Source organism: Schistocerca piceifrons, chromosome 5, assembly GCF_021461385.2.
Source record: "Schistocerca piceifrons isolate TAMUIC-IGC-003096 chromosome 5, iqSchPice1.1, whole genome shotgun sequence".
Taxonomy (NCBI): Eukaryota; Metazoa; Arthropoda; class Insecta; order Orthoptera; family Acrididae; genus Schistocerca; species Schistocerca piceifrons.
Window position 1 is genome coordinate 193,418,337 of NC_060142.1, and position 72,089 is coordinate 193,490,425.

Below are 72,089 nucleotides of genomic sequence, written 5' to 3' on the forward strand. Positions count from 1 at the left end.
TGTATTGACTGCAGAAAACCTATGTTTGAGAAATCAGTTGTCAAAAATTTTCAAAACACAAACTTGTGTTATCTACACCGCGCAATTAAAGGACCACTCATTAAAAATCTTGTAATTGAGTCCCACTGCAACTTATAAGTTTAAGATTTGTCTTAAAGGTGCCAACATCCATTCTCTGTAATGAAATTACAGTGAAATCCAGACTATTAGCTACATACATGTGCTGATAAATATCAGCGGGGACAACTGAGAATCTGTGCCCCGATGGGGACTCGAACTCGGGATCTCCAGCTTACATGACAGACGTTCTCTCCCACTTTTTCTTTTTTTAACGTTTATTTAAGGTACAATATTACACATTCCAAATGCATACCATGTACATGTACTAACCATACACCAAAGTTATGCATGAAATGATTTAAACAAAAACAGTTTGATCATTGCAATTATGCTGATGTTAAAGAAATACAACAAAAGATTGTGTTATTGACTAAATTGCCAGAAAGAAAAGTTGTGTTAAAGACATTCAAACTTCTTCAAACATGAATAAATAAGAAATTGGACTTTGTATTGCACGTGCTCCATCTTTACAGAAGCATAAATAGCACTTTGTAAGGATATCAGCAAGTTCTTGGGATACTTCTTAATATGTACACAAGGAAATCGTCTCGGTGAGAGACAGGTTAAACTGATCGTTAACCTTTTCAGATCAGTGAAACTAGCTATGAGCATTTCACACAGTTGTATGGAAGTCACCAAAAACTTATACAGAACATGGAAGATTTTTGCCCATCGCACATAAAAACAATTTAATAATAATTTAATAATGAAATTAGACAATCATTTAACTACTTGTGAATGGCGGAAAAGAGATCTTAAAAAGTTGACTAGCCTTCCAACTACACTTTCTGGACATTCGTGGAATGTTAATTATCTGAAGTGATCAGACCTATATAGTAGATCTTTCATTGGAAAACTGACTTACACGTCACAGTGAAAAAATGAACAGGGCAATTTGCCAGTCATTGAATATTACATTATATCAGATAAAATCTTACGGTTTTAACCAATCGATAAGGACATTTCCATAAAAACTGTCTATTTCCAGATTCCCAATATAAACCAATAATGCAGCTTTAATGTTTTATGTTTTGATACTATTAGACACACAATATGACTGTCACATAAGCTCTGTAGATTAGCTTATAAAATTTCAAAAACTACTTTCTGAAGAAGAAAAAGCAGACACCAAAAATTTAGAGTAAAAATTTAAGTAATATCCTTAAGGTAATTACAGTACGTAACTGTCAACATGGTCCTCTTTCTTTTATATTAACCAATGCCCATTCTTTCAAATGTACTTTGTACCATGACGAACTTTTTCTTGTGATTCGAATACCTTTTAATTTTGTGCTATTCACACAGCATGAGTACCTTGAACTCTATGGTGCTGTCGGATCCTAGTTTATTAATGACGTAATTAACAAAGTTTCCCAGCAACCAGTACTCAGCAATAGTTTTGGCCTACGGGAAATAGCGTGCTTCGGGACTGTGTATCAATGACAGGGATATACTGTCAGGGGAGTCCTTGTAATCAGAGCTATTTAAGTGTACCTATGAATTACTGTGTCACCTAGATGGTATTGTTGAGATAAATTTGTTTCACAGAGACAGATTGCGTTCAGTCTTTCATTGGTGCTAGCTATGTTCTTAACTGTCTTGTACCATGACGTTTTTATATTAGACGTGAGCATATTAGGAGTAACGTTTTTCCTAATCTCACTCCAATCAAAGTTTGGGAACTTTCGTTCTATTTTGTTCCTTCCTTCGCGTTTCTTTCGTTCCCACATTATGGCTCTTGATGTTAAGTGTCGTGACTGATTTCGGCACTTACATAACTGAACTCAACATAGAAAACCCTCACACGCTGTAAACAATTGTTAATATTCTGCGCGTCAATCGGGGTAAGCAGGCTTCGAGGTTTAATGATCTCGTAAAGTTGGCTGGTTATGCATTCTCGCGAGTCTCTTATTAAATTAACTTGCATTTTGATAAAAGGTGCAGAGGCTTTATCTGTTATATCAGTCAATCTTAGTCCACTCTTTTTAGAATTTAAAGTGGCTACTTTAGCAGGTACTCTGAACACTTCACCTTTCCACAAAAAGTACGCGATCTTGATTATTATCCTCCTCGCTCTCATTCTCGGTGTTGGAAACAGCTGGGGAGTGTAATAAGCTTTAGCAAGGATGCAAGAGTTGATATACTTTGTTCTTTGAACTTGGTTCATTTATCGAGTTAAATGGCTCCTTGAACTTTATCTGCGGCAACTTTCCAATTTAAAGCCGTCATTTTCATTGGGCACGCTGTCAGGGTGATCCCAAGTGTTTTATGTTGTCGGAATAATTTTGTCCACTTGACGTCGATCTTATCAAAACCTCTGAGATTTAACATCTTACTTTTTTTCGTTTGCATTGGCTCCAGATGCTCTACAGTACGTATCTATCACTGTTGCCAGCGTGGTTACCTCTTCATTATTGCTTATAATGATCCCTGTATCGTCAGCATAGGCTCTTGTAAATGTTTTATTTACTGATAAAGTTAAGCCTTTTTTTCTAGCGTGGACATGTCGGAGGAAAGGTTCCAGTGAAATGGAGAAGAGCGACATGGACAGAGGACTTCCTTGAGGAACCCCTCGTTTTGTTTGTATTGGCCTGTATAGTTAACAATTCATCGCTATTTTTGCATTTATTCTAGTTCCTACGTTTTTTATCAAATGTATGACCCTATCGTTGAAACCTATTTTCTTCAATGTCTGTAATAGATATTCATGATTTACTACATCAAAGGCTTTATAAAAAGCTAAAAAACATAAAGCAGACATTGTGTTTGTTACAGAAGTTATTGCATTGATATCCTTGAATTCTGTTAGATTTTGGAAAATGGTTCTGCCTTGGGCGTAGTTCTGATGTTTACTAATAATTTTATCTGTAATGCATGAAATTCTCATGTTGACTATTCTAGCTATTAATTTATAATCATAATTCAGCAGTGAAGTTGAACAAAAATTATTTAAATCTTAATTTCCATTTTCTTGGCACAAGAACAATTTTACTCTCCGTAAACTCAGCCGGAGTCATTTTACCCTGAATAACCTCATTTACAATGTCCGAGATTTTCGCACCTACTGTTCGGCAGTACCAGATGAAAAACTCTGCTGGCAGACCATTCGGTACTGGGGAGTTTTTTGATGGAGAGGCGCACAGAATCTCATACACGTCCTCTTCACTGAGTACCTCGAGAAAATTTTCGTTTTCATCTTCTGTCAGCTGTGGGGCTAGGCTGTCAAGGAATTCTTTAAAGGATGCATCAGTACTTTGATTTACAGAATATAGCTCTCAATAATAGCGATAAATCTCGTCCATGATATCCTGCTGGGTTCTGAGAATCATGCCTTTTGAATTTCATCAATAAAAGTCCTTCTTCCGTTTTTCGTATGTTTCACGAAATGATCAAGGAAGTAGGTAGATTTTATTTTCAACCCTTCCATTTTATTTCTCTTGATATTAAGTAACATGACTTCGACTTTTTTAATGTCTGCTACCCGAAATCTGGAACCTGCTGAGACCTGATCATATAGGTCTCTCAAAACGGAATAGTAATATTCTATAGTGCATTTCATTTGTCTTGCGATCTGGACACTGTATTGATAAGAACCTTCCTCAGCTTTGGGTTCGCCATTATAACCCATTAGTTGATAGCAGTGGCATATCTACTACGGGCACGCAGGAATATTGCCCATGCTTCTTAAATCAGGTCTTCTAAATCATGATTTACTAACAAGGAAACGTTCAAATTCCACTGTTTCTGTAATCGGCAAACTGGCTGTCTTGTTAGATTCATGCAAGCTAAGACACTTGAATGGTCTTAAAAACACATAGGAATGTTTCTCCTTTTGTCACGGATGTTTCAAGATTTTTATAAATATATAATCTATCAATCCCGCTACGAGATGTTGCCGAGACGTAAGTGAACTCAACAATGGAGGGGTATTTGATTTCCCATATAGCCTCTAATTCTAAACCAGTAACTAGTTGTTTTAGTTCAGTTGAGAAATTAAAATTAGGTAACTACTCTTTTAGATTTAAAAAACAATTAAAATCACCTCCAACCAATAACTGTCTTGGATTTTTCCTTAACAAGTACATCAGTTGATCTTCGAAGAAACGTTACCTGTCAGCTAGGTGAGAACTTACGGAAGGGGCATAAAAGTTAATGATAGTGATATCATAGATATTTAGTTCTATTCCCCTTCCGGATTCCAGTCGATCCACCACACTTACTGAAATTCCTTCCCTCACCAAAACAGCTCTTCCAACGCTTGTTTCGTGAGACATATTTATATAAGTGGCATAACCGGATATTACTAAATGCGACATTAGAACTTCTTGCAACAGGCCAATGTCAGTCGCGGTTTCGTACAAAATTTCCTTATGTGCTGATAATTTCAAACCGGACGTAATTTTATTTATGTTTATAGTGGTGACAGAATAAGATTGCGTCATTTCATTGTCACTATGTAGTTGTTTGGGTGAACTAATTTAGTTTCCTGTGAGTCTGGGTTCAGTTAAACTATTAACAGTTTTCTCGGAAGGCGGAACATGGAATAACACTGCAATCAGTTGATTAGTTACTTTCCCAATTTTTTCTACTTCTGAGGTTTCCTCTTGTACCGCTAGCAGATTGATTTTCGGTAAACTTTAAGATTTTTCCTCCAGTGATTCGTGTAAGACCGTTTGGTACTGAACATTCTGTAGGCTTGGGTCGCCCTTTCCGGATTTTCCCTTCCCTTGGTTACGAGATACATTCACATTTGAGTGCGTGTTTATTTTACTTCGCGGCTCATCTGGAGCCGCAGCAGACGCTCTCACAATTTCTGTTGCTGGCGCCTGCCCTGCGGTATTGACCGTGAATTCAGTTTGGCCACCACTTCCTTGTCCTTTATTAATATCACTTACTTCCTGATCGAGGGAAACAAATGGAGACGGCAGTTTTGCAACCTCCGCCTGAGTTTGTTGACTAACAGATAGCTGCTGATCTTTGCAATCAGCTACTTCACCTGTTGTTTCTTCCAAATTAATGCTGACTACACCCCCTTCAGTTTCTGGTACCGTACGTTTATTATCTTTCTGATCATCAGTTTCCATTCATAGTCTGCCTTCCGGTTCCTCTGCCTCCGCATAGCACTGTTTTTGCTTGCGAACTGAGGGAGTTGTACAGCACAGATCGTTTCTGAGATACTACAATTTGTCCCCAGAGGTGGTTTTTCCGGTTGCATTTCAGTTTCACAAGTCGGAAACAGGGTTTCCCTTTGTTGTTAATGGGGAAAATTGATTGTTACTGTGAAGGGGGACATCAGCTCGGCACGCTGCGTTAATATCCTCAACCAGTTGATCCGAGCGATTCTATGGTAACAGATAATGTAAGATAAGGTTCTGACGCTGTAGCAAATTACTGTTAAGAACAGCAGTTCGCCGCGGACATTCCTGACTGAAGAGGCCTGTTTCTTACATATATTGCATGTAGCTTCCTTACCTGTATAAACAATTTGTGCCTTATACCCACAAACTGTTATGTGAGACGGAATACATTCAAACGTCCTCCTAAAAAATTAATGAATTACTGTGCTGATAACCCTCTTACATTATTTGATTTTCGAACAGCTGAGCAGAACTGAACGTACTCAGGCATTTCGCTCCTTATTTATTCTGATCAACACTAAACTGACACACAATATTTTTAGCGCAACGCAATCTGACTTTCAATAATCCCTACAAATGAATGGCCATGACTAACATTAACCTATACCTTTCAAAATCATTTACCTCACAAAAATCTTCGTTACTCGAACTACTGCAATACAGCGAACGCCACTACTGCCAGCTAAATTAAAGATTCAAACTACTGAAGGCACTAACTACTGACGGGCATAGTTAGCAAATCATGACATCCAGTATTACAAATTTACTCTCTCTGATGGACACACGTTCAGATCATCCGCTCTCAAAACTCCACCATCTCTTTCTCCCATCCACCACTGCTGGCAGCTCACCTCCAACTGCGCAATGTTACGCGCTGTTAACAGCCAACTGCCCAACACTACAATAGCAAATTCCAACAATGAAAACCGGCCACAAACTGCAGACAGCACAGTCGCTGATTTTCATATAGAGCGCTACATGGCGTTAACGACATAAAAACCTAAACGGCCTACTTACATAGCCTCCATGCTTCCCACAAAAAATCTTACAAATTGTTTTGGGCACTTTCCAATACATATTTGTTAAAATTGTTTCACAATTACAATAACAAAGAAATCAAATGCTCACACTTATTGATACAATGTTGGTCAAAAGCTAAAATTTTCTCACCGTCCATAAAGAGAGTTCTGATCGTTCATCACAGTAAAATTGCAGTGTTTTTCTCAAAGTCTGAGCAGTAAAAGAAAATACACACGGAAGTAGTAGATTACCATGCAGTCTTGAAGAAGTAGTGTTGTCCTTCCAACGGAAAAACAGTGCTGACTCTTGACATGCAGACAGGTAATGGGCCACAACAGAGCAAACCCACAGCAGAGTCAGTCGAAGTTTTGAAGAATATTGGTAAGTAGGCCATCACAGAGCAGACCCACTGTAGTCCTGGTAGAGATTATAGTATTGGTGGGCCACCAGAGGTGCAGAGCACTGCAGTCCTTGTAGAAATTATGGTATTGGTGGGCCATCAAAGGTGCAGACCCACTTCAGTCCTTGTAGACTGCCATGCCTGTAGCAGCCATCTGTTGCAACTGTGCAGGTGCACAATCACCATCGAAGAGTCTTGCGGAGAATATAGCAAGTCCATAAACCACCACTTATGCACTCAAAAAGTTTTTGGAATTATCCTTAGAACCTTAGAACCAGCAATGCTATTAACCAGTCCCTTGCTGAATAATCAACGCACGTGCAAACACTAACACTCCCAACTTCTCATCTATTGTGCATATACTATGACCAACAGAAACATGTCCAGTGAAATGAAACTTAATTTGAAGAACTGGTGTCTATACAATTATAAATTTACGACATGAGAATCCAATTACAAAGGTAAAAAATACATCATTAAAGAACATAAAAATCAGATAACATTTGTAGTATTACAGGCTTTATAAAAGAATAGAAATAAACATACACATCAGTGTTACGGGAATTATGACATAAGTAAATAAATAAAATAGTGAGAATAGTTTTCGAAACATTAATTTCACACACGAGCATTAAAACAAAACAGAATAAATAATGTTTAAACATCTTTAGAAAGTAAATAACATATTATAAATGCAAATTATATTTGAGGATAACAGTATTCCTCATCATAGTGAATGTAGCTGAGTATTAGAAAATTCTACAAGATAAGTCTTATCAGATAAACACATAAAGACAGGAAGAACACAAATACACAAGGTACACAGACACATAGTGGAATAACACAAAAGGACAGGACAGGGTTTGTTTTCAGTGTGACATTTGGCACTGCAGTCCAACCCAAAACTTCATTTCATTGATGTTTCCTCTTATTTCGCTTTTCTTTATACCTTGTCAATGCATTTCTTCCAGTCCATCACAACTCATTCTCTTATATAACCTACCCTTTCTTAATCTAACTTAAATCTACCGAGCTCAGATGCTTAACTAAGGGATGAGGCAATGCAGCAACACACAACAAATTAACACAAACAGCAATGACAAAAAAATGGAAATTGGCAAAGCCAGCAGCAGTATATCTAAATTAGCAAAGCAAATGCAACATTACAACTAATATGAGCCAATGTGCAGCAAACAAGAAAAATAAATCCGTAGTAAAACTGCCTCAACATAGTACTACAAAGTGAAATTCAGTAGCACAATCCCCAGCAAACAGCAGCAGCAAATGCAATAACTTATATCTAAACATGACAGAGCTCAAGCAGAAAAAATATTACAGTAAAAATGGCTGTGTTTAATACCTATGTCACTTCTTAACACTAGAGTGATGCATCACGATAACTTACTCTAGCAGACAAGTTACCAAATCGTAAAAAAATTATTTATGCAATTCCTGTGAAGGGAAATGTCTATTTGCGTTCCCTTTTTTTTATTTTAAGAAAGTAGATCATAAAATTATTGTTAAATGGATCTGTAGACAGAAAACATTTACATTAGTACATCTATTAAATTTTATATTAACTAATGCTGTAGTGCAGCTAGAAACTAGATATTAAACAACATAGGCAAATATGTACAAAGGAAGGCATGAAACATCATTCATATGGCATTTCATAAGGCAGTAAAAAAATCCCTCAACTAGAAAGACAGTAGTCATAATCAGGTGTATAGGCATAAAATATTTCTCGTCATTTCATTAGGCATTTCAGTAAATATCATAAATTAAGAGCTCCACAGTGTAATCATATGTTTTGAAGTTTGAGCGTGTCGTATTTGCGATGGTTTCTACAAAGAAATGTCAATAGCGAGGATAATGGCCTCTTTTTTTTCTCCACCTAATGGCTTTATTTTTTTAGGTGACTATCGCTCAGCTAGGCACCCACAACGCATTACATCAAGGTCACTTACCTTTCTTACCAAAATATTTACGACAGCAGTTTCCGCTGCAGTGATAGTCTCATGTAAAAATTTCACAGGTCGAGCATTTGCGTTACAAATGTGTAGAAACAAAATCCTGTAAATATGAGTCCAAAAAATTTTCGGTGGCATTGTGATACATTCACGCATGTACACACATTTCATAATTCTTAAAGTATGCTTCTTGGTTTCCAACATCCTTTTCCACAAATCAGAGTCCATGACCACTACTCATTATTCCTTACATTATTACACATATACATACTCGTCAACACTTCTTCAATGTTTCATCATAATAAGTATGTAGCATAATCAAATTCCTCATATAGCATCAGCTTATTGATCATAAACATACCTCAACAACATAATACACATCGTCGTCGTAATAATAACATCATAACACCTCAGTCAAATCTCAAAAACAACGTAGCTTTCTGCAATAATTTGAAAACCTAAAAAAAATTCTCTGCTCATTTCAATAGTGTCATCTACCTCAAACGTACTTTAAAATTCATGATCCCATACCAAATACGTCATTCAAAGCTCTCATAGTATCAGAATGGTTCTGAAAAAATATGAACAGTTCACAAAGTACAGACGAAATACAATTTCATAAGTATGAAGTTATCCAACTGTGTAATTGCGTAAACATGTGACACTGACATAGTAAAAAAATGTTTGTTTCTCTGTTAAATAATCAGACAGCTGTGTAATTCTGTGTTAGAGAAATATGGTACCGATGTGTAAAGTTGTATAAGCAAATACCACATTAGCTAGGGCTCCTTGTGCTTGCCAAACACATGGTACACAAAGTAGGCGTGTACCCCCTGAGGATTAATGTAATTATACCCTCAGGTGTTACAGATTACAGAAACGGAATGAAATGTATCACGGAAAACTTTCTTTGTAATTCAAAAATCTTTAAAAATAAATGTTTTAAGTACAAAATTAATCACTCAAATACGTGTACTGCCGCGCTAAATTGTGCGTCTTGTTGTAACATAATCTCTGTCATTACTTGAGGGTAAAAAATGTGCCAAGTGTCGTAATTATCGTCGTCCGTAAGCAAAGTTCTGTGGAAGGCAATGTACTTACCTCGTAATAAACTAAAGTGAAATGCTATGCGTATAGATATCTTAGTTATTATGCTCATTGCCGTGATGAAGTAAGTACTGTACTGTAACGTGTAGTGCTACGGGAAAGGCAATCTCATTGAAGCTATACCACAAAGTTACAACTAAAACATGTTTTCATTTCCAGAAGAGTTCATAAAACTGTGCACAGATAAAACAGATACACCGCAAAAGCAACAATGTAAATTGTGTCACACATTAGTAGCGTCGTGATATAATCGTGTACCTTTCAAATAAACTAACCCCTGTGTCATCTGGTATCTCTCAGAAAGTACTTTAAATCCAGAATGTATTTTCAAGTAAACCAAAATGTTGCATTAAAATCTCATTAGCAGTACCGGTATATGTTCTAAGTATGTGAGCCTTATAGTCGTTACGTAATCGTGCAACTAACAAGCAAGGATGTACACACACAATAACACTGTGTTGTCTGTTCACTATAACCATGAACTCTTAAATACTGTCTAAATATGTTCCATAGGTTCTAGACTGGATAGTTAACTTCAAAACATTGTTGCATGTTAACAGTTTCTCAGTGTGACAAATTGTATTAGGAGCATAAAGTGAAAAATTGTATGGCAAAGACAAAGTTAAAAAGCAGATTATCTTTCAATAAACGGTTTTACATGTGAAATGTGGTACAATTCTTTACTCTTACTAGTACGTAGAGTTTCAACTTCAAAGCAATTATCATGTTGTATACGTCGTAAGGAATGCTAAAATTTTTCTCAAGGTTAGCGTCTATGTTATTTTTCTCTGAGCCTTCGCACGTGGCTGCCTGCGATGCGAGTCATTGTCTGTCTCTTTGTTGGCGCGTGTCGTTATTGGTATTTGGAGATTTAACTTCTACAAATTCCCCTTGTCGAGAGGGCCCTGCCCTGTTTGAATCCCACCAGTTCTGATGAAATTCAGGTCTGTCGTTTTGTCAGTAGTTTACATAGTTTCTCTTTTGTCGGTCTTGTGGTGGAGAATTTCTACCGGAATCGTAATTGCACGGTGGAACGATACGTCTGACGTTTTTCTGTCTCCCTTGATAATAATTATTTGGGTTCCCATATTGTCTGTTTTCTGATTCTGTGATAGTCATTACCGTGTAGATGTGATCTTTCCCTGTAGTTATTACTACTCTGCCAACTGTAGTCATACGGGTGGTGTCTGTTTTAGTCACGATTTATGTTGTAAGAATAGCCTTGTCGTGTCCAGTTATCCAGTTATTATTTCTTTCATTGCGGAATTGTGACGGATGTGACCTGTAATTGTTGTGTTCCTGATTTCACGTCCCGCGATTGTCAGTGTCAATTTCCAATTATTGTAACAGTCCCTGAAAAGCTTCAATGTCGTCTTTGCAACGTCCTGCCAAAACAATATGTCGTAAATGTTCAGGCAATTTGCTTAAGCAAATGCAGATGAGTTCTGATGGGCTATATGGGTTTGACAGGTACAGATTCTTGTGCAACATGTCTTCAAAATATTTCACAAGACTGGAAAATTCAGATTGTTCGAAATGTTTCATCATTATGAGGCTATGTTTTACTCGGTCTTGTGTAGCTTGAGACCGATATGCTGAGAGGAAGGCATGATAAAATTCTCCTTCACTGTGACAATCGTGAATGACCGATCGCATTCTTAAAGCTGGTTCATTCTCTAAATAGCAACACATAAATTCTAAACTGTGCTCCAATGACCATTTGGGAGGAAAACAATGAGAGAATTGATGGAGCCATGCTTGTGGATGAATGTCGTTGCCAGCATTCTTAAATGTTTAGAATTTACGTGTAGTAATGAACAGCTTATAGTCAAAATCATCATGCGGCAAGTCGCATATCGGTCATTGTTACTTCGTTTCGGCGGTTCCATCTCAAAATTCGGTGTACCTCGCCAATTTCTTTCATATTTTCCGAAGTGCCCAGTGTTACTAATTTGTGGCTGTTCCTTACTTCTATGTCTCTCTTCCTGTAGTGGAGCGCAAGTGTCCTCTGAAATATGTAATTCTTGTATTACCTGTGTCAACTGATCTTGTACTTTCCAGATTTCTCTTTGGTGTTGCGTATTAATTTCATTCTGATTTTGTTTGAATTTCCTAATTTGTTCATACTCTTCTGTATCATTAAAGACTAACGGTCTTGTGTCATTCAGATTGTCATCTACCTTCGTACATAAATTATTTAACTGATCCGAAAGTTTGTTTACTTTCTCTGATAATGAACTAATTTCCTCCATGAGTCTTTCTGAACCAATTTTCAGAGTATCTACTGTGTCCCTTAAGTTTTCCTGAGTTTTTGCAAGTAGCGTAACCGAATCGGTAGATGCAACTGAGTCAATTTTAGCCCACAAGGTCTCGTGATTTTCAGGAACAATAGTTTGCAGTTCCTTTATGGCTGCTTCGTGGTTCTGTAATGCATTTTCATGCCGCGAAAAAATAAGTTGAAAATGCTCCCAAATTTGTGTTTTTACGTCATTACAGACTTTTTGACATTTCGATTCGATGTTATGTAATTCAGAAGTTAAATCTTCACGTGTTTGTTCAAGTGTGGTGTCTAACTTGTGAAGATTTTGTTCCATTTGTTGTATTAATTGTGATAACAATGCTCTGGTGTCTGAAACATGTTCCTCAGTGCTTTTCGGCAGTGAATTTGCACCGGCAACATTCACATTTTGACAAGCAGAAAATGTGTCTTGACTTAATTTGAGAAAACGGTGAGGACCCAAAACCTGAATCTACAGTATTTGCGAAATTGTGTCCTGTCATTTCGGAGGCGAGCTGTTGCCGACCGATCGATCGATAATGCTTCCCTGTTCACTAATTGTTACACTGTCTACACCATTATTTGCATCCCACTCCATTTCCCTATGCACAATTAGCAAATTACTATGAAACCTCATGGCAAATTAAAACTGTCTGCCCGACCGAGACTCGAACTCGGGACCTTTGCCTTTCACGGGCAAGTGCTGTACCATCTGAACTACCGAAGCACGACTCAGGCCCGGTCCTCACAGCTTTACTTCTGCCAGCTCGGTGGCGCTAACACACTGCTTTCGTCTTCATAGTCATTTCTCAGTTTACCTTGGAGCCTAGTATTACGTTTTTCACACGCCATTATAGACACAATATTCCATATGATAACACAGAAAAGCACAATTTGAAGAGCAAAATAAGAAAACTAATTAACTTAGCATTGAAAATAATATCTCGTTAATTGCAAGTGCAGCTGCGAAATACTTGGTGCAAATCTACATGCATGCCACATCTGTTTTACCGTACAATAATGAAAAACTACAACTACAAAGGAAATTGTCTCTATAATTACGCGCTAGCAATAAACAACAGCTACACCAATTACAGAAACGACAAGAAAAAATCAGAAGATTCCAGTGAGGTATCCTCGGCTAAGGGTCGACATATGGAACGTTACCTTAAAAAAATTTATGAATTACTGTGCTGATAAACCTCTTACATTATTTGATTTTCGAACAGCTGAGCAGAACTGAACGTACTCAGACATTTCGCTCTTTACTTATTCTGATCAACACTAAACTGACACACCATATTTTTAGCGCAACGCAATCTGACTTTCAATAATCCCTACAAATGAATGGCCATGACTAACATTAACCTATACCTTTCACAAATACCTCACCTCACAAAAATCTTCATTACTCGAACTACTGCAATACAGCGAGCGCCACTACTGCATGCTAAATAAAAGATTCAAACTACTGAAGGCACTAACTACTGATAGGCATAGTTAGCAAATGAAAGATTTTATTAGAGAACAAACAATGTATTTACCTTAATAGTGTTCAAAAGCCATAATACATACATATATATATATATATATATATATATATATATATATATATATATATATATATATATATATCCGTTCGTGATACCCAGTATTACAAATTTACTCTCTCTGATGGACACACGTCCAGATCATCCGCTCTCAAAACTCCGCCACATCTCCCCCCACATCCACCACTGCTGGCGGCTCACCTCCAACTGCGCAACGCTACGCGCTGTTAACAGCCAACTGCCCAACACTACAATAGCAAATTCCAACAATGAAAACCGGCCACAGACTGCGCACAGCACAGTCAGTGATTTTCATATAGAGCGCTACATGGCGTTAGCAACATAAAAACCTAAACAGCCTACTTACAACTTGTCTTAACGTCCATCTTTAGACAGCGGACCTAGTTGAAACATTGCAATTTAAAGAGAGGCGACCATCTTTCATTTGCAGTTGATTTAACGTCCCCGTAGTTGGAAAGAGCTTTCTTCATTTTATCGTTATCAATTTCAGTGGGAAGATTTAAGACACGAACGGTTTTGTAATCAATGTGAGCTTTATTGATGGAAATCTTACTTTTGTAACCAATTATATGCACAAAGTCTACTTCATAGCCCCACTTTTGTAATACTTTATCAACAGTCGCAGCACTGAATAACTTAACAAAAACCCAATATTTCTCCTGATCCAGTTGCCAGGTATGGAGGGTTTCAGAACTGAGGCCAACTACCTGTGTAATTCAGTCATGTATTTCCAGGGCTGAACAAGGCGGAATTCCTTGTCAAAATCAAATACCAAAGTATTCTTCCTGCGGTTTGTAGCCATGGTTAATCCAGCGACGAAATAAAAAAAGCGACGTATACACAGCAGTGCCGCGCAGCAGTGACTTATCTCTGGCACACTCCCAGTAAGACCCCACATTTCCATCTTACTGTCCACCTACTATGTTTGTAGTGCCTCTGCTCAACTATACTCATTACTCACGGCAGTCAATCTAACGATTCACGTAAGACTTAGAACAATGTGAGTGCATCCGCAATGAAGAAGATCATTGGCCGGTAAGCCTTTCTGTATGAAGATGGTGTCTGTTCTTTCAGACATGTCCGAAAGAACAAATACCATCTGCGTATAGAAATGGCTTGCTGGCCAATGATCTTCTTCAGTGATGATGCGCTCACATTGCTCAAACTCTTACGGGAATCGGTAGATTGACTGCCGCGAGTAATGAGTATAGTGGGCTGTGGCACAACAAAAGTAGCGTGCGGACAGTAAGTTGGAAATATGGGTCTCACGAGGCGTGTGGCAGAGATAAGTCACTGCAGTCGCACTATCGTTGGTGTCCTCGATGGCTCAGTCGGATAAACCATCTGCCATGTAAGCAGGAGATCCCGAGCTCGAGTCCCTGTCGGAGTACGCATTCTCAACTGTCCGCGTTGATATTTATCGACGCTTGTAAGCAGATAATGGTCTGGATTTACTTGTAATTTCATTTTTCGAAGGGCTTGACGAAGCTTAAAATAGCAAGGTGTCGAGACGTGCGAGAAAGGCCAGAGCTTAGAATTTATGTGCCGTGTGAGGTGGATTAATGTCAGCAATTTTCGCCACTGTTCTACCCAACGACACCGCGGACGTGTCACACGATGGAAAGGTCGTACCCCTATCACCCTCATTTCATCCCTTGTTTTCCATGAAGGTCAGAACGGCAACAGCCAGTGTTGTTATGGGTGCCCGAGGAAGAGGTTTCAGTCACACCACCGCTTAGGTTCGACACAAAGGTCCACAGGGTTGCCATAAATGGCGTCGATCAAACCAACCACTTCTTTGTGCATCGATTCAACACATTTCGCTATCGAAAGCGACAGTTCTCAGTGCGATGAGCAACAGGAAGACCCCCTAGACAATATTTGACGCTGCTGCCATCCCCAGACGTCTCAGCCCCTTTCTAAGGACGGGGTTGCGGTGCATCATCATTGAACGTGATCACACCCCTTTGGAGTGCAGTTTGCTCTCGTGTGCATGTTGAACCACTAGGGACCGTTCAAAACCATTCGACCAAACCTGAACGTGATCCAAAGCAGCAACGAATACTGTGCCCTTTTAGCCTTCGTGCTTCACGCCCTCCAGTGGCCTGATCACGGAGGGGTGCAAGATTGACACATGCATGAATACAGTAGCAAAGGATCTCTCTTAGACTCCTCCCCCCCTCCAGCCCCCACCAGTTCGACAAAGCCCCCGATGACACGCACACATATTTATTAAGGGTTTTGAAAATGTGCTTTTTCAGAGAAAACCTGTGAAGTAGGCATAGGCGCCTACAGGAAGGCAACTGGCATTGGAAGGATGTAGAGTACTTGTCTGCCTGCAAGCGCCTAGGGATACTTTAGCTAGTTAGCCCACCTTACATGAGCCGCGCTGCTGCTACGGTCGCAGGTTCGAATCCTGCCTCGGGCATGGATGTGTGTGATGTCCTTAGGTTAGTTAGGTTTAAGTAGTTCTAAGTTCTAGGGGACTGATGACCACAGCAGTTGAGTCCCATAGTGCTCAGAGCCATTTGAACCATTTGAACCACCTTACATGTCACATGGACTTCAGAGTTCTGGGTTGCTTCTCGCATGTGTCATACCTTGCTGTTTGAAGCGTCGGCAAACCGGAGGTTGACGTCGTAGGGCGCCACGCTTTTGCACCATTACAGATATGTTGTAGGCAACTTTAAACCAAATCTGAAACTTATACGACACAATGGGAGACAATTACGGAGTTTCGAAAAAGTTCTCCTTTAATTATGTTGCACTTTGTACTTAGAAGTTTAGATGACAGACTACTGCGTCTGTGGCTGAACAGAAACAGTCGAAACACAGGAGCAACAGAAATTCGTCCTGTGGAAGGTTTCCTTTATGAATGAGTCTGATTTATTTGTTATGCCTTCCACATAGAGAATATTATCAACATGAATAATTTTTATATTCTGTAACGCTTTGGAAGCTTCTGCTAGATGTCAGGATCAATTTGAACTCTATCTTAAACGATTCTAACGCTTTTTTGTTCTTCATTTTTTCGGGCAATGGATAGAGAGCTATTTTCTGTTGAGCTAGCATAATTCTCTGATATAAGACCTTAGTATGTACATTACCCGATCAAAAGTATCCAGACAGCTAGTAGTGGACGTCATTACGTGGTGGGTCCACTCTTCGCCACTACTATAGCTTGACTTCTGTTGGGGACACACTCGGTGAGGTGTCTGAATGTCTGTGTAGGAATCCGAAACCAGCGAAGTTAGTGATATTGGACGCTAAATATCCGAAACCAGAGAAGGTAGTGATATTGAACATTGGGGTCTGTAGCGAAGGCAATGTTCTAACTCATCACAGAGGCGTTCCATTGGTTTCAGATCGGGACTCTGGGCAGGCCAGACCTTTTCACAATAATTATTGTCCACAAAGCATTCACCTCGCGGATGCTGCCTTACGACAGGGTGCATTGTCATGCTGATGCTAACCATCATCGTCTCCAAACTGTTCCCCTACTGTACCCAGTACACAATAGTGTAATGTGTGTCAGCATCTTTCGGATTCTAGCATTTTTTATGGTGAATGGGGGCAGCACATGCTAACCCAAGAAACACTCCTTATCGTAACACAACCTTCATACTTCACTTTGGAACTTCTCGCGTCCGTCGGCCGTCGTAATTAAATAAATTATTATTGTTATTATTATTATTTGATTGTTGCCGACTTACGTGGTGGGCCTTGATAAAAATGATATTTCATTTAATTTTGACTTTACGGTTAAATGCTTTCCTGAAGTTCTCCTTTTTTAACAATATTAATCTCAAATTATTTGTTACGTTAATGAATGTTAGACTCGCTGAATCTTAAAACATGAGCATATAAGCTGAACAATGTAATGAATTTTTCATATTAATTTCCTCAGCTAGTCAATTCACTTTAAAGCAAAAGATCTTTAGTTATTAATTACAATTGCGGCCCACACACGCGCGAGAGTATTTTTTCTTACCTCCGTTAACCATTGTATTTTAGTCGGAGTCCTGGCTCTGGGTCTCGGCTATGGTACTGAAAATAAGAATCTTAAAGCTAAGTATTTTCTGCAACGTCGGGTGGCTGTGGAGAAAAATTAATATTATGTTAATAGCGGGCGAGTTTTCCGCTTCCGCTAATTTTTCATAAGTTAATATCGCCACGTAATGGCGTCATTGGCTGCATCGGCCGCTGCGATTGTTGAGCTGTAAATTATTTGAATGCAGGTTAATTCAAGGAAGGCGGACATGAAATCGGGATAACCTCTTACAAATTAAAAGTGCACAATAATATTCAATTAATATATTATATGCTTAACTCATACAAATATGCTTACATTTGCCAGCACTCGAAAGATGTCCGTCGATACACAATAAAGACAAGAGAAGAAGTGAAGACGACTAAAAAAATTAACAAAAGAGCGTATCTTGTCGTCTCTTTAGATCATTTTGTCATAAATTATTTCTTTGGAATCTAAACCTACACAGAGAAATTATTATTTTACGGCTACATGAAAAAAAATTATTATTCGGTTTATAAATGTCTCTTCTTTATAAATATTGTTTTTAAGTCTTTTCGTAATATGGCACTGGGGACGCTATATTGCCCCCCGAAATGTTTATGTCATAAAAAATGTTCGTGTTTTTTGACATAAATATTTCCTCTTTCATGTCCACAGTGTCCACACGCAGATATTTCTTTCACAGTCTGCATATGTCTCATCGTATATTTAAATCGTTAAATTACTGAGGTGCGTTGCACACAAAGTGTAATACAGATGAAGTTATCTACATAACAATATAATATACAATTGGTTACGTATACAGTCATGTACAAAAGGACATAGAATACAATTAGTTTCATTTTGGCTGCTTCTTTTTAGGTTTGCAACTTTTGCAGTGTTCAAAGGTATACAAGCACGAGTTAGTCCGGAATATTTGAAGTCCCAGGGGTGTCAACTGTTCGCTCCCCATTTGGCGCGGCCGTAGCGAAACCTGGGGAAAACCTCGGCGGAGCGACAAACCAACTGCTTGGGTCACTTTCACTTAAATGTTTCTGGGATGTCATTGGAGTACAGGATGTGCATACAATTCAAGTAATGTTTTGTTGCACTATGCAAAAAATGAGGTCATTATTACAATTGATTGTGGTGTCGTTGATGATCTACGCCGCGACGTTTAGCTCGCGACGGCGTCGGTTGGTGTGTTCGATGCTCGGCGTTCGCTGCGGCTGCGGAGAGGTCAACGCCCGCTCGACACCAGCGTATCTCTCGCCGTCGCGGAACGTCAGAATCAGCTGATCGGCTGCACGGTTGGCGATGCGCTTCTGTCTGGGCCGGGCGTGGCGGAGAGGGATGATATCCGCCTCCCGCGCTTGTTGGCAGGAGTCAGCTCTGCTACGCATCTCCGACGTAGTACATGAAACATACACACTAGCAACGTAATATTTGTTTCCCGCTGCAGATGGTTACGCTAGTGGGAAAGAAGCATTTATTAGTGCGGCAGTTGTTGTTAAGTTTTCGCCAGTTTCCGAGTGTCAAGGTAGCACTGTCTTGCAGAATACATGACATGGATCTTCTCCCGTGAATGAAGTTTTGTTGCGCCACTGTTTCCATTACATGTCAGTTTTTGTCTTGATACAATTATTTATGTTTTCGCCGCACTCGCAGGCACTGGTGAGTGTCTCAGTACGAGCTTAGCACAAACATTCGCCGTTTCTGCGGTCGCTGTTTTGCAACAGTCCACGCATCGCATTCCAATCTCGCATTATTGTGCTCACTGAAACTACAGTCTGTCCCAAAAATATTGACTGTGGGTTCACCTCACGTTAACAGTTCACATTTATAAGCAAATTCACAGTTTTTCGGGCGTAATATTGGCGTTTGGCGTCCTTACCGCTGTTGAACGTTCCATACTAGCACTTCACTGTCCGTATCACAGTTTCACCTTCACAGTTTTTCACACTACTTAAAGTAACTGTTTCGATTAGTTCACAAACACTAATGTATTTCATTCAGTCTGAACTGGATTTTGGCTCGTGGTGGATTTTACCAGTCTCTCGCACTAATTATCTCTTTTCATTTTCTACTTTGAGTCGTACTTGCCTTCAGATTTTTTGACTATACAACTGTATTTCCGTCTCATCCCATGTCATGTCTGCCCACTCATTGCGTACTTGCCCTCCAGAGCCAGGCTCGACTTTACAAACTTTGCCTCTCGCATTATCGTACACATTTTATAATCTAGGCCTAGCGTGCAAGTTCCTAGATTAGTGTTTGATTTGTGACTTTTGTTTACACGATAAATTCGTGTAAATCTCTGCCTTAGCAGATGGCAATATATTTTAACAGTGCTTAGCGGTAGTCGCGTTTACTGATTTGCTTTGTACCTTGTCCACAACACATGAGGTACCTTGGGTGATGTACACCCTGCACTCATGTTGTTTAGTAAATTATGATTGAGCATATTTCAAGATCGATATAGACATAAATACATGGAACAACATATACACTATAATATTGAATTTCATAAGTTGCGTTACTACTACAGTTCAAATATATCCATGAGACACTAATGAAAAATTCTTTCATCATTACATGCTGTTGAATTTTTTTAAAGCATTTTTCAACATGAAATTTGTAAAATATTCTTAAATCTACGTTCATTTTTTTTTTCAAAATGCAATTGTTTAAAAATACTGTTATTCCTTAACATCTACAAAATTGAATCACACTAATCTTGTGCGCCTCATTGTCTTTAAATATTACACTAAAATCTGAACATTTACACACAGAAAAAATACACTATAAACTTAACCTATTATTCACATATGTAAAAGTTACTCTACTGAGCGAACTTCTTTAAGTCTTTGTAAGTATTTTTCTTGTTTCTTTCATAATTGCCTCCTTCATTGACCACGGGATGGTGTAGTTTGTGTGACAGAAAGTATCGTGAGGTACCACTTCGATGTTATAGGTATAGCACCGGGTTTTTCCGAAAACACATTCTCATAATCTGTAAGTAGCTGAGTCAATTCGTTTTGTTGTGCTTCAGTCAAATGTTCTGACTCCCTAACTTTCATGGCTATCAGTTTCCTTTTTTCCTCTTTATCTTCAGTAATAAATTCTTTATAATATGCTTGTCTTGTACTTAAGTCAGAATATTAATTCATTACCTGTATTCCTTCGAATCTCGACTGAAAGTTCCGGCAATATTTACCGTGCACTTCCCGTGTCCTCAACAATGGCAAAATTACACGTCTATCCTCATTCATAAGGCTTACTTCCCCGCACAAGAGGTCGATTTTTGCGTCCCTCTGGCGTAAAAATTCTATCCCCAGGATGCAAGCAACACCTAATCCCTTAACTACTAGGAACGAGCTTTTCATTGCTTATCTCCTACCGTAAACTCGACTTGCACCTGGTGCTTTATGCTATGAGATTGTGCACCTATTCCACCTGTAACACGACAATTCTTCACTGGCAATACTGGTATTCTATTATTTTGACTCAAGTACGTAAAAATTTGCGCTCATGACATTGTTTGAGGCACCGGTATCGACTATTATGTGTATTGGTGCTCCATACATACCTGCTTGCAATATAGCCTGCACAACACTTTTGTCGGTTCGGTTACATTTCTGCGGTATGTCTACGAGTTCCTTTTCTATTTTTATTCCCTCATTGTATCTCAGCATACAAAGTTTATCGCTGTCATCCGTGAATGTGCCCTCACTACACCATCCTGCAGCCAACAACGGAGAGCGTATTGTGGCTGTCTTTAGTTTAACGGATGAGCATTAGTGGGTTGACAGTTGTCTGTCACTTCCACTAACCTCACATTGTGGTTCTGGTTGTTGTTGTTGCTACTGTTGGGTTGGCCGCCCTGCCTCCCCGATGGTGTATTTTGATATTGTGTATGGCTCTGGTTTTGCGGTGGTCGGTTGTAACTTCCTGACATGCTCTGTGATGGACCTGGGTTGGCGTTCCATTGTGGCGCTGTGTTTTGTTGCCACTGTGGTGTCGGTTCGTTACGACCACGCCACTGGTTTCGGTTATTCCGCCATTGCGGATTGCCGTTACCATTATATCCATTACTCATGGGTCCATCATGATGTCTCTTTCGATTTTGACGATTATAACCGTTGCCGTTATAACCATTGCCGCTGTTTGTGCCTCGATTCTGTTGCCGGTGCTCTTCCCTATTCCCGTTACCATTTGGTACTAAGTTACTACCGTTACTGTGGCTGCTATTGTAATCGGCTTTTTGTTGATTACAGCCTGCATCGTTCCACTTGTTTTCGGTTTTCATATCTTCGATCATAAGTCAACAGAATCCACTATTTCCATGAATTGTTCTATATCGTCTTCCGGCACATTGATGAAATATCTTTTAATTTCACTGGGCAACTTCATTTTTATTAATCTGATTACGTCACGATCGGACATTGGCTCATCTCAGTACCTGGTTTTGTTTATATACTTTTCGAAATATTTGCGTAACGTTCCCATCTTAGGATTGTACATTTCTGGACTGTACAACTCCTTTCGTAGTCTTTCTTGGACGCTATCGGACCAGAATTTTTGCAAGAAGGCACCTTCAAACTGTTGCATCGTTAGACTTTTTCGGACACGTCGGTGGCCCACAGTGCCGCGTCACCTTGAATAAAGGAGACCACGAACTGTATTCTTTGTCTTTCCGTCCATGTCCTGGGAAACACATTCCTGAAGCTCTTAATAAATACCACAGTGTGGACATTTCGATTTTCGCTATTGAAGGGTTGGAATGTCCTGTGTTTTATTACATTGTCCTCTTTTTTGCACATCTGATTGCTACATTCTGGGACATTCATTACTTCGTGATGTGCGCTGCACGGTATCGCATGTTGTTCGTGCTCACAATTCGCATTAGGTTGCGGTTGCGCACTCGCACCCTGCCTACTGTCAGCGTTATTATAGTAATCAGTACGCGGAGTCGGATTCATTATCTGTCCGCCACTGTTTACATTGCTTTCCAATGCAGACAGTCTCCGCGCGACCTCCTGTTGCCAATTTGGCAACTCCGCTGTCACACGGGATTTGATCTGTGTTAATTCGGCATGTAGTGCGGCAGCGCTAGCGTCAATATTTACTCTCGCGGCCGCAGTCGCTTGTTCTACAGCTGTTTTTACGTCGCTTTCAATCTTTGCAGATATCTCGCGATCCTTTACTTCTAGCCATTCATTGAATTCTTTGTCGACTTTTTGAGCTTGCATTTCCAAATATGTATCAATACTTTTCCGTGTATCTATCTCCACATTATCCACGCGGTTGGTTTAATTTTGGACATTGTCTTCAAGCCTAGCCTGCGATATCTGTAGTTTTTGCATCTCGCCGGCTAAGCTTTGCACAAGATCGGGTATTTCTTTGCACGCGTCCCGCATCTCGACAAGTTCGCTTTGTATACGGTCTAGTTTCGCTTCACTGCGCTGCTCTTGCTCACTGAGCTTTTGCGTAAATTCTTTCCCTTGGTCATGTAGCATTCGCGTTAATTTTTTCTCCTGCTCATGTAGCATCTAAGCCAGTTTTTTATCTCTCTCCCTATCTCTTTCTTCTAACCTGCGCGGAAATTCTGCAAATGGGTCTGCAATTGGTGAGCATACTGGTGTCCCGCTTAATCTAGCACTCGATTGGCCCCCCTGCCCAGGCAGTGGAGTTGTTACTCTATTCCCATTCTGCTGTGGAGCGTCATTCACCGTCCGCAGATCCTCGCCCCCCGCTCCGGAAATTATGTTACCGGAGGCGGTGGCTTGGGATTCGTTTACGTTTTGCAAATGATCCTCACTTTCCATAGTAACAGAATTTTGTTCTTCTGGTGCGGATGTTTTAGGTTGTCCTATCTTACCCATACTAAATTCACTTTAAACCACTGACAAATCTTTAACGCTGATACACACACGAATAATTATCCCCTCCAAAAATAAACACATAAATACACAAAACACCGAAGGTATCTCAAGTGCACATGGGTTCGATATTCCGCACAGAGCTACACAGGATGCATGCACAATATGCCTTACCTTTATTTTTCTTTGTCGTAATCCCTTTTCTTTTCTACACTTTTTCTTCTCCAGATCTCCTCAGGGTGTGGTTTTGTTGTTGTACATGTAAAGGAATTCATATAGGCATTAATATTTTGCAACAATTAGACACACACATAATTACATTCATTACAATAGAGTCAGATTTAGTAAATTTCGTATTTTCTTTGATCGGGCCCCAAAGTTGCGGCGACAATCTCGCGTTCGTCGGCCGTCGTAATTAAATAAATTATTATTGTTATTATTATTATTATTTGATTGTTGCCGACTTACGTGGTGGGCCTTAATAAAAATGATATTTCATTTAATTTTGACTTTACGGTTAAATGCTTTCCTGAAGTTCTCCTTTTTTAACAATATTAATCTCAAATTATTTGTTACGTTAATGAATGTTTGACTCGCTGAATCTTAAAACATGAGCATATAAGCTGAACAATGTAATGAATTTTTCATGTTAATTTCCTCGGCTAGTCAATTCACTTTAAAGCAAAAGATCTTTAGTTATTAATTACAATTGCGGCCCACACACGCGCGAGAGTATTTTTTCTTACCTCCGTTAACCATTGTATTTTAGTTGGAGTCCTTGCTCTGGGTCTCGGCTATGGTACTGAAAATAAGAATCTTAAAGCTAAATATTTTCTGCAACGTCGGGCGGCTGTGGAGAAAAATTAATATTATGTTAATAGCGGGCGAGTTTTCCGCTTCCGTTAATTTTTCATATCTACAGTTTATCCATATACTATTTACCAACGTGCAATTTTCTTTAAATAATGTTTCTGTTTCATCTGCTGTCAATGGGTCCATCTGCAGTAAGTTAGTTTCATTCTATCTTTTAATGACGAGACTATTATTTTTTGCATGTCTACCCCTACATTTCCAGCTACGCTCTGCAGACCACTGTGCCATGTGTGGCATAGGACGCACTGTCCTACCACTTATTAAGACTTCCTCTCGTTGCATTGGCGTGTGGGACGCGGGAAAAACTTCTCTGTGTGCACAGTAATTAGTCATCTCTTCTCCATCGCTAGAAGAGCGATAGGTCACGGGTTTGTTGCCAGGGCCGGTTTAAGGCCTAAGTGACACAAGCCGCCGCTTGCGATGCCGAGCTGCCAGAGGCGACCCAGATGTGCGACTTATGTACAGGGCGTACCACAGCACCATAGGCGGCCGCTTGTAGCGTGAGGTGTGCCTAAAAGCAATATTTGTATACAGCGAGTACCATAGTTATTAGCGAAACTTACACGGCTGAAAGTGTACAAGCTGTGTTTGGTGTGGGGGGAGGGGAGTGGGGGTGGGGGGAGGAAAAATAATCTCAAACCTGCCCTAGTTATAGTACACTCCTGAGTTATTTGTTTAAAGTTTGCCTTTGAGACTTCGTAACTACGCTTTCTGGGCATAGCTTGTAACGAGGCTTTCTCGGCCTAGTTTGTCTATACTCAAGCGTGTGTTAGTTCAAGTTCTTGAGCATAACCTCTGGCTCAAATAAACCTGTGCCAGTTGGTAGTCGCCTTCGTTGTGTATGTTCAGTATTCCCACGCATTAAAGCAGTGTCATAGGATGCGTCCCACTAGTGTTTTGTAAGCAATGTAGACTGTACGCTGAGAGAATTTCTATTGTACTCTACGAATGAACTGACGTCTGTCATCTGCTTTGCCTCCAGACGAGCCTTTGTGGCTATTGCATTTAATATCCCTGCAAATTTTACACCCATGTGTTTGCAGGAGATGACATTCCAGTTGTGAATCTTTGGTACTGACTCCAAACAATAGTGAATTACATCCATTTGAGAAGTACACAGATCTAAATTTTTGAAAACTTAGAGAAAATTGTCAAGTTTTGCACCACTTTGAAATATTATCAAGCTTTGACAATATTTGGGCACCTCTTTTCAGGCAGTACTTCATTATATATAACGGCATCATCTGCGAAAGATCTGAGGATTACTAATATTGCCTGACGGGCAAATATTCAAAAACAATATGAACAAAAAAGGTCCTAACACAATTTCGTGTTCGTAGCGATGTGCAGGCGGTGGGAGAAAAGATGGAAAGACGAAAGACAAAGCACATTACCACGCCCAATACAGTATAAAGAAACCGTTGACGTTCAAAACAGCTTCTACTTATCTCGGAATGGACAAAAACAAGTTTCGTATGGTTTCAAACGGAACCTTAATCAATGTTCCTACAGAACATGGAAATTTCAGTACATGGTGATAGAGGTGGACAGCAATCACGCGCTCTTCTGTCTAGAGTAGATGACAGCATTCAGATCTGGTGACTGTGTTGGAGGAAGTAGATGCGACAGTTCATCCTCGTGGTCACGAAATCAATCGTGAATGACTCACATTGCGGGAACAGAGTGCCTGTCCTCCCGGAATGCAGCATTAGCATTGGGAAACAAACATTCCATTACTCCACAGTCCAATTTTTCTGGCTTCGGCTGCATGTTTCCCTGTTACCAGTAAGGTATTTGCATCACTGATGAGTGGCTTTGGAACTCCTGCTCGCGCTACAATTCCCAGCTTACTGAGCTCCGTTTCCGATGTTTTGATGACGACCAGGATCACGAGTGGGACTTTCAGTTCTGCAATAACTTTTGCAGCTGCTGTTCTCTTATTTTTCTTCGCAATCCTCTTCAATAACCTTCTGTCAGGGTCACTCAACACACACTTTCGTCCACGTTGTGACTCGCTGGGTGGTGCTTTCCGTTTTCCATGTATGCGGTATATATCTTCGATATGGCGCCTCTTGAAACACCACATTCTTCGACTACTTTGGTCACGGAAGAACGCACCATACGAGCACCAAAAATTTGCTAGCCTTAGAATTCACTTAGCTCCAACATGATGCATTCACAACTACACAGAACACTGTTCTGACGACGACTGATACTTGAAACGTATTGAGGACATTGTGCATGTGCCATTCGTAGTGAGGTACAGTAGCACAACCTTTAGGCTTGGCAAGTATCTACGTTTATATTTAAGCATGCATTTCTCGAGGTTTTTCGGTATTTTTGTCCAACCCCTGTTCATCACTATGACATTGAAATGTGAGGACTGTTCTTATTGCCTGTCAGGTCGATAACATACAACATGAACAGCAAGGGTCCCCGCCCACTGCTCTGTTTATGGTTATGTACTACACACCGGGACTGCCATCCGCTATTTCCAGCCTGCCACTTCCGCACGTGTTTCCTGGCATTAGATGAACAGACAGCACGGCGCAGCGTCTGTAACATGTCCCGCGATACCGGCCCCGACGTCTGCGTCTGTGGCGCCAGCTAATGGGCCGGCAGGCCGCACCCTGCACTACACCTCCACAGCCTCCACTACATCCCAGTCGCCCTCACCAGCCATCTCTACGACTTGTAGACCGTCACTAGGAACAACACCTTCGATGTCACCGTCCCACTTACAGGACTGAAAGAAAATACACCCCATACATAATTAAAGCAAGGACAGCCAATGATCCCTTTAGTGCAGATGCACATGAAGCTCGAACTCTTACTGATATCTGCGAGATGCCACGAGTAATGAGATAACTGCAAGGGGCACTACATCAGTGGTGTGTGGATAAGTTGAGAATTTCGATCTGACGGAGGCGTGTTAGGGTAGTTCAAATAGTTTAAATGGCTCTATGCACTATGGGACTTAAGATCTGTCACCAGTCTCCTAGACTTAGAACTACTTAAACCTAACTAACCTAATGACATCACACACATCCATGCCCGAGGCAGAATTCGAACCTGCGACCGTAGCAGCAGCGCTTTTCCGGACTGAAGCGCCTCGAACCACTCGGCCATTGCGGCCGGCGTTAGGGTAGTCCGTGGAGTCGCAATGACCACTGTATCCGACAGTGTAGTGTCAGTGCATCTACCTAATAAGGAGGAGACTCAGATTCGAATCCTGGTGTGGCAGAAATTTTCAACTTTCCCAATTGATTTATATTGCCAGTGGCTTTGCTGGAGTGATAACACCGGTTCCCGTCAGATCACCAAAATTAAGCGCTGCCGGTCTGTGCTAGTACTCGAATGGGTGACCATCTGGTCTGCCGAGTGCTGTTGGCAAGCGAGGTGCACTCAGCCCTGTGAGGCAAACTGAGGAGCTACTTGGTTGAGATGTAGAAGCTTTGGACTCGTAAACTGACATACGGCCGGAAGAGTGGTGTGCTGACCACATGGCAATCCATATCCATATTCACATCCAGTGACGCCTGTATTCTGAGGATGACACAGCGGCCGGTAGGTAGCGATGGGCCCTCATGGCCTGTTCGGACAGAGTTTCTGATTTATATCACTGCCACAGCTAGCTAATTTTTTTGTATCTTGATTTTATTTATTTACTGCCTATTTTGCTTTAGTCTGCTATCTAGATACATGGACAGGCCAAATGTTTCACATAAATTGGTGTATATTAATATAATACATTATTGTAACATAACATCAAGTGTACAGTACAGCCAAGCGTTATGGTGTTTAAGGAGAAAGGTCTATACAAAACATCTACTTTTAAAAATAATATGAGTAATTTTAGAAATCCACAAACCACCATCTGTCCATCCAGTGTACAAATAAATATTTATTTGGAATTCAGACGGAACATGCTACTGGCCCGTTGTATTACGCTACATTGTTACATTGCAAATTTGTAATTTATGTTTCTAGACTACACTATGTTGTATAACTATACACTCATTACACTACACAGCTTACCCTGTACTTGGAATAAGAACAAACCTTGACCTCCCGCAGGGAGACAGGACTTGGCATGTGGGACAGCCGCCGGGATGAATGGCCCACCACCAGACGACTATAGCTGTCGAGACAGCGACGACCGTCTAAGGGCATTGACTTCCATCGGCTGTGGGACCGGCGCCGACTGCCTAGGTCCTGCAGAAGCTGGATGCTGCTGAGTCTAGGCAAGCATGCAATCTGAAAGCAGGATCATACAATTCACATTGGTGATTCTGGTGGCGTCTCAGCAATGCTCTTGGTTCCTAAATGAGAAACATAGAAGTTCGAATACGTCGCACAATGGTGCCTTGCTGCCAGTGCTTCCGTCCGCCATACAGTCTGTAAAAGACCGAACCGTTAGTCTGATACTTTGCCTGTCTGGATGGAGTGCGCGCCGCCCGCCGCAGTGGGTGCAGCAACTGAAGCAAGGTGTGGTGGCACCGTCCATGTAAGAACTCCACCAGCGTTGGCCTGTCGCATGGCTGGGAGCGGTAAGAAGACAAGAAGAGGAACAGAGCTTAACCCGTATGTGGGAGGCACGAAGTTTGTCCATCTGTTTCTACAATTTTTGTACAAAGCGTTCAGCTTCTCCGTTGGATCGCGGGTGGAATGGTGCACTCGTTAGGTGCTTGATACCAGAGGCGGTGCGATACTGTTCAAACTCGGCGGCAACAAACTGAGGTCTATTTTCAGTCACAGTAATATGAGGCAATCCCTCGAGGCACTCGATCGACGACAAGGCCTGGATTGCGTAAACAGCCGTAATAGAATACATAGGACCCACGAAAGGAAATGCGCTGAACGCTTCAACGATGATTACCCAACACTTACTCCAGTAAGGAGCTGTGAAATCCAAGTGCAACCGTGACCAATGTGTTTGAGGTTTGCACCATTCAAAGTATTTCTGAGGCAGGGCTGAGCGACTGTAAGGATTCATTCAACAATAACATTAGCCACTCACGTTATCGCCAACGTATCAGTGTATGGGTGCACATCAATTTACACGACTTTAAAACGATTTAAAGCCAGTTTAGAGCATAAAGTCACAGTAAAACACATCTCTGATACGCTTGTAATGAATATGCAATCGGTTACGTCGCGATAATGTCTACCCATGTCTCTCGTTAATATTCACTTTGCACTTTTTCACACGAATTTCGTGCTTGTACTCCACAATACAGTTTATTAACACTGTCCCTCTCGTCCGATACTACCAATTACTTTAAATTATGATGCGTTATTATGTTCTGTTATCCTGCAATTTTGCAATTACGTCATAATATACTGTCCAAAGTTTCTTACACAGATTTTCACAATGGAGACTATTGTAAAGTACTTTTTATCGAAGATTGTTTTTCACGCAGTTTTTCAGTTGTTCATGCATACGTAAACTAATGTGAAGTATTCGTTACTATTTGAACTTTTGCTTATTGTCTTACACTGTCAATGTTCTTAAGCCATAAGCACGATTAAACCATTTATTGTTACCCTCTTTCTCTTAACGTCTGTCAGAAATTTGCACAATGTCCTTTCAAGGAACACTACCCATTGAACCCACCGTTACTGACCAGTGGTTTATAGCCTAACGGTTTAAAATAGTTCGACCGTGTGCAACTGATAAAGACTGATCGGTTAATGTATGCACGGGAGTTGTTTCGTATCAAATACAACAAAGCTAATCAAGATGGCAGGAAGCAGTAATCGGTACATACCTTGCTGTTAATTTTCTATATGTTGTGTCTAAACGTCATGAATGAGGCAGTTACTCCCTTCGTCTGACAAAGTAATAACGGTTAACTCATCACAGGTCGCCTATAAATGTCTTCACACGCCAATATTTTTCATGTGCCACTTAATACACAATCCTCACTGCTGTCCAAATCATGGGTGTCCGGCGCGGTTGTCGCGTAATCACGGTTCATAAATGAACACTTAAAATCATCAAACAAATCACTCAGTTAACGCCATTTACGTATTTGATGGAGGTCAGACCCACGGCTTTGGGTCACACGCAGCCGTTAAACAAATGTAAACGCGGTTGGCCGTCCTGCCGAAATCCGCCCTGCTCGCTTATCTCAATAAGTAAGGGGCGGTTGACCCCTTGCATGATGTTCAGCACAGGCTTGGGACTGAGAAATCGACTGTTCATTTTGTGCATATAGAGTGTGCCAACCACCATCAAGTCGCGCCAGCTGTCTGATGCGAATGACGACCCTATGAACTCGGTACAGTAAACGAAGCACCTCAGACTAGAGAAGCTGTGAAACCATAACACGTGGCTTGTCATTAGAGAAGCAAAATAACACCTTTATGAATTTCAAAAGCGTGCAGACGAAAAAAAAGTCAGTGAACGACGTAGGTGCTAATCTGTTTGGCTGAACGCGAGCAGCCAGTGCAGATGTAATGTTACATAATGTGCAAATCAAGGTCTGCTGTTGTGGCCTGAGCAATTTTCCAGCGATTAAGCGTAAAGCTATGCAAAGCATCATTGTGTTTTGCATCAGGGTAATAATGAGAAGTAGTGGACTCGTCGAATAAGGAATCTGGGCCAACAGGGAGGCGACAAAGAACGCCTGCGTTGTCCAGAAGAAGAGCCCAACAGTTTCCACTCTGTGTAATTTGGGAGTGACTGGAAAATGTTAAACAATTATTGTACAGCTTTATGGTTAGTTACTGGCAAAAAGATACTGGAGAAACTTAGTGACAACATAGACATTGGCGAGAGCCTCCTTTTCGATTTACAAATAATTACAATAAGCTTTGTTCAACAACTTAAAAGCCGGTAATCGGCCTATCAACAACAGCCTATCAACAACACCAAATTTACGTGACAGAACTGCACCGACGCAACAAGAGGAAGCATCCACAGGCAAGACGAGAATTTTGGCGGATCAAAAATAAAAAAGGCCTCGATCTCTAGGCAAAGCATCTTTCAGCTTCTGGAAAGCTGACTGACACTCTTACTGCCAAAGAAAAGGTACACTCTTCCTGGCCAAGCGGCGTCAGGTAGCCGTGATTTGAGTGGTATTAGGAACAAACCGTATGTAAAACTTGAGATTCCATTACACATACTGCAATTCTCGCAGATTGTCTAAGGGAGGAGAGACACGGATGACAGGCAAATGTGATTGCAATGAGTGAACACCCTGGATATTAATGATACGACCTAAGTACTTACGTTCGGTCTGAAAAAAAACGGTTGTCTGTGTTACAGTTGAGACCAGCTGCAGACCACACTTGTAAATAATTCGAGAAAAAAGAAACTTTTGTAGTTTTTGGCTCCAGAAAACTTTGAAATAAGCCGGGTGTGGACGCACTGCCAAACGGAAATTTCAGAAATCTGACAGGACCCAGACGAGCATTAATGACAAAGACCTGTTGCGACTGCTCATCCAGAGGGATTTGCAACAGTCACACAAATCAGTTTTGGGAAAGCTATCAGCGGCACCAAATTCATCCATCAGTTCTTCCAGGTGCGGCAAGGAATAACTGTCAATGACTGTTTGAGGATTCACACGTCTTTTAAAATTGGCGCACAACCGTAGTCTGCTGGATGGCTTCTTTAGAATAATAAGATGGGACGCACACTGACTGTCAGTAATGGGTGCCATCAGCCCTCTGTTTTGCAAGGCAGTAAGTTCATGAGTCGCCCATTATCAGAGAGCATGAGAAACAGGATGAGCGCTTACAAAACGTGGCTCTGCGTTGTCCTTCATTGTGACAAGGACAAAAAAATTATTGGCCCGGCCTAAACCCCCGGAAACAAACCCTGAAATTCTGCACATAACAACACCGTCCCGATGATCAAAGGGAGAAAATGTGTGTGAATTTCTAAGGGACCAAACTGCTGAGGTCATCGGTCCCTTGACTTACTACTTAAACTAACTTATACTAAGAACAAGACACACACCCATGCCCGAGGGAGGACTCGAACCTCCGGCGGAAGGGGCTGCGCAGTCCGTGACATGGCGCCTCAAACCACGCTGCCATTCCAAGCGGCGAACAAAGGGAGAAACAGAAAGTACATTGTCCTGAATTATTAACCCAAAAAATAAAAATAGTCTGCATAAAAAATATTAGCACACTCTCACACAGTCTCTGGCAAATTTCGGGAAGTTGCTGGAAGGCCACAAGTGCCTAACACGGGAATGTCTTGCCCGTTATACCCCGTCAGCATATAGCACGATGTGCACAGCGTAGTTTTACCAAGCAACTCATAAATGCTACTCTTGAGCAAAGTTATCGTGTCGAGGATACGGACTGGTTGTCCAGCAATAGTCAGAGGTACAAAATCTGTGTTGTTCTCACGTGGCACTGCAGATGAGTTGGGAGGCTCCTGAACGGCTGTTACGATGTTGTTTTGCACTAACGATACTATTAGCTTCGAAAACACACTAAACACTGATTGTGACTTGTATTTGTGTGAAGGAGTAACGGAAGGGGTTCCCGACGGTTCTGTAAGTTCCCAGGCGGTACACGCCCCCATTGGTCGCAAAACAAGCAAGTCGGTTCACTCAACGGGCAAGATCGGCAATTTATGGCGTATTACAGCGATGGTATGACTTCACAACCTGTGCCAGACGCGCTGCGTGTCGCCGAGCACGCTGTGACTGTGGCCGGCCGGGGCGCTGTTCGCGAGCTGGCGGCTACGGAAAAAACAGGAGCTACCTCAAAACCATCTGCTGCACTTTCGCAGGGATTCTGATGGACTGATGTCTGCATAACTTGTTGCAAGATAGGGTCTGCGTATTTAAGAACCTGTTTCAGAATTCGAGAGGCAGCGACATTTTGCTTAATGGCATCACGGACCATGGTGTCACAGTAATATTTGACACAGTCACATTTGAATCTACACTGTCTAGTTAGGACATGCAGTTCATACACCTGCTGACAGTATGTCTGTCCATGTTGCTTACACGACCTAAAGAATTGATAACGGGCATCTGGAACTTGTTCCCTGTCCTCATAATACCTTGTCAATGCCTGTAATAAAGTCTAATAATGCACCAACTATGGGGTAAAAATGACAAAAGTTTTGAGCAAAGGAAATAAACAGTCATTCTCATCGTGGGCAAGGTGCACCTTAAACTGTGCAAGGTACTCTCCCTTCGCCTCGTGAAATCCAGGAAATGGCGACATATGCGCAGGCACTGTAGACAGTGGCGCTGCCATTGGGTCCGGCACATTGCGTGAAGGCATCTGCACCATCATGAAGTGATTCATCCATTCAAGCACTTGCGCCACTTGTCGACTGAGGAACCGAATAACCTGAGTTGGATCAACTGCAGGCGGCGAAGCAGGCGATTGTGGCTTGGCAGCCATAGTAACTAAGCAACGTGCTAGGGCAAACAGCAAGAAGTAAAAATAACACTGATAAAGCAAAAAGTCGTGCGAAAACAGCAAACACGCAACCTAGAGCACAAAGAGCACAAGAGAGGGAAACACTGGGTACCCACAAAAACAATGACAAACACCAAGAAGCAAGCAAAAATCAGACAGAACAGGAAGAAAGCAATAAGACGGCCGCCACTCTTAGGTACTACTGCTCGCTGCCAGATGCTGCGTACGTCTCATTATACAACGGTAAGGAGCCGTGGCTACAAAATAGTGCGGCAACTGTAGTCGTAAGAAACCTGAACAGGATCTGAAATAATGAGCGAACAAGTCTGCACAGAAAACAGCAGATTTACTTAATTTGTATTTTTCGATGCAGACGAAGACGTTTCAAGCAGTACAGCAAAAATTAGTGCCCAACTGATAATGCCCACAACGAAGAGGTTGCCTGCATTAGAGTACGAGCCTTGGTGTCGACTGGGCGGGCGTCTGACAAGTTAAACTCCCCTAAGCACCACCCTCAAATTTAGTAGCAAGACGGCAGAGTGGACAGCCCATCAAAAACTGAAAATGGGTCACGAACGAAATAGCAAGAAGGTGTACTGAAATCTGAAAAAGAAGCAAAATCAAATAGTGAACGGTACAAGCTCAAGGTGTGCAACATCGAGCGAAACTGAATAGTCACGGCGCCCTGCTTATGTGGTCATGGTGTCGTACTGAGAAGTGTGAGATCCGTACTGAAATCTCTGTTGCGGCCCGTAATATTTTTCCGTAAAATTATCAACTGTCCGACTGGTCATTGACGTGTCTTTTCGCTGTATTCAATTTTTTGTCTGTGTCGTGGTGTAACGCCCATTTGCAAAAGCGAGGTGTAAGGAAAGGACCTCCAGACGTACGTATATACTGTTTGTTCAACACAAGTACAACATGATATGACTCTTGCATTCCGGTTTGGAAGTTTCGATTCCTTAATTCTTTTGTTGTAACATAGTTCACATCCGTTTATTTGTTATTTCGATTTCTATGAGAGGTCTAAGCAGCATCTCGCCTGCTTTCACATTTACTTGCGACGGTAATGTATAATTACCACATGACTCATATTCTTTAAACATTATACTGTATGACGATTGCTAAGCTATAGAAGAAGAAAAGACACGTCAATGGGCGCACGGAACGTTCATAATCTTGTCAAAAAATTTGAACACAGATCCCCCACTTTTCAGTCCAACAACGGGACCACACAACCACGATGCTGTAGTTCTTACACATCTTGAGGTTGGACCATTTATTTTTTTCTATTTTACTTCATTTTTCACAGTTCAGTGCACCCTTTTCCTGTTTTCATGATTTTCTGTGTTCAGTTTTTGACGAACTATCCACTGCAACATTTTACCACGAAATCTCGGGGGGAGGGAGGGGGGGGGGAAGGAGGAGGGTGCGGCGGGGAGTTTTCTTGTGAGTAGCTTCCTGTAGCGATGTGGCTCCAAGTACGAGAGGGGAGAGCCGCTACCACCAGCCGTCCTATATTGAGGCAGCAGAGTGCGCTAGAGGTGCCTATACCCGGGCCGCTGAAACATTGCACTTAACGTTTGCGTATGTAGTTGGCAGCGTAACAGAGTAACAAGTGAAGAACGATAGGCGCTAGGCGTTCAGCGTGGGGCGCCAGCCACTAACAGCGCAGTGAGCACTGCTGTTACTCACGTGCTGCGACGTCAAAGTTCCCGCGTTGCCGGCTTTGTTTAGTGAATGTGTATACAACGTGAATTGTATGTTGTTTACCGTGTGGTTTCGTTGTACTGTGTGCTATATCGTTGTGACTTTTGTTACGTTGTGAGTTTACATACTTGGAAAATGCCACCGAAAAGACTTCGTTCACCTAGTGACAATCCTTTGCGTCGAAGGCACTGGAGTTACTACGCAGAACTCGTGAGTTTTACGAGCAGGAGAAAAACTACGTAAGCATTTATGGACAGCCATCAATTCCTGCCGACAAAGTGGTGGAACGTACGTCGAAAACTCTTGGTATTAGTGCAAGAACCGTAGTAAGTAAGGGAGTATTACTACAAAACTTGGAAGATACTGAAGTGAGCCGTAATGATTCCGAGCTGTCTGGATCAAATAATACATTTTTATCAACCCCGGGAAAGAAGAAAAAGCGGCCTAGTCCTATCACAGATTCAAATTCTTTCCAGACTGATACAATTCGTAGGCATGTTTATGCTTACTACAGCAGAAAAGAGTATCCGACTATAGCTAAGTTATTAATCTCTTTAAAAGAAAGACAACTCTTCAGGGGTGGTAAAACATTACTAAAAATTCTGCTAAAAATATGGGTTTCCGTTACAAAACGCTAGACGGACGCAAAGTACTGTTAGAGAGGGCACATATTGTTACCGCTCGTAGCATTTTCCTGCACAAAATTGTGGGCAGAGACATTCATTCCATAATTTGGCTAGACGAAACGTGGGTTAATGCTAGGGAAGCTGTCAGTAAATGTTGGACGGATAACACACCCAGCAGTAGCGGCCATCAGCCGACGGGAAGAGGACCTAGATTAATTGTGGTCCATGCAGGCTCCTCCAGTGGTTTTGTCCCTGACGCACTTTTAGTTTTTAGATCAAAAAAGACTGGTGATTACCATGAAGATATGGATCACACACGATTTGTTGAGTGGTTCAGGAACCTTTTAAACAATTTCCTGTCCCTACAACAATTGTAATGGACAATGCTCCATATCATTCGGTGATACACAACAAAGCCCCAACCACAAATGATCGGAAAGAAGTTATGGTGCAGTGGTTACAGGCTCGAAATATTGCAGCGGATATGAGTATGACAAAGGTTCTGTTATATTTTCTTGTCAAAGAAAATAAGCCTACGACAACTACATATGTAGTAGACGAAATTGCCAAGGAGCAGGGTCATACTGTAATAAGGCTGCCACCATATCACTGCCATTTCAACCCTATTGAGTTAATATGGAGTGATGTAAAAATGTATGTAAGGAACAACAACAAGTCTTTTACAATAACAGAGGTGGAAAAGCTGTTGCGTGAGGCTCTTGTGACTGTGGATGCAGCCTCATGGAGAAAAAAAGTAGAGCACGTCGAGAAGCTTATACGAGCAGCACAGACAATAGAAGGCATTATCAGTGGCCATGAACAGAACAATTAATGATTTGTCTTGCTGATGTCGACGATGGAGACAGTTTTGGCGATGAATCGGACAACAGTGACGATGGCGAGCTGGATGGAATTGCGCCATTATCGCTGTAAATTGGTGACTGAAAAATTACTAATATTGGTTATTTATTGCAATCTCGGCTATTATTTGTTTTGTAAACTACGTACATTATTGATTTTAAAGTACCAGTCGTCACATGCTTCTTTTTTGTATTTCTTTGCTCCGTTATCGAAAGGTTGCGCATTGTTATGCTTTTACATGCATTATTATACGGTTGTTTACTTCCTGTCATTGTAGTACAACTAAAAATGAGTTTTTATATACACTGTATTTGCTCAATCGCTTGCATTTACGAGACGGGACGGAAAACTATCGTCTGCTGTGTGTATAGAGGCTGCTGTTGCAACATCGCTATTACAGTATAGCCAACCTAACTAGACAAAAAGCGAACTGTCAAGTGCAATGTTTCGCCGGCGGGGTATAGCTGCTGGAGGTGTGGCATAGCGGATGCGCATGGTTGGGTCCACCGGGTTTCTTACTACCTCTGCCGATGTCAGACGGAAACTTGCAACTCCGTTGCTATGATGCCTGCGCGGTGGTATCGATACGCGATACCACAGTTAAAACTGTATGTTCTGTTGTGGTGCGTCTCGTTGTCATATCATCATATAGTGGATTCTTGGGTATCTCTTGGCCATGTAGGCTTGCAGTTCGTAAGCATATGATTTGGTTGTCAGCAGGTTCAGCTTATGCCACAGCTCCTCATTCCTTTTTACGTTGTACACTAATGTATTGCCAAAGACGTTCCTGTCCTGGTCCGTAACATCTTGTGTAACTGCAGATTCCCAGAAAATGTGATCCAGGGTGTCAATTTGTCTACACCGACAAGTTTCCGAGGTGTGTTGGAATATTTTCAGTAAGTAGCTGGGATATGGACGAAGTCCCGACAGGTAGTGTATAGCTCGAAACCTCCTGGCTGAATAAAACTATGTTTGGGAGTGGAACTCCTACCTGGTACGTTTGCCTTTTGCAGGCAAGTGCTCCATTGACTGAGTCTGCCAAGCACGACTCACGCCACGCCCTCACAGGCTAACTTTCGTCCTTACCTCATCTCCTACCTTACAAGCATCCACAAGTTCTCCTACATACCTTGCGTGATTAACCCTCTTGGAAGAGAGGATGTTGCGGAGACATAGCTAAGCCAGGATCCGGGGGGAGGGGGTTATTTTTAGGGCACTTAATCTGCCATTTCAACCAGCACACATTCCACTACTGAGTAAAAGTTCATTCTGGAAACAAACCCTTGGCTGTGGCTAAGCTGTGTCTCCACAGTATGCTTTCTTCCAGGAGGTCTAGCTCCGCAAGGTACGTAGGATAACTGGCGTGAAGTTATAAGGTAGTAGATGGCGTACTGGTGGAGTGAAGCTACGAGGATGGGTGCTTTGATGTCTCACTCGGTAGAGCACATGGCCACCGAAGGCAAGGACCCCAGGGTCGAGCCACAAGTTTGAAATCAGTGCTCACTTAGCTGCCGAGTAAAAATTAATTTTAGAGTTTGTAGGTCCCTTAGTCGGAAGCTAGTAGGAAATTATTGACCTTTCTTTTACATTAAGAAGGAACGGGTTGGTTCTCCTCTCCATTTTTGCCCTATATTCGATTTGTTGCCATTCTATATCAATGCCTGCTGCATTTGTTTCCTTTTCCGATGTCTCTCTTGTGCCCAGCAGCTTCTTGACCTTATCATATTCACGCTTTTTGAACCATTGCTATGCACCACTATTTCTTACGGCAGTGTCCTGTGGCAGTGAACTCATAGTCGGTTTCTGTTGGCATGGGTCTGTAGCAGTCTTCGTCTACCCGCGGCCTGTGGTTATCAGCGGTATTTTATAATAATATGCATCTAGTAACTACCAACTGAATCTAAAAATGTCAACTAATGTTACGAACTTCTGAAGTGTGTAGTTTTCATGATCAGTAACAAACAAAAATACTTACAGAGTCAGCAGTATTTCAAGATGTGCTTAATTTTGATTGACGTTAGTTCACTCGGTCATGAACCGAGTAAAGTTGGCCGCTTGCCTCAGCGTAGTGATATAAGTAACTCAGCTCCTGCGGGTTAGAGTCTGTGATAGACAGAATGTTTTGTTGTTTCTTTTCCAGTACTGCCAACTCTCGGACATGTGCGAACGTACCAAGCAGCTGCTATTACATAAATTTTAACGCGGAAATAACATCGATTAGTGAACGCGCATGTTTGAGCGATCGTCTTTAAAGGCAGTTCATGTTTGTAGCAACGAATGCGAAACTAAGGCTGTTGTAATAAATTGTAATTACTACAAGGAAAATGACGCTCAAAAGATTTAGTAAAGAGTTGTGATCTTGTGTTACACTGCATAGGGCATTTAGGTATAGTACAATTATTAATCGCTTAGTAGTCCGCTCACACAGACAGCACAGCAACAATCCGTCAGTCTCACAGCCTGGAGTCACTGACAGTGGCAGCGAATATGAAATGCAGAATAGTCAATACTTTATGTAGGTGTATGGTATTAGTAACAAGATCCGTCCGAATTGTAAAACGTTGCGGAAACACACTTGACCTCTTAACCACAGGTAATCATGATCTAATAGAGAGCGTCATGATGGATACAGGGATTAGAGGACACAAGGTCATTGTCGCGAGGCTCCAAACCATATCAACCAAAACCACTAAAAATAAACGCAAAATATATCTATTTAAAACAGCAGATAAAAATTCGCTTGATGCCTTCCTAAGAGAGAGTCTCCATTCCTTCCAAGCTAATTATGTAAGTGTAGACCAGATATGGCTCAAATTCAAAGATACAGTATCGACAGAAATAGATAGATTCATAAAGCATAAGTTAATAAGAGACGGGACTGATCATCCGTTGTACACAAAACACGTTAGAACACTGTTGCGGAAGCAACAGAAAAAGCATTCCAAATTCAGAAGAACGCAAAATCCCCAAGACTGGCTAAGTTTCACGGAAACTCGAAATTATCCGCGTACGTCAGATGCTTTTAATAGTTTCCACAATGAAACATTGTCTCAAAATATGGTTGGAAACCCCAAAGAGATTCTGGTCGTTTGTAAAGAACACCGGTGGCAAAAACAGTCAATACCGTCACTGCGCGACAGCGATGGAAATGTTACCGATGGTGGTCCCACTGAAGCGGAGTTACTAAGTACAGTTTCCTTCACGAAAGGAGATGAAGTAAATACTCCAGAATTAGAAACCAGAACAGCTGTTAGCATGAGTGACATAAAAGTAGATATCTTAGGTGTTGCGAAAGAACTCAAATCACTTAAGAAAGGCAAGTGTTCCATTCCAGACGGTATACCAATCACGTTCCTTTCAGAGTATCCAGACACAATAGCACCTTTCTTAGCAATCATATACAACCACTCAGTTGACGAAAGATCTGTTCCTAAAGACTGGAAAGTAGCACAGGTCACACCAATATTCAAGGAAGGAAGTTGGAGTAACCCATTGAATTATAGACCCATATGACTGACCTCAATATGCAGTAGGGTTTTGGAACTGTACTCGAACATTATGAATCACCTTAAAGAAAAAGACTTATTGATGCATAATCAACACGGATTCGGAAAATACCGCTCTTGTGCAACACAGCTAGCTCTTGATTCCCATGAAGTAATGAGTGTTGTCTACAAGGTATCTCGGATCCATTCCATATTCCTAGATTTCCAGAAGGCTTTTGATACCGTTCCTCACAAGCGACTATTAATCAAATTGCGTGCATATGAAGTATCGTCTCAGTTGTGTGACTGGATTCGTGATTTCCTCTCAGAGAGGTCACAGTTCGTAGTGACAGACGGCAAATCATCGAGTAGAACAGAAGTGATATCTGGCGTTCCTCAAGGTAGTGTCATAGGCCCTTTGCTGTTCCTGATTTATATAAATGATGTAGGTGATAATCTGAGCAGCCCCCTTAGATTTTTTGCAGATAATACTATAATTTACGGTGTAGTAAAATCATCAGACGATCAATTCCAATTACAAAATGATCTAGAGAGAATTTCTGTATGGTGCGAAAAGTGGCAGTTGGCACTAAACAAAAAAAGTAGGAGGTCATCCACATGGGTACTAAAAGAAATCCGACAAATTTTTGGGTATACGATAAATCGCATAATTCTAAGCACTGTCGATTCGACTAAATACCTAGGAATTACAATTACGAGCAACTTAAATTGGAAAGACCACATAGATAATATTGTGTGGAAGGCGAAACAAGGACTGCGCTTTGTTGGCAGAACACTTAGATGATGCGACAAACCCACTAAAGAGATAGCCTACATTACAATTGTCGGTCCTCTGCTGGAATATTGCTGCGCGGTGTGGGATCCTTACCAGGTGGGATTGACGGAGGACATCAAAAAAATGCAAAGAAGGGCAGCCCGTTTCGTGTTATCGCGCAATAATGGTGAGAGTGTCACTGATATCATACGCGAGTTGGAGTGTCAGTTAGTGAAACAAAGGTGGTTTTCTTTGCGGCGAGATCTATTTGCGAAATTTCCATTATCAAGTTTCTCTTCCGAAAGCGAAAATATTTTGTTGACACCCACCTACGTAGGGGAAATGATCATCATAATAAAGTAAGAGAAATCAGAGCTCGAACGGAAAGATATAGGTGTTCCATTTTCCCACGCACCATTCGAGAGTGGAATGGTTGAGAAGTAGTATGAAAATGGTTCGATGAACCGTCTGCCAGGCACTTAAGTGCGAATTGCAGAGTAACCATGTAGATGTAAATGTAGACATACGTGCCCCACGATGCCGGCCTACAGAGTCAGAACTGGCTCTTGAGGAAAAAATCCTTTGACAACCACTGTTCCTAACAGTATTACCTGTATATTCCTACCCTCGGCCAATCAACGGAGAACCTCTTCATTAGTTATCTTATCAGTCAATTTTCTACATACTTCTGTATCGTCACATCTCAAATGCTTTGATTCCCTTCTTTTTCGGGTTTCGAGCAGACCATGATTAATTTCTATGGAATAATGTGCTCTGAACTTCCTTTCTCAGTAATTTTTTCCTCGAACTGAAATGTATATATTATAATAATTGATTTGTTTGGCAGGGAATGGTATCTATGTCTCTGCTCCTCTGTTTCTTATGTCGTTTTTCCATTCTCCGTCACTAATGCCGATGACCTTGCTTTAGCCATCCTAAGCACAGATTTTGAATCAGTGTTCACACCCACGAATGCCTTAAACCACTTTCCAGTTATTACATCACACACCAACTGAAACCAAACCTCTCCAAGACACAAGTGTGTTTTTTTTCATCTGAGAAACAGGGAAACTAGTGGCAAATTAAAGATGGTATTATATAGGAGTGACACTTACTAGATCATTTACTTTCGAGATGCAATGCATGAGCTGCAAGTCAAAAGCTTCCACCAGGCACTATCTTCTGCGCATGAACTTCTGCAAAGGAACTTGCTATTCTGCGTCGGAGTATGCATATCCTGTTTCTTACAATTCAACAGATGCCAGACAAGTAGACACAGTTCTCAATAGTACCTGCAGAATCATAACAGGTTTCTTGAAATCCACTCCAGTCGAAAGGCTTTGGTAACTCGCAGGAATGGCCTCAACTCTTATTGGAAGAAATCGAGCAGTAAATGAGGAACGAAAGAAAGTGTAGCATGATAGGATCCATTGTATTGTTGTTGTGGACTTTAGTCCAGAGAGTGGCTTGATGCAGATCTCCATGCTATTCTATCCTGTGCAAGCTTATTCATCTCCCAGTACCTACTGCAACCTTCATCCTTCTGAATCTGTTTGGTGTATTCATCTCTTGGTCTCCCTCGACGATTATTACCCTCCACGCTGCCCACCAATACTAAGTTGTTGATCTCTTGATGCCTCAGAATATGCCCTACTAACCGATCCCTTTTTCTACTCAAGTTGTGCGACACATTCCTCTTCTCTCCAATTCTGTTTAATGCCTCCTCATTAGTTATGTGATCTACCCATCTAATCTTCAGCGTTCTTCTGTAGCACCACATTCTCTTCTTGCCTATTATATTTATCGTCCACGTTTCACTTCGATACATGGCTACACTCCATACAAATACTTTCAGAAAAGACTTCCTGACACTTAAATCTATACTCGAAGTCAACAAATGTCTCTTTTTTAGAAACGCTTTCCTTGCCGTTGCCAGTCTGTATTTAATATCCTCTCTACTTCGACCACCATCAGTTATTTTGCTCCCCAAAGAGCAAAACTCATTTACTACTTTAAGCGTCTCATTTCCTAATCTAATTCCCGCAGCATCGCCCGATTTAAATCGACTACATTCCATTATCCTCGTTTTACTTTTGTTGCTGTTCATCTTATATCCTGCTTTCAAAACACTGGCCATTCCGTTCAGCTGCTCTTCCACGTCGTTTGCTGTCTCTGACAGAATTACAATGTCATCGGCGAACCTCAAAGTTTTTATTTCTTCTCCATGGATTTTAATCCTACTCCGAATTTTTCTTTTGTTTTCTTTACTGCTTGCTCAATATACAGATTGAATAACATCGGGGAGAGGCAACAACCCTGTCACACTCCCTTCCCAACCACTGCTCCCCTTTCATGCCCCTCGCCTATTATAACTACCATCTGGTTTCTGTACAAAGTGTAAACAGCCTTTCGCTCTCTGTATTTTACCCCTGTCACCTTCAGAATTTGAAAGAGAGTATTCCAGTCAACATTGTCAAAAGATTTCTCTAAGTCTACAAATGCTAGAAACGCAGGTTTGCCTTTCCTTAATCTATTTTCTAAGATAAGTCGTAGGGTCGGTATTGCCCCATGTGTTCCAACATTTCTACGGAATCCAAACTGATCTTCCCCGAGGTCGGCTTCTACCAGTTTTTCCATTCGTTTGCAAAGAAATCGTGTTAGTATTTTACAGCCATGGCAATTTTTCACATCTGTCAACACCTGCTATCTTTGGGATTGGAATTATTTATTGTTCTTGAAGTGAGGGTATTTCGCCTGTCTCATACATCTTGATCACTAGATGGTAGAGATTTGTTAGGCCTGGCTCTCCCAAGGCTGTCAGTAGTTCCAATGGAATGTTGTCTCGCTGGCCGGTATGGACGTGCGGTTCAAGGCGCTTCAGTCTGGAACCGTGTGACCGCTACGGTCGCAGGATCAAATCCTGCCTCGGACATGGATGTGTGTGATGTCCTTAGGTAAGTTAGGTTTAAGTAGTTCTAAGTTCTAGGGGACTGGTGACCACAGAAGTTAAGTCCCATAGTGCTCGGAGCCATTTGAACCATTTTTGAATGTTGTCTACTCCCGGGGCCTTGTTTCGACTTAGGGCTTTCAGTGCTCTGTCAAACTCTTCACACAGTATCATATCTCCTATTTCATCTTCACCTACATTCTCTTCCATTTCTATAATATTGTCCTCAAGAACATCGCCCTTGTATAGACCTTCTATACATTGTGGTCCATTGATCGTGACCGGGCCAAATATCTCACGAAATAAGCGCCAAACGAAAAAACTACAAAGAACGAAAATTGTTTAGCTTGAAGGGGGAAACCAGATGGCGCAATGGTTCACCCGCTAGATGGCGCTTCCATAGGTCAAACGGATTTCAACTGCGTTTTTTTTAATAGCAACTCCGATTTTTTATTACATATTCGTGTAGTACGTAAAGAAATATGAATCTTTTAGTTGGACCATTTATTTCGCTTTATGATAGATGGAACTGAAATAGTCACAAACATATGACTTGTGGTGTCACCGCCAGACACCACACTTGCTAGGTGGTAGCCCCTAAATCGGCCGCGATCCGCTAGTATACGCCGGACCCGCGTGTCACCACTATCAGTGATTGCAGACCGAACGCCGCCACACGGCAGGTCTAGAGAGACGTCCTAGCACTCGCCCCAGTTGTACAGCCGACTTTGCTAGCGATGGTTCACTGACAAATTGCGCTCTCATTTGCCGAGACGATAGTTAGCATAGCCTTCAGCTACGTCATTTGCTACGACCTAGCAAGGCGCCATTATCATTTGCTATTTATCTTGTGATGCATCTACCGTCAGACCGATGTTCACCAATTGTGGATTAAAGTTAAGTTTTCCAGCACCTACGTACGTTATTGGCTATATTAATTACCTTGTCCAGTTCCAGACCTCACGCCAGTCTGCGTGAGCTTAAACGCGTGCCTTTCGGCTACCCGTCACAGTGGATTGGCTGTCTTGCCAGTCCACAACATGACTCACAATTTTAGACGAACAGTTGGTAACAGGTAGGTTTTTAAATTAAAATACAGAACGCAGGTACGTTTGAACATTTTATTTCGGTTTTCCAATGTGATAGATGTACCTTCGTGAACTTATCATTTTTGAGAACGCATGCTGTTACAGCGTGATTACCTGTAAATACCACATTAATGCAATAAATGCTCAAAATAAAGTCCGTCAACCTCACAGCATTTGGCAATACGTGTAACGACATTCCACTCAACAGCGAGTAGTTCGCCTTCCGTAATGTTCGCACATGCATCGACAATGCACTGGCGCATGTTGTCAGGCGTTGTCGCTGGATCACGAAAGCAAATATCCTTGACCTTTCCCCATAGAAAGAAATCCGGGGGCGTCAGATACCGGTGAACGTGCGGGCCATGGTATGGTGCTTCGACGACCAATCCACCTGTCATGAAATATGCTATTCAATACCGCTTCAACCACACGCGAGCTATGTGCCGGACATCCATCATGTTGGAAGTGCACCGCCACTCGGTCAGGCAGGAAATCAGCATACATTGCACCATTTAGACTGCCATCGATAAAACGGGGGCCATTTATCCTTCCTCCCATAATGCCGCACCATACATTAACCCGCCAAGGTCGCTGATGCTCCACTTGTCGCACCCATCGTGGATTTTCCGTTGCCCAATAGTGCATATTATGCCGGTTTACGTTACCGCTGTTGGTGAATGACGCTTCGTCGCTAAATAGAAAGCGTGCAAAAAATCTGTGATCTTCCCGTAATTTCTCTTGTGCCCAGTGGCAGACCTCTACACGACGTTCAAAGCCGTCGCCATGCAATTCGTGGTGCATAGAAATATGGTACGGGTGCAGTCGATGTTGATGTAGCATTCTCAACACGGACGTTTTTGAGATTCCCGATTCTCGCGCAGTTTGTCTGCTACTGATGTGCGGATTAGCCGCGACAGCAGCTAAAACACCTACTTGGGCATCATGATTTGTTGTTGCAGGTCGTGGTTGACGTTTCACATGAGGCTGAACACTTCCTGTTTCCTTAAATTACGTAACTAACCGGCGAATGGTCCAGACACTTGGATGATGTTGTCCAGGATACCGAGCAGCATACATAACACACGCCCGTTGGGCATTTTCATCACAATAGCCATACATCAACACGATATCGGCCTTTTACGCAATTGGTAAACGGGTAACACGGGTAATGTATCACGAAGCAAATACCGTCCGCACTGGCGGAATGTTACGTGATACCACGTACTTATACGTTTGTGACTATTACAGCGCCATCTAGCACCAAGCGAAATAAGTGGTCCAACTAAAACATTCATATTTCCTTACGTACTAGACGAATAAGTAATAAAAATTGGGGGTTCATATTTAAAACAACGCAGTTGATATCCGTTTGACCTATGGCAGCGCCATCTAGCGGGCCAACCATTGCGCCATCTGGTTTCCCCCTTCAAACTAGACGAGTTTCGTTCTGTTGTAATGGACCACCCTGTATACTCCTTCCACCTTTCTGCTTTCCCTTCTTTGCTTAGAACTGGGATTCCATCTGAGATCTTGATGTTCATACAGGTGGTTCTCTTTCTCCAAAGGTCTCTTCAATTTCCCTGTAGGCAGTATCTATGTCACCACTAGTGATATGCGCCTCTACATCCTTACATTTGTCCTCTAGCTATCCCTGCTTAGCCATTTTTCACTTCCTGTCTATCTCATTTTTGAGACGTTTGTATTCCTTTTTGCCTACTTCAGTTACTGCATTTTTATATTTTCTCCTTTCATCAATTAAATTCAATGTCTCTGTTATCCAAGGTTTTCTATGAGGCCTCGTCTTTTTACCTACTTGATCCTCTGCTACCTTCACAATTTCATCTCTCAAAGCTACCCATACTTCTTGTATTGTATTTCTTTCCTCCATTCTTGTCAATCGTTTCCTAATGCTTTCTCTAAAAGTCTCTACAATATCTGGTTCTTTCAGTTTATACAGGTCCCATTTCCTCAAATTCCCACCTTTTAGGACTTCCTTCAGTTTTAATCTATAGTTCATAACCAAAAGATTGTGGTCAGAGTCCACATCTGCCCCTGGAAATGTCTTACAATATAAAACCTGGTTCCTGAATCTCTGTCTTACCATTATAATATCTATCTGAGACCTTCCAGTATCTCCAGCCTTCTTCCATGTATACAACCTTCTTTTATGATTCTTGAACGAAGTGTTAGCTATGATTAAGGTATGCTCTGTGCAAAATTCTACCAGGCGGCTTCCTATTTCATTCCTTACTCCCATTCCATATTCGCCTACTACGTTTCCTTCTCTTCCTTTTCCTATTATCGAACTCCAGTCACCCATGACTATTGAATTTTCGTCTCCCTTCACTATCTGAATAATTTCTTTTATCTCATCATTTTTTTTTTGGTCATCAGTCTACTGACTGGTTTGATGCGGCCCGCCACGAATTCCTTTCCTGTGCTAACCTCTTCATCTCAAAGTAGGACTTGCAACCTACGTCCTCAATTATTTGCTTGACGTATTCCAATCTCTGTCTTCCTCTACAGCTTTTGCCCTCTACAGCTCCCTCTAGTACCATGGAAGTCATTCCCTCATGTCTTAGCAGATGTCCTATCATCCTGTCCCTTCTCCTTATCAGTGTTATCCACATATTCCTTTCCTCTCCGATTCTGCGTAGAACCTCCTCATTCCTTACCTTATCAGTCCACCTAATTTTCAACATTCGTCTATAGCACCACATCTCAAATGCTTCGATTCTCTTCTGTTCCGGTTTTCCCACAGTCCATGTTTCACTACCATACAATGCTGTACTCCTGACGTACATCCTCAGAAATTTCTTCCTCAAATTAAGGCCGGCATTTGATATTAGTAGACTTCTCTTGGCCAGAAATGCCTTTTTTGCCATAGCGAGTCTGCTTTTGATGTCCTCCTTGCTCCGTCCGTCATTGGTTATTTTACTGCCTAGGTAGCAGAATTCCTGAACTTCATTGACTTCGTGACCATCAATCCTGATGTTAAGTTTCTCGCTGTTCTCATTTCTACTACTTCTCATTACCTTCGTCTTTCTCCGATTTACTCTCAAACCATACTGTGTGCTCATACATTTCATTAATCTCTTCGTCATCTGCGGAGTTAGTTGCCATATAAACTTGTATTATTGTGGTAGCCATGGCCTTCATATCTATTTTGGCCACAATAATGCGTTCACTATGCTATTTGTAGTAGCTTAGCAGCACTCCTATTTTTTAATTCATCATTAAAACCACCCCTGCATTACCCGTATTTGATTTTGTACTTATAGCCCTGTATTCACCTGACCGCAATTCTTGTTCCTGCTGCCACCAAACTTCACTAATTCCCACTATATCTAACTTTAACCTATCTATTTCCCTTTTTAAATTTTCTAACCTACCTGCCCAATTAAGGGACCTAACATTCCACGCTCCGATCCGTAGAACACCAGTTTTCTTTCTCCTGATAACTGTGTACTCCTGAGTGGTCCCCGACCGGAAATCCGAATGGGGGAGGACGACTGTTCAATCCCGTCTCCGGCCATCCTGATTTAGGTTTTCCGTGATTTCCCTAAATCGCTTCAGGCAAATGCCGGGATGGTTCCTTTGAAAGGGCACGGCCGATTTCCTTCCCCATCCTTCCCTCACCCGAGCTTGCGCTCCGTCTCTAATGACCTCGTTGTCGACCGGACGTTAAACACTAATCGCCACCTCCCCTCCGAATGGGGAACTATTTTACTCCGGAATATTGTACCCAAGAGCACGCCATCATCATTTACATACAGTAAAACTGCATGCCCTCGTGAAAAATTACGGTTGTAGCTTCCCCTTGCTTTCAGCCATTCGCGGTACCAGCACAGCAAGGCCGTTTTGGTTAGTGTTACTAGGCCAGATCAGTCAATCACCAGACTGTTGCCCCTGCATCTACTGAAAAGGCTGCTGCCCCTGTTCAGGAACCACACGTTTGCCTGGCCTCTCAACAGATACCCCTCCGTTGTGGTTGCACCTACGGTACGGCTATCTGTATCACTAAGGCACGCAAGCCTTCCCACCATCGGCAAGGTCCATGATTCATGGGGGAGGGCATCCTCTATGCGAACAAGAATAGAACCCGCACAGCTGAAAAACCTAGGTTCAAACTAAAACCTGCGTTCCCCTGCCTGGAAAAGAGTTTATTAAACTCAACCTCCTTATTGTGATGAGGAATGGACGACTTAGAAGTGTCTAGAAAGACTGAGATGTGGAGTGGACAGATCAAAGGTTAATTTGGCAACTTGTGGCTACACTGATCCAGACGATATTCGATGCCACGATGGGGAAGACCAACTGTTCATCATATGCTCCGATGCCCACTATGTCTAGCATCCTAAAAGAAGATAAACTTAATTAAGAAACAGAAAGGCACTGGAAGTGACCAGGGTTCCGGGCAAAAGTTATATACACATAACTGTGTGTATGAATATTTCTGATACGAGAAACTATAATCGTCAGTTACGTGTTGCTCTGGTTCAAAGGTACCAGAATTGACCCCCATCGTCTACTTCGTGTCCCCAATTTTGATATTGGGTTTCTCGAACATGCCGGCCGCTGGTGGCCGAGCGCTTCTAGGCGCTTCAGTCTGGAACCGCGCGACTGCTACCGTCGCAGGTTCGAATCCTGCCTCGGGCATGGATGTGTGTGATGTCCTTAGGTTAGTTAGGTTTAAGAAGTTCTAAGTTCTAGGGGGCTGATGACGTGAGATGTTAAGTCCCATAGTGCTCAGAGCCATTTGAACCATTTTTTTTCTCGAACATTTCTGCTGCTCATCATTACTTTCGTATCTCTTTGGTTTACTCTCAGCCCATACTCTGCGCTCATTACATCATTCCATTCAAACGGTCTTGTAATTCTTCCTCACTGAGAAATTTCATCAAGGAATATTATCGTTTATATCTCTCAACGTTGAATTTTAATTATACTCCTCAAACTTCCTTTTCTTTCTAACATTACATCATCACTTTACAGGATGAATGACGCCTTACCCCTTTTAAACCTAAGGACGCTTTTCTTCAGTTTTTATTCTTCACCCATGATTCTTGTATACGTAGTGTATTAGTCGTCTATCCGCAGAGATTATGATAATTTTCGTGGGAATTTCAAAAATGTTTCGCCAATTCACGTTGTCGAATGCTCTTCTGGGTCGACAAATCGTATCAAGGTATCTTCAGTTGCCTTATTTCTTGCTTCCACTGTCAAGCACGTCGTAACTGTCCCTTCGGTACCACCACCTTTCTTCACACTCATATCATCATCGTGTAACAGAAATTCAATTTTCTTTCAAATTTTTAAAATCTATTTTTTATTCTTTTAAGTTATGGGTTTTCGGATGTGCCCATACAGCCATCTCGATAGTGCAGTGTCAGTTTTGACGATATGAACCTATGGACAACACAACAGCCAGTCCCCGAGCAGAGAAAATCTCCAACCCATGTGGTAATCGAAAACGGGCCCCTTCGCTTGGTTATCCGACGCACTGACTGCACAGCTGCAACTTCTTTCAATGATTTTAAGAATTGGGGAGGGATGTTATCTGACCTTTCTGACTCGATATTACGCAAACTTTCCAAAGCTATCTAAAACTCCTGGACGAATATTGTATTCTCTATGACTTCCAATTCGAAGTCCTTCTTTTCTTGTATAATAAACCCTTTGTGTAGGGGTAGCGTCTTTGACTGTCTGGGTTCCAGAATCGATAAAGCGACTGCTTATATTTTGAATAAAAACCATTAGCAACTGTGGCCGAAGAATTCCAATATAATGAGTCACCCTCCTTCTACCAACTTCTTCAAAAAGGGCGAATGGGCGGAGAGTCGTTGGGAGTAGCTTCTTGTCCTTAGGAGGGGAAACAGCCCGTCAAACTTACGATCTCTCCATTGGCAAATGGATTATTGCTTAGTCCCCATATAGGATCCCTGAGAAGGGACTGAATAACCATAAAACGGATAACGCTATCAAGTCGGACTGTGGAATGTCCGAGGTATGAGCGTAATAGAGTAATTAGAAAACCTGAAAATGGAAATTCGAAGGCTCTCTCCTCATACAGTATGTCAGTGAAATGAAATGCAAGGAAGATAGGGTAACACAAAAAACAAATAAATAAACATAAAAACAGAAAATTTAAAATAAAAAAATTCATCGCACTGTGGAGTAATTATGAGAATGGGACGATAATCGGTGGATGTGATGTTCATGTACAGACAAACAAATGATTACAGTTTTAGAAGAAACGGATTATTTACTCAAGAGCAATAGCTCCACAAATTGAGCAAGTCAGTAACGCATTGATTCACCTCTGACCCTAATGCAAGCGGTTGGTTATTCGGTGTGGCATTGATCGATAGTTATTGATATGGTCCTGAGGGATAACATGCCAAATTCTGTCCAATTGGCACGTTAGATCGTCAAAGTCCGGAGAAGGTCTAAACGCCCTGACCATAATGCTCCAAACGTTCTCCGTCCTGGAGAGATATGGCGATCTTGCTGGCCAAATTAATGTTTGACAAGCACGAAGACAAGCAATAGAAACTCTCGTCCTGTACGGATTAGATTTACCTTGCTGAAATGTAAGCCCAGGTATGTTTCCCACGAAGGGTATCGAAGCGAGCCATAGAAGATAGTCGACGTACCGCTGTGCTATATGGGTGCCGCCGATGGCAACCAAAGGGGTCCTGCTATGAAAATAATTGGCAGCCCTAACCATCTCTCCAGGAGGCCGTCTGCTTGGCGGGAGCCAGACAGATTGGTATCCCACAATCATCTATGGCGCTTGCAGACATGTCTTCGGACTGAAATCTCATTGACTGGAGTAGAATTGTCTTAGGTGATAGATCCTTCCTCGAAAAGAGTCCCGATGACCAATTGGGTACCAAAATTGCTGTTTTCCGCGGTACGGCCCTACAACCAGGGCTTAGGGCCTGGTTGCCGTCCGCTATGCCCTTACAGCGCAACACTACTTTGACGATATTCTACGCCCCGCGTTGCTGTCCTTCATGGCAGCCATCTGGGTTTACATTTTAGCAAGGTAATGCCCGCCCGTACACGATGAGAGTTACACTGATTTTGAAATACTATGGATCGGGCACTCGAATCATCTCGGGATTTTGACGTTCTAATGCTCCAACTGGACAAAATTTTGCACGATATCATTTAGGAGGACGTTAAATAACTCTGTCGATCAATGCCACGCCGAGTAATTGCTTGCATAGCAGCCAGAGCTGTACCAGATTTGTGAAGCTCCTTACCTTGAATAAATAGTCCAGTTATTATGAAATTGTAATTATTTGTTAGTCTGTACATATATATCAAATCCAGCGATTTCCTTCCCATTCGGAGAATTTCTTCGTGGTACACCGGTTTTTTGTATTTGAGTGTATTAACAACAGCAGAAATTAAGAATCGTCCTGAACAGGAAGGAAAAACACTGAGTATCTGTAAACAATACAGCGATAGGATTATTCTCGTCAGTATCGAAAGCAAATCAACAGCAATGTTCAGATATACAAGCCTACGTCACAAGCAATTGCAGAATAGGTAAATAAAGACTATGCTGATACTGAGTTCGTACAAGGAGACAAAACTCTAATAACCATGGCGGACTGAAACACAGTATTAGGGGGAAGAAATACGAGACAACCACTGGAGAATATAGAATATAGTGGGAATGAGAGAGGAATGAGACTAATTGAGTTTTAAATAAATTTTGGCTAGTAACAGCGAAAAGACAGATCATAAACGAGAAGCAGAGGAGATACGAATGAAACCCGCCTGGAGACAGGGAAAGATTCAAGCTGTATAACATCACGAAGAGAGGTTGAGATTCTGAAATGAGATAGTGCAATTAAGGCATTACCACTAGAAGATATAGGTTCCGATCACAATTTACACTCCTGGAAATGGAAAAAAGAACACATTGACACCGGTGTGTCAGACCCTCCATACTTGCTCCGGACACTGCGAGAGGGCTGTACAAGCAATGATCACACGCACGGCACAGCGGACACACCAGGAACCGCGGTGTTGGCCGTCGAATGGCGCTAGCTGCGCAGCATTTGTGCACCGCCGCTGTCAGTATCAGCCAGTTTGCCGTGGCATACGGAGCTCCATCGCAGTCTTTAACACTGCTAGCATGCCGCGACAGCGTGGACGTGAACCGTATGTGCAGTTGACGGACTTTGAGAGAGGGCGTATAGTGGGCATGCGGGAGGCCGGGTGGACGTACCGCCGAATTGCTCAACACGTGGGGCGTGAAGTCTCCACAGTACATCGATGTTGTCGCCAGTGGTCGGCGGAAGGTGCACGTGCCCGTCGACCTGGGACCGGACCGCAGCGACGCACGGATGCACGCCAAGACCGTAGGATCCTACGCAGTGCCGTAGGAGACCGCACCGCCACTTCCCAGCAAATTAGGGACACTGTTGCTCCTGGGGTATCGGCGAGGACCATTCGCAACCGTCTCCATGAAGCTGGGCTACGGTCCCGCACACCGTTAGGCCGTCTTCCGCTCACGCCCCAACATCGTGCAGCCCGCCTCCAGTGGTGTCGCGACAGGCGTGAATGGAGGGACGAATGGAGACGTGTCGTCTTCAGCGATGAGAGTCGCTTCTGCCTTGGTGCCAATGATGGTCGTATGCGTGTTTGGCGCCGTGCAGGTGAGCGCCACAATCAGGACTGCATACGACCGAGGCACACAGGGCCAACACCCGGCATCATGGTGTGGGGAGCGATCTCCTACACTCGCCGTACACCACTGGTGATCGTCGAGGGGACACTGAATAGTGCACGGTACATCCAAACCGTCATCGAACCCATCGTTCTACCATTCCTAGACCGGCAAGGGAACTTGCTGTTCCAACAGGACAATGCACGTCCGCATGTATCCCGTGCCACCCACCGTGCTCTAGAAGGTGTAAGTCAACTACCCTGGCCAGCAAGATCTCCGGATCCGTCCCCCATTGAGCATGTTTGGGACTGGATGAAGCGTCGTCTCACGCGGTCTGCACGTCCAGCACGAACGCTGGTCCAACTGAGGCGCCAGGTGGAAATGGCATGGCAAGCCGTTCCACAGGATTACATCCAGCATCTCTACGATCGTCCCCATGGGAGAATAGCAGCCTGCATTGCTGCGAAAGGTGGATATACACTGTACTAGTGCCGACATTGTGCATGCTCTGTTGCCTGTGTCTATGTGCCTGTGGTTCTGTCAGTGTGATCATGTGATGTATCTGACCCCAGGAATGTGTCAATAAAGTTTCCCCTTCCTGGGACAATGAATTCACGGTGTTCTTATTTCAATTTCCAGGAGTGTAGTAACGATACGGGGTACGAGAATCGCACAGAACAACCAGTTTGGAAAGAGGTGAAATACTGATGTTCTGAAGAATGATGCTCTGTATTTGAAGTGCTCCGACGCTGCAAGTACTGCAATAATGAAAACCAAAGTACACATTTCCAGTTAAATGGACATTTCTGTAAAGGACAGTCACGAAGATTGGACAGACAGATGTAGATACGAGTAAGGTAACTGAGAAGAAACCTTGGGACAGAGAAGAAAACTGTTGATTGATGAAGGTGAGAAGTAGAAAATTTCTCAGGAAAAAACAGGAATATTTCACTATTAACAGTGAACTAAATAGGAAATGAAGTGAAGGTAAAGTGGAAAGGCTGCTGAGTAAGCGTGAGGAAATCGGAGAGGGGCGTGGCCGTGCGGTGCTAAGCGCTTCAGTTTGGAATCGCGTGACCGCTGCGGTCGCAGGTTCGAATCCTGCCTCGGGCATGGATGTGTGTGATGTACTTAGGTTAGTTAGGTTTAAGTTGTTCTAAGTTCTAGGGGACTGATGACCACAGATAGTGCTCAGAGCCATTTGAACCATTTTGAAGTGAAAAGAGATCTACTGATATGAGAAGTCTCATTAATTTGAGGAAGAAATTTATGAGAATCCTTTTTAAGCCAGTGTAGTATGGAAGAGAGTCGTGAAATGTGGGAATGCCGGAAAGAGGAGAGAATCTAATCGCTGGAGAATGTCGTTGAAGGATGTTTTGTAAATCAGGTATTAGAAGTGAGGAAATTTTCTTCAGATTCGGTGAGTAAAGAAACATATGGAGAATACTGTCAGGAAGAAGGTGCAGGAGGTCAACGGCAGTAGAGAGAACTGTAGTGGTCAAAACCTGTAGTGGAAGACAGAGATTAGAATGTATTCAACAAATAAGTGGAGCCAGAAGACTGATGATTCCCGCCCCCCTCCCCTTTCGCCCCCTCTAACTTCCCCACCACACCAAGAAGTGTGACATCAGCAAATACACAAGTAAACCAACTTTTTCATTATGCATCACTTCAAAGTAATGAAGCTGATGAAAACACGAGTATAATCATGCATAGACACAATTGCTGTAGTATAGTACAGAAGGTAACAGAAAAAATACGCAATAAGACGGCAAACAGAAATGGCACTTTTACAAACAGTAATATTTACCTTATGCTTTCTTGGACACCACAAACCGTGAACATAATTCCTAATAGATCGCAACGAGTGGCACTGAATGCTCTGCAAAGTGCTCTCATGCTTGTCACAAGGCTGATAAGCAGTTGGTTGGTTGGTTGGTTTGGGGGATTAAAGGGACCAGACTGCCATGGTCATCGGTCCCAGATAAGCAGTTAAGGTGACAGAGAATTCTATTCCTCCACTAGCGAGTGTGACAACCGCTAAACAGACGTTGCTGCACATGGACGTGCTACACTACGTCACCCTCCGCACTCTACACGTACTCAATGGAATTTAAGTTGGGGGGATGGGCAGGTCTGTCAGTTCACCCGATATCTTACTATTATAAGAGCTCTTCCACCTGTGCTGTTCGGTGCTGCCGCTCATTGTCATCCATAGAAATGAAGTCAGATACGAAAGCCGTCCTGGGTGGATTATGTGTTCCCACCTGTCCCGTACAGAGTACGTCCAGTATTGCCGAAATTGCTCATTTTGGTGGTCCATGTGTTACGGTGTGGGGAGGTACAATGTTGCATGGGTGTACTGACCTCCAAATCTTTGAACACGGTACACTCCTCGGTCAACGTTATTGTGACGCTGTACTCCTTCCTCGTGTGCGTGTTTTCATTTTTACAGACGCCCGACCGCATCGAAATGCACAAGCAGAGAACATCTTGGAACGAGAGGATATTCGGCGAATGGACTGGGGTGCACGTTTCCCCCGCTTCAATCCCATCGAGCAGGTGTGACATGGTTTGTTGATGGGACGCACGACAGCACTTCCGCATGCAGCGCTGTTGGGGGAATGGAACGCCCTGCAGCAGCAACTCCTTACCAAGCTTGTGGCCAGCATGGGAGCACGATGCAGAGCATGCAGTTTGTCCGGATTGGTCATGCACGGTATGAAAAACATATGCCACCGTTTGTAATGACCAGGAGAACATCACGAATCGTGGCAACTTCAGTGTAACTATAGGCTTTGAATAAAAATGTCGTTTCAGTTCGTGTCAATGGGTATTTATTTCATTTATCTTCTGCACTATACTGTAGCAGTCATTTTTATTTATGGTCCAAGTTCATCGAGCTATGTGACACTCCATGCAAAAGCTACAAGGTGTACAACTTCGGTTCCGCCGTTTGCCGATAGGTGGCGACAACCGTAAGTAGCGGTCGAAAGAAACAGATCGCAGACGTCAAGCAGTTAGCTTGGAACTCGGTCAACATAACCCCATTCAAACATTAGTAGATTTGTGTCTGCATCATAAAGTTGTTCTTGATTGAAAATGTCAGATTACGAGCCTAATTCTCGTCTTTGCGGGAGGGGTTACTCTTTCTTTCAGTATGAAGAAAACTGCGGCTGAGTCTCATCGAATGCTCTCAATTACTTATGGTAAGGGCGCTATTAGCGAAAGCACGAGTCGTGAGTGGTTTCAACACTTCAAGAACGGTGATTTTAATGTCGTAGACAGGCATAATGGTGGAAGAGAGAATGTTTTCGAAGATGCAGATTTGGAGACATTGCTGACTGAAGACTCGAGCCAAACTCAGGAAGAACTGGCACGATTAGTGGGAGTGACACGGCAAGCCATTTGAAAACGTCTCAAGGCTACGGGCATGATTCAGAAAGAAGTAACTTGGGTCCCATGTGAGCTGAAACCAAGAGACGTTGAACGGCGTTTGTGAACAGTCGCTTCAGAGGCTAAAACGGAAGGGATATCTGCATCGCATTGTGACCGGGGATGAAAAATGGGTTCTTCACGATAACCCTAAACGCAAAAAGTCATGGGTATATCCCGGCCATGTTTCCACGTCGACGGCCAAACCGAATATTCACGGCTCCAAGATCATGCTCTGCATCTGGTGTGAAAACTAAGTGAAACAATCACGGGTGCTCTTTATCTAAACCAATTAATGCGACTGAGCAGAACATTAATAGACAAACGGTAGCAATACAGCGAGAGGCATGATAAAGTGATTTTGCAGCACGACAACGCTCGACCCCGAGTTGCAAAAGACGTCAAAACGTACTTAGGAACGTTAAAATGGGAAGTCCTACCCCATTCGGCGTATTCTCCAGACATTGGTTCCTCTGACTATCACCTGTTTAGATCAATGGCGCATGGCCTGTCTGACCAACACTTCCGATCTCATAAAGAAGTCACAAACTGTATCGATTCGTAGATTGCTTCTAAAGACGAACAATTTTTTCGATGCGGGATTCGTACGCTGCCCGAAATATGAGAGAACGTAGTGGCCAGCGATGGAAAATACTTTGAATGACACATGTGCACTCATTTCGTTTCATTAAAGCCTCAGATATTGGCAGAGTACAAGAAGATGCTTCCCACCACCTCCTTAACCGATATTGGCTTCTGAGGAACACAAGGTCACTTGGCCATTTCTATCTATGTTGTTGTTGTTGAGGTCTTCAGTCCTGAGACTGGTTTGATGCAGCTCTCCACACTACTCTATCCTGTGTAAGCTTCTTCATCTCCCAGTAACTACTGCAACCTACATCCTTCTGAATCTGCTTAGAGTATTCATCTCTTAGTCTCCCTCTATGATTTTTACCCTCCACGCTGCCATCCAATACTAAATTGGTGATCTCTTGATGCCTCAGAACATGTCCTACCAACCGATCCCTTCTTCTAGTCAAGTTGTGCCACAAATTTCTATTCTCCCCAATCCTATTCAATACCTCTTCATTAGTTATGTGATCTACCCATCTAATTTTCAGCATTCTTCTGTAGCACCACATTTCAAAAGCTTCTATTCTCTTCTTGTACAAACTATTTATCGTCCATGTTTCACTTCCATACATGGCTACACTCCATACAAATACTTTCAGAAACGACTTCCTGACACTTAAATCTATACTCGATGTTAACAAATTTATCTTCCTCAGAAACGCTTTCCTTGCCATTGCCAGTCTACGATTTATATCCTCTCTACTTCGACCGTCATCAGTTATTTTGCTCCCCAAATAGCAAAACTCCTTTACTACGTTAAGTGTCTCATTTCCTAATCTAATTCCCTCAGCATCACCCGACTTATGTCGACTACATTCCATTATCCTCATTTTGCTTTTGTTGATGTTCATCTTATATCCTCCTTTCAAGACACTATCCATTCTGTTCAACTGCTCTTCCAAGTCCTTTGCTGTCTCTGACAGAATTACAATGTCATCGGCGAATCTCAATGTTTTTATTTCTTCTCCATGGATTTTAATACCTACTCAAATTTATCTTTTGTTTCCTTCACTGCTTGCTCAATATGCAGATTGAATAACATTGGGGAGAGGCTACAACCTTATCTCACTCCCTTCCCAACCACTGCTTCCCCTTCGTGTCCCTCGACTCTTATAACTGCCATTTGGTTTCTGTACAAATTGTAAATAGCCTTTCGCTCCCTGTATTTTACCCCTGGTACCTTCAGAATTTGAAAGAGAGTATTCGAGTCAACATTGTCAAAAGCTTTCTCTAAGTCTACAAATGCTAGAAACGTAGGTTTGCCTTTCCTTAATCTATTTTCTAAGATAAGTCGTAGGGTCAGTATTGCCTCACGTGTTCCAATATTTCTACGGAATCCAAACTGATCTTCCCTAGGTCGGCTTCTACTAGTTTTTCCTTTCGTGTGTAAAGAATTCGCGTTAGTATTTTGCAGCTGTGACTTATTAAACTGATAGTTCGGTAATTTTCACATCTGTCAACACCTGCTTTCTTTGGGATTGGAATTACTATATTCTTCTTGAAGTCTGAGGGTATTTCGCCTGTCTCATTTATCTTGCTCACGAGATGGTAGAGTTTACTCAGGACTGGCTCTCCCAAGGCTGTCAGTAGTTCTAATGAAATGTTGTCTACTCCCGGGGCCTTGTTTCGACTCAGGGCTTTCAGTGCTCTGTCAAACTCTTCACGCAGTATCATATCTCCCATTTCATCTTCATCTACATCCTCTTCCACTTTCATAATATTGTCCTCAAGTACATCGCCCTTGTATAGACCCTCTATATACTCCTTCCACCTTTCTGCTTTCCCTTCTGTGCCTAGAATTGGGTTTCCATCTGAGCTCTTAATATTCGCACAAGTGGTTCTCTTTTCTCCAAAGGTCTCTTTAATTTTCCTGTAGGCAGTATCTATCTTACCCCTGGTGAGACAAGCCTCTACATCCTTACATTTCTCCTCTAGCCATCCCTGCTTAGCCATTTTGCACCTCCTGTCGATCTCATTTTTGAGACGTTTGTATTCATTTTTGCCTGCTTCATTTACTGCATTTTTTATATTTTCTCCTTTCATCAATTAAATTCAATATTTCTTCTGTTACCCAAGGATTTCTAGCAGCCCTCGTCTTTTTACCTTCTTTATCCTCTGCTGCCTTCACTACTTCATCCCTCAAAGCTACCCATTCTTCTTCTACTGTATTTCTTTCCCCCATTCCTGTCAATTGTTCCCTTATGCTCTCCTTGAAACTCTGTACAACCTCTGGTTTAGTCAGTTTATCCAGGTCCCATCTCCTTAAATTCTCACCTTTTTGCCATTTCTTCAGTTTTAATCTACAGTTCATAACCAATAGATTGTGGTCAGAGTCCACATCTGCCCCTGGAAATGTCTTACAATTTAAAACCTGGTTCCTAAATCTCTGTCTTACCATTATATAATCTATCTGAAACCTTCGAGTATCTCCAGGCTTCTTTCATGTGTACAACCTTCTTTTATGATTCTTGAACGAAGTGTTAGCTATGATTGTGCTCTGTGCAAAATTCTACCAGGCGGCTTCCTCTTTCATTTCTTCCCCCCAATCTATATTCACCTATGACTATTAAATTTTCGTCTCCCTTCACTATCTGAATAATTTCTTTTATTTCATCATACATTTCTTCAATTTCTTCGTCATCTGCAGAGCTAGTTGGCATATAAACTTGTACTACTGTGGTAGGCGTGGGCGTCGTGTCTATCTTGGCCACAATAATGCGTTCACTATGCTGTAGGTAGTAGCTTACCCGCACTCCTATTTTTTTTATTCATTATTAAAGATACTCCTGCATTACCCCTATTTGATTATGTATTTATAGCCCTGTATTCGCCTGACCAAAAGTCTTGTTCCTCCTGCCACCGAACTTCACTAATTCCCAATATATCTAACTTTAACCTATGCATTTCCCTTTTTAAATTTTCTAACCTACCTGCCCGATTCAGGGATCTGACATTCCACGCTCCGATCTGGTTTATATCTCTTTCGTGGAGAATCAAAACTTGTGCTCACATCTGGAGGTTCTACCGATATTTCAGAACTACTCATAAAGCATGCAGTCGATTCCGAATAATGAAACACCCCTGATTAATTTACGGTAATGTTAGCCATTGAATAACGTAGAATATTAATCTTTTATATTAATGACTGTGAGCTAATAGGTAAGCACTAATGGGTTTTGACTGCTATGTCAGTTGTTACAATCGGATATTGGTTGTATTCAAATAATGCAGGTTTTGCACTAATCTAGATCGCAAAAAGTTGGCAATGAATAAAGTTATAGATCCTTCATAAACACAACTGGAGACAGTCATTACCATTGTGTGCATTTCTCTTTATGTTGAATCTCAGTAAAGGTCTGATTCATTGAAATATCGTCACATACTGTTAATAATCTGCACACATTATCCTCAATGTAACCCACTGACAACGCAATTGAGGGCTCGGAGCACTATGGGACTTAACTTCTAGGGTCATCAGTCCCCTAGAACTTAGAACTACTTAAACCTAACTAACCTAAGGACACCACACACATCCATGCCCGAGGCAGGATTCGAACCTGCGACCGTAGCGCCTAGAACCGCTCGGCCACCCCGGCTGGCACAACGCAATAGACATGAGTGCATAATATGACCACATCCCCTTTATAATTAATTTTCGATTACTTTGTCACCATTTGATATATTTCTTACGTTTTCTGGGGGTCAGTCCACGGCGAATAGAGACACATGATCAGCCGGTACCGTATTAGAACCACGAGCTACAGCTGAAGTGTATCTGACAACATTACTATTCACTGAGCATTCTCGACATTTTACCTATCCTGTACCTGTGCGAATAAATCACGCTTCGCGTCTTTCAATATAGAATAGTGGAGGCCTTACATCCCTCCCCCCTTTCCCAAAATAACGCTCTTGTATTCACAGGCTGAAAAAGCTATTAAAGATTACAAAAAAGAGTATGCATTGATGAGCTAAACATTACGACCACCTGCTTAATAGCTTATTTGTCCGTCTTTAGAAAGAAATACCTCACTGATTCTGCGTTACAGGGATCCGACAGTTTATTGGTAGGTCTATAGAGATATGTGGCGTTGCACCTGTATATGCACGGGTCATGCAATTCGCGTAAATTGCAGGCCACTGATATACGTGCGCGGTGATGGCACCCGATAGTGATCCAGACGGGTTCCATAGGATTTACATCAGGCAAATTTGATGGTCAAGACATCAACTTGAGTTCACTATAATGATCCTCAAACCACTGTAGCACGGTTCTGCCCAGAGACACGGACAATTATATGCTTAAAGATGACATCGCCGTCGAGGAAGACATCATTCACGAAGGGATGCAAGTGGTTCTCGGCTATTAGTGTGTCTTCCGTTACTACCAGAGGTCCCATGCTAGTGCAGCTGAATGTTTCCTATACTTTAACATCGTTCCCACGAGCCTTCGTCAGTGGCTCACTGCACATTTACAGCTGTCGTTCACTTCGGTGACGACGTTTGTGGAGACGACAACCGTCCTAGTATAGCAAGAACGTGATTCACCCGAAGAGCCGAAACGCTTCCTTTCTACGACGGTCGAATCCCGATGGTCCCATGCCCACTGCAATCGTAATTGACGACGTCGTTGGGTCAACATGTCAACACGTAGCGTGGTATGCTGCAGAGATCCGTGTTCAACAATGTATGATGGAAGGTGTGCTCCGAAACACTTTTGCGTGCACAATCATTGTGCTCTTGTGGCAGAGATTATAGAGATCACCATCTACCCAACTTTACTGGGCAGAGAAGCCTCCAAAACCTACGTTCTTTGACGAATCGTGGACGTCCAACAATTTAGCACTTATTAATGGTGTCAGTGCCCTTTTATTTCTTCCCATACATGCTCACGGCAGCACAGAGGAACACTCGATCAGCTTCGCCGTTTTCGAAATACTCTCCCATAGGCTCTGCGTATAATAATCTGCCCTTTGTCAAAGTCTCTTACCTTAGTGGACTTCTCCATTTGGAGCGCATATTTTGCTATGGTGATTCCACACCCATGTCTGTTCTGCTTACAGACTTTTCGTCACTGCGTCACATTCCTGCAATGCCACCAGGTGAAATCCAACATCGCAGTGGGCGGTGGTCATAATGTTTTGGCTTCCAACATTATTCATGAGTTACTCTTTACTTCTTATCATTCTATTTTTCTAGTTATGCTGGCAGATGCTGCTGCTGCTGTATTAGTTTGTAATTTCGCCAGTAGATTTTGAAGTCGTCACGTCGTGTTTCAAGCCCTGTCTCTTGAAGTCGCTAGTATCGCACGGCGCAGTTCAGCTCGTCTGCGATGTTCATATCCCTTCAGTGCTTCAGGTCTGGCAGCGTGGAGATTCACCATGCCACGCCCTACTGTTTGACTTGGTTTTCCCTGCGAGCCTCTGTGATGTCACTCAAAAATTACACCGCTATTGTCTCAATTAACGTAGATATTTCAGTTTGTGGATTCATGTAAAACCAACAGATTTTAACCATTCAAAAATCAGTTTCAGGCATAAAACCACTAGGAAACATTTCTTCACTAAGTTTGTGAAGAATATTCCACAAGTTTTGTCGCTATAATGCCCATGCGTGTCTTTCTTTAAGGTGTGAATTTCAGAGCTTCTCACGCAGGTTGTAGCGTTCACAGCTACAGACACTGATCATTGGCATTGCTTCGACTGTTTGATACTAACGTTCACACTTACCGACCCTGTTCATTGGCATTGCTTCTAATTTTTGACACAGTGACAATAATTTTGTTCACAATATATAAGATATTATTGCACAGTATATTCCAGATGATATTGTTTCTTTTCGCGATATTTGACTATTGAAATTTAGTTGCATTACTCCATCCACAGTTAAGTATTTATTATTGTTGATTGTAAGAATAAGTCCTAGGCAACGTAGCCAAGACTAAATACCCCTGATTATTCAAACAAATTTCGGTCTTACAGCCGGTCGTCGTTCAATACTTCGCACGATATTTCAACTGGGCACCTGCCAGTCATCTTCAGGTGAGCCGTCGCAGACTGGCGAAAACGTTTTTTTTTTTTCTTTTACTTTATTGGTATTTTAAAACCTTTACAACAGGGAGGCTGTCAGCAGCACACTACGCTGCTCTTCAGCCATAGAAGACACAAGCAGCAAAAACAGTGAGAAGACACAGAAGTCACAGAGCGGTGGGCAATAAAACAGGAGACACATAGAGACAATCACGGAGCCGTTCACACTCGTCGATAATCCACACTGCTAGCTGATGAGACGACGCACAACCACTGAAGATGATGATGGCACTGGTGAACGACGGAGGGGACGGTGAACACTAAACACTAAACACACAAAACACTGATGGCGGCGACCTCCGGCGCGCGAATGTCCACGTAACGTGTGCGAGTCCGGGGACCTGCCAAGAGGGGTAGAAGGGGGAGGTGGGGGAGAGGGGAGAAAAAGGATGCCAATGGCTGAGGAGTCGGGGGCAGGAGGAGAGGAACAGGGGAGGGGAGGCCCGGGGGAGGAGGGGGGGAGAAAAGGAGGAGGGAGGGAAAAGGGAGAGGAGGGAGGGAGGGTGCACGGAGGAATAAGTACAGGAGGAGGGCGGGAGGATCAAAGTTGGTAGGAGGGGTAGATGGAAGGGAGGAGGGCATCATCAGGGAGGGGGAGCTGGCGGAAGCCACCTTGGGAGAGGGTAAGGAGGGTGGAAAGGTGGAGACCGGGTGGGACGTGCGAATAAAGGCGCGGCAGCGGGTGGGGGTGGGAGAGGATCGGGGAGACGAGCGGGTGAGGAGGATCGAGTTTGCGGGAGGTGTACAGGATCCGTATCCTTTCAAGGAAAAGGAGGAGGTGGGGGAAGGGGATGAGATCGTAGAGGATCCGCGTGGGGGAGGGGAGACGGATGCGATAGGCGAGGCGGAGAGCATGGCGTTCAAGGATTTGGAGGGATTGATAAAAGGTAGGGGGAGCGGAGATCCATGCTGGATGGGCATAACAAAGGATAGGGCGGATGAGGGATTTATAGGTGTGGAGGATGGTGGAGGGGTCCAGACCCCACGTACGGCCAGAAAGGAGCTTGAGGAGACGGAGGCGGGAACGTGCCTTGGCTTGGATTGTCTGGAGATGGGGAGTCCAGGAGAGGCGACGATCGAGGGTGACGCCAAGGTACTTAAGGGTGGGAGTGAGGGCGATGGGATGGCCATAGACGGTGAGATAGAAATCAAGGAGGCGGAAGGAAGTGGTGGTTTTGCCTACAATGATCGCCTGGGTTTTGGAAGGATTGACCTTGAGCAACCACTGGTTGCACCAAGCGGTGAACCGGTCAAGATGGGATTGGAGAAGGCGTTGGGAGCGCTGTAGGGTGGGGGCAAGGGCAAGGAAGGCGGTCTCATCGGCAAACTGGAGAAGGTGGATGGGGGGTGACGGCGGCGGCATGTCCGCCGTGTACAACAGGTACAGAAGGGGGGAGAGGACGGAGCCTTGGGGCACACCGGCGGAGGGGAAAAAGGTGTAGGAATCGGTGTTATGGATGGTGACATAGGAAGGACGGCGGGAGAGAAAGGAGCCGATCAGACGGACGTAGTTAATGGGAAGGGCGAAGGTTTGGAGCTTGAAGAGGAGACCGGAATGCCATACGCGGTCATATGCACGTTCGAGGTCCAGGGAGAGGAAGATTGCAGAGCGACGGGAATTAAGCTGTTCGGAAAGGAGATGAGTGAGGTGAAGGAGAAGGTCGTCGGAAGAGAAGGACAGCCGAAAGCCACACTGGGTGACGGGAAGGAGGCGGTGCTGGCGGAGATGCTGGTGGATGCGACGGGTGAGGATAGATTCCAGGACCTTGCTGAAGACCGAGGTAAGGCTGATGGGACGGTAGGAGGAGACAGCGAACGGCGGTTTGCCAGGTTTAAGGAACATGAGGATACGGGAGGTTTTCCACAGGTGGGGGTAGTAACCGGTGGACAGGACTACATTGTAGAGCCTGGCCAGGGTGGAGAGGAAAGAGACAGGAGCTTCACGAAGGTGACGGTAGGTGACACGATCGTGACCAGGAGCGGTGTTGCGTTTGGTGCGGAGTGTAACAATGAGATCCTGTGTAGTGATAGGGGCATTGAGTTCTATGTGTGCAATGTTGTCCAAGTACTGGAAACCAGGAGCGAGGGGAGGGACAGAGGTGTCAGTTCGATCGCGGATATCCGGGAAGAGGGAGTAATCGAACTGGGGATCGTCGGGGATGGAGAAGACATCGGAGAGGTAGGAGGCAAAGTGATTGGCCTTACTAAGGGTGTCAGGGAAGGGGTGATCATCGTGGAGAAGAGGATAGTAGGGGGAGGGTTTAGTTCCGGTAAGGCGACGGAAGTCCGTCCAGAACTTGGACGAGTTGATTGGTAAGGTTGCATTTAAACGGGTGTATGTCTGTCGCCAGTCCCGGCGTTTCTTAGCCGCGAGCAAATTACGAACGTGTCGCTGGAGTTGCCGGTGGCGTCGTAGTGTGTCCGGGTCAAGCGTGCGGAGGAAGGCACGGTAGAGACGACGGGATTCACGGAGGAGGAGAACGGCCTGTGGGGGTAAGGTAGGACGGTGGGGGTGGATGGCGACAGTAGGAACGTGGGCCTCCACGGCCTCAGACAAGGTCTGCTGGAGAAAGGAGGCGGCATGGGTGACATCATCAGGGTGGTGGTAGGTGAGAGGGTGGCTATCGACCTGGGTGGAAAGGGTATCCCGGTAGGCATTCCAGTCGGCTCGGGAATAGTTGTGGACATAGTTAGGGGGAGGGTCAGTACGAGGGTCGGGGCGAGGGCGACGACCGTCTGAAACGGTGAGGAGGACAGGGAGATGGTCGCTACCAATAGGCTCCAGGACAACCACTGTTATGCGGCCAAGGAGGTTGGGGGAGGAGAGGATAACATCAGGAGTGGAGTTGGATTCAGGACGGGTATGCCGGGGGATGGGGACGAGGTCACCTTGAAGGGTGGAGAGGAACCGATGGCATCGCCGTAACTGGGCAGCGGAACGACTATGGATGTTGAGGTCGGCGGCGATCACGTAGGAGGAAAAGGTACGATCGACGTGGGAGAGGAAGTCGAAGGGAATAGGAGCGTTGGGGCGGACGTAGATGGTGGCGCAGGTAACGGTAAGGCCGGGGAAGAAGAGACTAAGGATCAGGTGTTCGGTGGGGTCGGGAAGGAGAGGTTGGAGCCGAACGGGGATCTGGCGGTGGTGACCAATGGCAACTCCGCCACGCGCAATTGGGAGGGGATTATCGGAGCGGTGGAGGAGGTAGGGCGAAGTGTGAATGGTGTGGTGGGGTTGGAGGAAGGTTTCATTAAGGAGGAAGGCATCCACGCGGTGAGTGGCAAGGGTGTGCAGGAAGAGGTTCCTGTTGGCGGGTAGGGAGCGGATGTTGTTGAAAAGGATACGTTGCTGTCGCGACATGATAGGGATTTACACGAGGGTGTCGAGGCGGGAGAAGGTGAAATGGGCCTGGTTGTTGGAGTAGGTGGCGTACATCTTGAGTTGGAATATGGAACGGGCGGCGAGGGAGATCTGTTGGAGGGTGTGTGGGCGCTGAAAGGGATGAACATTCTGGAGGACGATGGTAAGGAACCTGATGATGTCCTCAGCGGTGGGGGGGGGGGGATGAAGGGAATTGCCAGGAGGGGTGGGGGCGTCCAGGGGACGGACAGGGACGGTGAGTTCAGGAGTGGTTGGAGGGGGTCGGGCTTTACACTTTTGGGAGTAGGTGGGATGGGGGAGATTGCAGGTATTGCAGGAAGGAGGGGATTGGAGGTTAGGGCACTGCCTGAGGAAGTGCGCTTGCCGACAATGCGGGCAGGTGGGGGCCTCGCGGCACTCAGCTGTGGGGTGCGCATTATAGCGCAGACACCTCTGGCAGCGCAGGGATTGAGGAGGGGAATGGGAGGGGTCGACCTTGTACCGCTGGTTAAAAAGGAGGGCACCCTCCTTCAGGAGACGGTCAATGGAGGGGGCGTGCTCAGAAAAAACCCGCATAAGGCGGGTGGGGCCGGCAGCGTTATGTATGCGGCGAACCGCACGCACCTCCAAATGGGGATGCGCCTTGAGCTCCGCCAACACCTCCTCCTCCGTGATCACTGGACTAAGCCGAGTGATCACGGCGGTGAGAGTTGGCGGGCGACGCGGAGGTTGAGGTTGGCGGGAGGGAGGTGGTGAAGGAGCTGGGGTGAGAGAGGCATGAGGGCCAAAGCGGGTGACAGGGATGCGGGAAAGGAGGTAGGTGTGGAGGGTTGGGCTGGGGGAGGAGATGAGGACCGAATCTCGGCGAGGAGTGAGGAGGGAGATGGGGGCACCAGGACAATGCTGGCGAAGGAAGAGGGTGAGGTTCCGGGCTTCAAGGAGAGAGGGATCAGGACGGGAGAGGAGGTAGCGGTAGAAGGAAGGGGGAGAGGAGGAGGATGAGGGGGCAGGGACAGGCGGGGAGACTTCCATGGCATCATGGGTGGGGGAAGGAGGACGAGGCGCAGCCTTTTTGGAAGCAGAGGAAGCAGGAGTGCCACAGGGGCGCTTGACGGCGGAGGAGGAGGTGTGGGGGACGGGAACAACGGGAATGTGGCGGGGAGGGGCAGGTCCCGGGGCCAGAGTCGGCGCCGGAGATGGTGACGGTGACGGTGAAGGCGAAGGCGATGGCGGCGATGACGATGACGGTGGCAGTGGCGGCGGTGATGGCGAAGGTGACGGGGACAGCTGGGCGTGGGCAGTGGCCCGACGGGCCACCACCCGAGCCGGAGCTGCAGTGACAGGCTGGGGGAGTGGGGGGAAGGGATCAGAACGAGAGGAGCAGGAGGAAGAAGCGGGAGAGGGGGCGACAGAGATAGAGGGTGAAGGGAGAGTGAGGAGAGGCGGAATGGAAGGAGGGGGGTGGGACTGGGCACACCAAGTTATGGTGGTGGAGGCGGCGGAAGGGGAGGTATAGACAATGGCGGTGGTGGTAGTAGTGACAGTGGTGGTGGGGGCGGACATGACGGGAGAGAGAAACAAGAACGAACAGAACGAAGAGGAAAGGACAGAAACTGGGGACAGACAAAGACGAAGACGGATGAAGACGAAGACGGCCGTAGACCAGGGTCAGGACGGCGGCGATGGCGGCGACCAGGCGGCACCGGATGGCGGCGGCGGCGGCGGGCACCGGCGGCGGCGGCGGCGGCGGCGGCGAGCCCCGGCAGGCGGCGACGGCGGCGGCGGCGGCGATCGGCAGGCGATCAGCAGGCGGCGGCGGCGGCGGCGAGCACCGGCAGGCGGCGACCAGGCGGGGGCGGCGAGCCCCGGCAGGCGGCGACGGCGGCGGCGGCGGCGGCGGCGGCGGCGAGGACCGGAAGGCGGCAACCAAGCGGCGGCGGCGGCGGCGGCGGCGGCGGCGGCGGCGAGCAGACGACACGGCAGGGAAACGGCGGGGATCTTCCACGTCGAAGGTGCACCCTGAGAGTAGCCCAGGCAGTGAAACTCTTCGATGAAGAAGAGAGGGAATCCAACCCTCGAATGACGCGAAAACGTCTTTTTTTTTTCCTTTATTGTAATTTCAGCACCTCATACAAGGCGGGCTGGCAGCAGCTTAATACGCTGCTCTTCAGCCGTATGGGGTACAATAATATGAGATAGGTGACACAGAAAATACAAAAAATGGCGGGCAAAGAAAGTAGTTACAAAAAAACAAAAAAACGAGAAGCCATTCACGTTGGACGAAAAAACACTAACACTTGTTGACACGGCGCACAAAACACGGAGAGCTGCGACGGCACATGTGAACAGTGGAGTTGTAACTGCACGAAACACAAAACGAAGCACACACACTAGACACTGACGGCGATGATCTCCGGCGCGCGAATGTTCACCATGCGTGTGCGAGTCCGGGGACCTGCCAAGAGAGGAGGAGGAGGAAGGGGAGTGGGAGAGGGAGAGGAGAGAGCGGAGATGCCATGGGCAGGGGAGAAAGGGGTGAGGGAGGAAGGGGGAGGGGAAGCCCGGGGGGGAAGAGTGGTGGTGGGAGGGGATGGGGGAAAAGGAAAGAGAAGGAGAGGGAAGGGAAGAGAAGGGAGGGAGGGAGGGTTCCTAAAGGAAAGGGCACCGGAAGTGGGTGGTGGGGCAGGGTCAAAGTTGATAGGAGGGGTAGATGGAGGGGAGGAGGACATCATCAGGGAGGGGGAGCTGGCGGAAGCCACCTAGGGAGAGAGTAAGGAGGGTGGAGAGATGGAGACCGGGCAGGACGTGGGAATACAGGCGCGGCAGCGGGCGGGGATGGGAGAGGATTGGGGAGACGAGCGGGTGAGGAGGATCAAGTTTACGGGAGGTGTACAGGATCTGTATCCTGCGAAAACGTCCTTCGTTCCGCAATATATAGCGTACTGTGGCTATTCTGCGCATGCGTCGAAAACTTGATAGTTGAACCACACTGCCCGCCGGCAGCGCCCTCGCTGGTGTAATAGCGGAACTCAGTTGCCCTCTGCGTTGCTATTTGCCGCGGCCGTCGACGCACTCTGTCGTCTACGATTTGAGCAAATCGTGGAGATGATGGGATTCCATGCACTATCCAGCTGGTAGCCGCTGTCACGGTTTAGCAGATTTTCCGCCATTCCTATTTCTACGGATTCTTTAATAATGGAGTCCCAGAAAGACGTTGCTGTGGACAAAATCATTGTTTTCTCATACCCCATTGAATGTCCAGTAGAAATAAAATGTTCAGCAATAGCGGACTTGCTTGGCTGCAAAAGGCGGGTGTAACGTTGATGTTCAGTGCAGCGTTCTTTTACGGTGCGTGTGGTTTGACCTATGTAAGCCATACCACATTGGCACGGTATCTTGTAAATTCCGGCCTTTCGTAGTAACGGATTGTCCTTAAGTGGTCCCACAAGGTCCGCAATCTTCGATGGTGGCCGGAAAACCACTTTTACCTGAAATTTTCGGAGGCTTCTTGCTATTTTAAACGGAGTGTTGCCAACGAAAGGAAGAAAAGCTAAAGATTGTTCCGGCATGTTCTCCTCTTTATTCACTTCCTGCTTCTTAGTTTTACCTGTTAGTGCCCTGTTAATCTGCCGGATGGGATACCCATTTTCGCTGAATACTGTCTTTAGATGGGCGAGTTCTTGAGGTAAGCTATCTAGATCTGAGACAGTATCAGCTCTATGAACAAGTGTTTTAAGCAAACTCATGGTTTGCGATGGGTGATGGCAACTCGATGCTTGCAGGTACAAATCAGTATGAGTGGGTTTCCGGTAAACTGAATGCCCTAGAGAACAATCATTCTTCCTTCGAATCAGGACATCCAAGAAAGGCAAACAACCATCTTTCTCTATTTCCATGGTGAACAGGATGTTGCTATGAATGGAGTTGAGGTGACGTAGAAACTCTAATAATTTATCTTCTCCATGAGGCCACACTATGAAAGTGTCATCCACAGACCGCCAAAAAACTGTTGGCTTCAGGGCAGCTGATTCAAGCCTGCTTAAATTACGGCTTCGTTAGCAGTCGAACAATATAGCGGCGTAACCTTTCATATTAATGACTGTGAGCCAATGGATAAGCGTTAATTGGTTTGTACCGCCAAGAAGGTTGTTTCAGTCGGTTTTCGGCTTCTCAATAATGCTGTATTCAAAGAATAGAAGTTTTCCATTAATCGAGGTCGCAAGATATTTGCAAGAAGTAAAGTTTACTATTCTCATTTTAGACAACTGGAAACTGTCTTTACCGATTTCATACATTTCTGCTCATGTTTAATCTCAACACAGGTCATTTGCATTATAATATCGTCAAACAATGTTGTAGTAATATGCAAACATTATCCTCATTGGAATCCAGTTGCGCGCTTTGTAGACGCGAACGCGTAATATCGGCACTCCGTATTTATAATCACTTTTGGATAAAACATTGCCACCATTCGGCACATTTCTTACATCTGCTGGGGGGCAGTCCACAATGAATGGGGATACACAATCAGCGGGTACGATACTTCTCCTCCCGCCACACCATTTCAACCACTTATCACTGCTCAGCATTACTCGCTCGACGAATTCGGCGCTTGGCTGT